This window comes from Ascaphus truei (genome assembly GCF_040206685.1).
Source record: "Ascaphus truei isolate aAscTru1 chromosome 13 unlocalized genomic scaffold, aAscTru1.hap1 SUPER_13_unloc_1, whole genome shotgun sequence".
NCBI lineage: Eukaryota > Metazoa > Chordata > Amphibia > Anura > Ascaphidae > Ascaphus > Ascaphus truei.
Window position 1 is genome coordinate 1130154 of NW_027453845.1, and position 60948 is coordinate 1191101.

Below are 60948 nucleotides of genomic sequence, written 5' to 3' on the forward strand. Positions count from 1 at the left end.
TTGCCTGTTCCTACTGTAGTATTTTGTGGTAATATTATGGTGTGGTATTCTGAGACGTCTGGTATATTGAGGTATCTGGAGGAGCACTCAGGTCAGCTATATCTGTAAATCAAGTGGCAGATTCTGCCCTCGTTTTGTGGCTTTGTCTTTTTTGGGGCCTTTGTATTACTGTAGAGTAGTGGTTTCCAACCTTTTTTTGGTTAAGGAACCATATGTGAAATTCTGAGGGACCCCAACCCTCTCTAACAACGAGTCTAAGATGAGATGCATTGTAATATACCCCAACCCTATCTAATAGTGCGTCTGAGATCAGATGAAGTGTGAGGAACCCCAATCCTCTCTAATAGCGCTTCTGAGATCAGATGCATTGTAAGGAGCCCCAACCCTCTCTAATAGCGCGTCTGAGATCAGATGCATTGTAAGGAACCCCAACCCTCTCCAATAGCGCGTTTGAGATAAGATGCATTGTACTGTAAATTCTTCTGTATTAAGTACAATTTTAAAATGACCTAAAAATTACAGCGAACCCTTTAGGGATGCCCGGGGAATCCTAGGGTTCCTAGGATCCGTGGTTGAAAAACACTGCTGTAGACAATAATTTAAGGATATGGCTGAAAGTAGTCGAACATTACACCCCACGGTGTAGAATTGGTCCAATAGTTATTGACCTAAACTTAGGGCAAGGAAAAAGCATGCCTTATACATAACTAATCCTACTGTATACACTAAGGTTCCTGTGTCTTTTTTTACTATCCCATAGATCCCATAGACGTTTGCCGCTTTGACATTTATGTATACAGTACATGTGTTCTTTTCTATACATTACTGTTCAAATCATTTAAGATTTTGAATTACAAGCCAGATATAAAAGTAAATACAATAAAACAAATATGTGTGTATGTATCTATAATAAATCAGTTTTGACATTTATAAAAAAAAATATTATCCAATTAAGGCCAGGTACCTAACCCCCCTGGGTGTTGTCTACCTCCGTCCCTCCCCCCCGCCCCCCACCCCATCCGTCTTCTTTCTCCCATCCATTGATAGGAGTCATGTTATCTGTTCTGTACCCCATAAAACATTGTGAAAGTAAACAGTTCAGAAATATAGATATTATCCATTTCTTTTTGGGTATGTAAAGGTCACGTTGCTTCCTACCTGCCATGATACAGAGTTAAGGTGGAGATAATTAGTCTCTCTGTACAGCGCCACTCTTTTCCTATCTCTGAGATGTCCACAAAACTAACGGTTTCCTTCGGGAACTAATTCAAGTCACGCACAAACAAGTTTACATTTGTGTATTTATCTCAGTCTCTAAGGCGATTCCATGATGTCATTACAGAACACTGCTGCTGGCATCTCCTAGGAGGCTCAATGATACTGTCTCGTGATGTCATAATAGAGAAATCAGCTACTGTTGACATTTAATTTCAAGTGGTTGAGAAGTGGTTAACTTGAGTAGCAGTCATAAAAATCACAGCTACTGTGATACATTGTATTACATACATTGGGTGACACAAGTACACATATGGACAGTGCCACTGACAGCAGTGGGATCAACATACTGTATCACTGGGTTCAAATGCATTGACTTCATGGCAAGATAAAGTATCACAGATTATAATGAGATGTATCACAGTCTGCGTCTCTGCCCCAGCATGCACCTTGGGGAGAGTCAGTAGGAGGAGTTGGGGAGGAGTTACATGGCACACAGATTATAATGAGATGTATCACAGTCTGCGTCTCTGCCCCAGCTTGCACCTTGGGGAGAGTCAGTAGAAGGAGTTGGGGGGAGTTACATGGTGCACAGATTAAAATGAGATGCGTCACAAGTTGCATTTCTCTGATACTTTTTTTTAACCTTTTATTTGCCCAAAACAATCCTCCATATCTGAAGTGCCATAAGTCTAACATACCGCGTCAGAAGTAAGAAACTGTTCTTACAGTATATATGCTGCGGCTCTGCTCCAAAAAATAGAGCCATGCGTCTAAACACAATTACTCTATGTTGCTGCATAGACCTTTTATGTCTAATTCCAGCACTGGGGAAGTGTTCAACTCCATTCAAGGGCAGTCTAAACTAAACTACTACTTTGGTACAGCACTGCACTTTGCTTTAATGCTTCAGACATACACATTATGGGCTTTGAATGGGTCCCCCTGCTTATTTGTGGGGGGATAGAGATGAGTCTTTTACAATGAGAGTGCTACTGGATCTATGTTCTATATACAGTGACACCTCGCAGCCTTAATTACAATTTATTTTGGGATGTTTTTTGTCAGTACACTAAAACCTCCTCTTGGATAGACACAGGGGGATATTCTAGTAGCTGGGAGTTGTGCAAAAGCGTGCAGAAAGAGCCTTATCCGATTGGCTTTCTAGAACAGCGGTGCGCAAACTGGGGGGCGCGACCCCCACGCGGGGCGCAAGACTGCCGTCTGGGGGGCGTGGGGTTTACAGAGGCCCCGCGCGCTTCCCGAAGGCACTTAAATTAAGTGCCGGGGGAGCTGCAGGGCCTCTGTAAACCTTCACTTACCTAGGCTCCGGCGGCTTCCTTCCTGCGTCGCCATGGCAACGCGGCATCAAAATGACGCTGTGAGGTCATGTGACGTCACGTTACTAGGGCAACGTGACGTCATGACGCCGGAGCGCAGGTGAATGGGGGTTCTGCTTTAGATATTGTGAAGCGGGGGCATCCAGACACTGATTAAGGGGTGCAGGAAACTAGTCATTCACACCTGGCTTTTATTTCTAGATCGACATTTACACAGACACACACACACACACACACACGTAACAAGGGCTAATTGTAGTATAATGTAATACAATAAATATATTTGTCATTTAAATGGATTTTATTCATATGTTTTATTTTAAAGCGGGGTTGGGGGCGGGGTTGGGGGCGGGACTAGGGGCGGGGTTGGGGGCGGGACTAGGTGGCGAGTAGATTTTTTGGTTGGGCGAGTAGATTTTTGGGTGATTTGTCGAACACTGTATATATTTATATAGATATTAGTATGTACCATTGACTTTTATACACCAAGTGCAATCCATTTCTGTGCGCTAAACAGTATTTTGGGGCTGGGCGCAGATGGAGAAATTTGAACTTAGTACACGAGTGCAATTGAAGTTTGACATGCGCCGAAACCCTCCACCCCTCCCCCCGCTCAGTTTGCGATGCTTAGTATATTGGCCTCAGTAGGTCTCTCCCTTCTACTTCAAAGTAACGTATTGACAACCAAAGGGGACCTGCTACAGTAGTTTTTGGTGATTTCATCAGTCCCACTTGGCAAATAGTATATTGGAGATTCAAAAAAAGAGAAAGCGCTCGTTAAAGTAACACATTCTTTGATATTTTTAATCGAAAACAATGATATTCTTCCAGTGTATTAGTCAAGCACCTTACAGTTCACAAATACACACTAGAGAGGGTTGGGGTTCCTTACAATGCATTGATCAAATACATTGTAAGGAGCCCCAACCCTCTCTAACAGCGCGTCTGAAATCTGCATTGTAAGGAATCCCAACTTTCTCTAATAGCGCGTCTGAGATCAGATGCATTCAAAGGAGCCCCAACCCTCTCTAATAGCGCGTCTGAGATCAGATGCATTGTAAGGAACCCCAACCCTCTCTAATTGTGACCCTTGCACTCACCACGAACAAGGCGGACCCCCGGTACTGAGGTGGGAAAGTAGAAACTGCGCACCCACAGCAGTGGAGGCACGCCTGGATTGTCAGCGTAGCCGGGTCGGGGTTGGAGAGAGAGGGTAGTCCAGATACTTGCCGCGGTCATGGGGAGGAGCCAGTAACGGTAGATGTCCGTTGTGCCGAGGTCGAGGGTTGGAGCTGGTGGGTTAAAAGAATGTCCTATATCCGTGGTCAAGGATGGAGAGATGCAGGTAGTCGAGGGCAAGCTGGGGTCGTTATACAGAGAGCGTCCAAGAGTCTAGCCGTGTCGGTACACATGAGGTCAAACTGAAAGCAAGAGAGGCAAGGCGCAAGGCAAAGCAGGAATGTAGGAACACAAGGCTACTATGGTCTATGCTCAGCAATGTGTAACTGAGCAAGCAGAGATTAAATAGGAGGACTGGAGCAATGAAAGTGAGAGGCGGAACGGAGGTGTGGCCCCCGCGGGAGCTGTGATTGGACGCAGAGCGCAGGAGACAGGTGGGCATTGTTACGGGTGTTGTGTCGCAGCTGGGGAGTGGTGCACGATCGTCCCGTGAGCGCGCCGCGCGTGAGTGACACGTGACACGAACGGGGGGTGGGACCAAGCTCCATAGAGATGTTTGAAAACCTCTGTGTGCGCGCGCTTTTGTTGCCGGTCATTTGATTAGATGAGTTATTAAAAGCAAATTGTGTAGTTACTGTACCCTCTCTCCAGTTCATTTATTTTTTCGTTCCGGTTGTGCATCGCACATTTTTCACTTTGTACTATCTCCCTAGCGAACAACACACCAAAAGGTGCCCTGCAGCAACCCACAGGAGCAGGATTGAACTGATGCACCCTTTGGTTTCATAATCTCCTTTGGTGTCATCCAAAATGGCCTGGCGAAGAGTTTTTCCGTAGAGTCGCTTGTAATGAACTTTGTTATTATTGAGGATAGAGTCTATGATATTGGCCGACTAGCAAGTCTACAGTTATTGATTTAAAAAGTTAACTAGGTGCCATTCCATGTGAACATTTACAGCTGATTTGTGATAGCTCAATAACAGAGCAGAACCAGCTAGGCGCCATCTTTTCTACATGTATATACTGTAAACCCCTAGACTGATCATTTACACCATTTATAAGTGGAGTTGGTAAGGATACCTCTCTATTTATGAGACAAAGGCTTGGACATTACTGTAGTGTTTTTGATTTAAACAAACAGGGCCCCAAATCTACTGTTGGGATTGTTTTTTGGAGCCCCAGCTTTGGTCTTTGGACTTGTTTTTGTCATAGTTTATAGACTGCTTGTTCACTGGATTGATTGTACTTAATATGTCATACCAAAATATTACACAACATATGAATTTATAGTCACAAATACATTTTGCGAGAGTGTACGCAACAGCTCTACTCTGGGGGCCATGATGTTCACTTTTAAATGTCACATCTTCTTTAATATACACTAATGCAACATAGAGCGCTCCCAGGTGGTATCGAATTGGTCTAACTGCATCAATACGAGGCTCCCAACATGTTTCACAGACTCTCTTTAGTGTTAAATTGGGTAAGGATTTTAAAAGAATGATTTATCTGTTGGTGGACCTGGGGAAGAAATTATACAACGGTTGAATTAAGCCCAAAAATTAAATGGCACCTATATTGGGTTTGGCAGTGTTGTTAACCACTAGGTTCAAATAATGAGAACTACATGGTACATAAAACGCACGTGGGTTCATGTTCAACATGTCTTTGAACTCCATTATGCTTTCCCCGCATATTTGCAGCATTGTCATAGCTTTGGCCCTGCATATTTTCTACATTTATATTGAGATCCAATAGTTCCTTTATTATCCAATCACTTAAGATGATGTCATTTCTGCCAAAAAATAAAATGGAAGCCATCACATGGTACATCCACCAATTAGATTGGTGGATATATCATTTGTCAGTCAAATGTGATGTCACAGGCCTTATATAAGGTCTGTCATGTCTTATTTGACCCTAAGAAGCCGTCTGATCAACATCTCCCGGACCTGTGAAGAAGAAAAAACTACTCACCCGGGCCCACTCTTCCAACAACTGAGGATCATGGACCCACCCTCCCCATGGCTTTCTTTCACTCCCCCCATGTCTTTCTTTCACCCCCCCCTCCCCATGTCTCTTTCATCCCCCCATGTCTCTCTATCGCCTCCCTCCCCATGTCTCTTTCACCCCTCTCCCCATGTCTCTTTTTCACGCCCCACCCCATGGCTCTCTTTCACCCCCCTCTCTATGTCTCTTGCACCCCCTCCCCGTGTTTCTCTATCATCCCCCCCCTCCAAATGTCTCTCTATCACCCCCCCTCTAAATGTCTCTCGATCACCTCCCCATGTCTCTTTCACCCTCCCCTCCCAATGTCTCTTCACCCCTGCTCCCATGTCTCTTCACCCCTGCTCCCCATGTCTCTTTACCCCTGTTCCCATGTTTCTTCACCGCCACTCCCCATGACTCTTTCACCCACTCCCCATGTCTCTTTCACCCACTCCCCATGTCTCTTTCACCCCTCCCCATGTCTCTCTTTTAAACCCATTCCCATGTCTCTATATCACCCCCCTACCTATGTCTCTCTTTCACCCTCCTCCCCTCGCCATGTCTCTTTCACCCCCCTCCCCTCACCATGTCTCTCCTTCACCCCCCTCCCCTCGCCATGACTCTCACCCCTCCACCTTCCTTCCACATGTCATAAACTCACACACACACTCACACTTAACAATTCTTGGTATATCTATAGAGGCAAAAGAAACAGCGCAAAAAACCTCATAGTGTAGTATATAAAAATTATATTGTGGTAAAACAGGTGAGTATTGCACGTACATCAATTTAAAAGTTACTAGCAGTACATGTTTTGGACATGTTACCAGTCAGCAACAGATGGTGGGTAAGGATCACTGGATAAGTCCAACTGGATAGTTGTCTTAGATATGTTGGTATTCAAACCGTACCCGCAGGAAGAAGGGGAGGAGATAGAGACAAAATGCTCTCCAAACAAGAGAGTGTCTGGATCTATAAATTACAAACATTGTCTCCGTTAGGACTAAACGAAGAAATTGATGTCTGGTCTTTATATTAAATTATGAACCATATTTAAATTTTTTAAATATTTGAAAATTATTTTAAATCATTTAAATTGTTTAAAATACTTTTATTGGTCTTAAAGTTTTATAATTAAGAAAGAATTAGGTTATCTAATATAAACCCAATAATGTTGTATCTCTGTGAAAGCGTTAACCTGTCCTTTTCATTTATATCCGTATCCTATAATTACTGTCTTCCAATTCATGCTAGTTTATAGTTGTTTAACATTTTCATGTTATTAATATATGTTTCTTTATATTTTTAGTTATTATTCTATTGGATCCCCTATCCTTAATAAAGTTATATGCATTAGGGGTCCTATTCTTTTAAATTTTCCCTCATTTGGTTGAGAGGCTGGACTCAAAATAAACAGCCAATCACAGGAGAGGGTTTGGTATAAGAAGCGCCCTATTCTAGACCTCCGTTATCCCTGACGAAGTACCTTTGGGGTACGAAACGCGTTGGATTAGAGGGCACATTCTGACACTGCCTACAGTGTGTTATTACCCTATATCTGTCACTTGGTTCCATCTCCGCTATTGTATTTTATGCTATCCAAGCTTCCGTGGTCGGCAGAGTGTTTGGCGCCGCTGGATGACGTCACCCGAAGCGCGCTACACACACGCCTGAAGCCAGGGACTGAGAGCCTGCTCCTATCTCCGTTACTGCAACCTATGCTATTCAAGCTTCTGTGGCTGGCAGAGTGATCGGCGCTGCTGGATGACACCACCCGAGGCACGCTGCAGGTAGATGCCACACATGCAGACACATGCTTGAAGCCAGGGACTGAGAGCCTGCTTCCATCGCAAACCACCACAGCCAACACGTCGGGAGACAGCTGTACTCCAATCGGGCTGCTACATCTATGCTGAAGGGCTGCTGCCCTGCATTACGGCGTCCTGAGTGACATCACAAGCGAGACGTGAGAGGAGAAGGGGACTTATCCAGTGATCCTTACCCACCATCTGTTGCTGACTGGTAACATGTCCAAAACATGTACTGCTAGTAACTTTTAAATTGATGTACGTGCAATACTCACCTGTTTTACCACAATATAATTTTTATATACTACACTATGAGGTTTTTTTGCGCTGTTTCTTTTGTCTTTGTATCTTTAGCCTTGGTCTTGGAGCCATTCCACGAATATAGCAGCATATCCTCACCATTAAAGTAACAGGTTTATATTATATAATATATCACTGTATTCACATTATAACACTGAATCACGATTATTAGAGCGCAGTTCACCCTTTGTTTCTATATCTATAGAGGGTATTACTGTGCATCTGTATTATTTTTTAGTATAATGCTACTAGTAGTAGTACTTTTTTTTTAAACAACTCTGAATTAAAATTTTAATGTATCATAATGTAACAATCATTTTTTGTTTCTATAGCAACCATTTACAAAGTCACATCCCCTTCCTCTTTTGAAACAGGCTCTGGCAACCCCCCCCCCCCCCTTTTTTTGAACACTGCCCTCTCCCTAGCTGTGCAAAACTCAATTGTATCCAGTGACTGCCTGGTCACATGATCACCCCAGAGAACTTTGCATTTTTGGTCCTCTTCTGCTGCACTGGCAACCATTTAGTGAACCCCCGAGCCGAATCTTCACCGATCAATCGCAACTTAGCTAATTACTTATCAATGTGTGGATTGTATTGATGCACATATCAAAGGGATTTTTTTTTTTTAAACGACAGCTTGGACTGCTGCTTTAAAGGTGGGCAGAGTAAGTTTGGAAACGGGGAGGAGTCACAGACCTCCAAACAATTTAAATCTGCGCACACAAACCCATGTAAACTCAACCCCAGACCCACCTCACCATATATATTTGTCTTAAGGAGTGCTACTGGGTATGTGACATTGTACAGTATAAACACAAGGAAGAGAAGCCCAATGCAACATGATCCTCCGCCGACTTAAATTTAACATGTCAAAAACAGAACTCCTTATATTTCATGCCAAACCTGGCCCTACTACCACCTTCCACATTACTGTTGGAAGAACTACTATACATGCAGTAGCCCAAGCACGCTGCCCTGGGGGTCACAGACTCCTCTCTCACATTCAAAAGGTAGCTAAACCTGTCGTTTTTTCTTCCGCAAGATACGCCCTTCCACTGTTGCTCGACAGCTAAAACTCTGACACAGACCCTCATTCTCTACCATCTCAAATACTGGAACCTTCTGCTGTCCGGTCTTACTGCCTCTCACCTGTCTCCCCTACAATCTATCCTAAACGCTGCTGCCAGAATCACTCTACTCTTTCCTAAATCTGTCTCAGCGTCTCCCCTGCTGAAATCCCTCTCCTGGCTTCCTATCAAATCCCGTATCTCACACTCAATTCTCCTCCTCACTTTTAAAGCTTTACACTCTTCTGCCCCTCCTTACAGCTCAGCTCTAATTTCTCGCTATGCACCATCCCGACTCTTGCGAACCGCCCAATGATGTCTTCTATCTACCCCTTTTGTATCTAAAGCCCTCTCTCGCCTTAAACCTTTCTCACTGACTGCCCCTCACCTCTGGAATGCCTTCCCCTCAATACCCGACTAGCACCCTCTCTATCCACCTTTAAGACCCACATTCTAACACATCTGCTTAGAGAAGCATGTGAGTAGCTCCGTGGCTGATACTATAGACCGCATACAAAAAGCTTGGCCCATTGCAGACGCACTTACCAGAACGCCCTTCTACTGTCTCTATATGTTCTACCTACCAATTAGATTGTAAGCTCTTCGGAGCAGGGACTCCTTTTCCTAAATGTTACTTTTATGCCTGAAGCACTTATTCCCATGATCTGTTATTTGTATTATTTATATGATTGTCACGTGTATTACTGCGGTGAAGCGCTTTCTACATAAATGGCGCTATATAAATAAAGACATACAGTACATACATACATACAACATCCAACATGACAAAGCATATAGTTAAATATTTATCTGTTTCTCTCTCATATGTGGGGTCTGACTTACTTATCTCTCTCTCTCTCTCTCTCTCTCTCTCTCTCTCTCTCTCTCTCTCTCTCTCGTATCATCAAGAGGGTAATCTAAAGTTAATTTGCAGAATTTCAATAACCCTTGGCATTTGTAAATAATTTCTTTAGTAAATAAAGAGTTCAATTAAAAATAGATACATTTTATTGAAGAGTTTTAAATATATTCTTAGTAAAATATGTTACAAACTGACTTATAAATATAAATCTTATTTACAGATACTCACAGAGCTTGGCATCAGTTACAGATTAGTCAGGGTTTTTTTTTTTTTGTGTTTTAGGGCCTAAGTAGCTCATGGGGGAAATAAGTCTGGATGGTGGGTATCCGTAACATTTAGAGATGTTATGATCCTCCTGCCTCTGAACAAAGCACTGTAGCCTCCCATTGGAGGTATGTTGACAGGCTTACTCCGTCTCCAGTTGTTCTTTCCTTTTCATAGCCTCTCTCTCCTCTCTCTGTTCTGGTGGAATAGGTATGGAGACCTCAAGCTGAGGCTGTTGACAGAAGGATGGAGTGAAGTTGTCCACTCTACTGGGTACATTGATAGGAAGCTGCAGGTTAGAAAGCTGGTGCTTCTGGTTGAAAGGAGCTTGAATGGGGATAGTGGTTTGGCTGACCTTTTTAATGCATGTCACTGCAGATTTCCGTTCTATGGATATCACTGGGAAGTGTTTGGTATTCTCTATAACTGAAGCTTTGTTTTCCCCACGTTGTTTGATTTCACTTGTTTTAATGCCAGGAGCTGGAATGGGGATAGTGGTTTGGCTCACCTTTTCAATGCATCTTACTGCAGCTTCCTGTTCTATGGATATCACTGGGAAGTGTTTGGGATTCTCTATAACTGAAGCTTTGTTTTCCCCATGTTGTTTGATTTCACTGGTTTTAATGTCAGGTCTTGTGTACTCATGTATTTTAAATAGCCTAGGCCTGGCATTAATACCGACTCCTTTAATTCCAGAAATACTGTCCTGTTTTTTAGCCATGAACCTTTTAATCGCATCAGTAAGAGACCACTGAACATGAGAAGCAGAAGTCTGGCTTTGGCGTCCTTGCATTGGTCCAAGCTTATTTCCAAGTGTAATGGATCCTGCGGGTGCCCCTGGACCTGTGGGACCTGCTTTTATGCCCAATGGGTGAAATACTTGAACAGAGTTAATCATTTGAAGGCTGAGGTTGCTGTGATGGGCTTTCACCTTTCCTTGTTCAGAAGGTTCCAATGACTTCTTGCCCTTCCCAAGGACTTCTGAATTCACTCCAGGCTGATTAGCACTTTTTCTTTTGACAGCTTTGGGGTTATTATCAGTACCACAAGCCAGCGCTTGCTCAAAACTGAAAACGCTGGTCTGGTTCTTTGTTTTCTTCACTAGCTGCTTGATATTGCTGTTCTGTTTACGTTTGATCCCCATCTCTTGAGGTGTCTTTCGCTCAGGACTATGAGTAACTGCAGGAGACTTTGCATCTTTACATTTGATCCCCATCTCCTGAGGTGTCTTCCGCTCAGGACTAGGAGTAACTGCAGGTGTTTTTGCATATTTACGTTTGATCCCGATCTCCTGAGGTGTCTTCCGCTCAGGACAATGAGTAACTGCAGGAGTCTTTGCATTTTTAAGTTTGATCCCCATCTCCTGAGGTGTCTTCCGCTCAGGACTATGAGTAACTGCAGGAGACTTTGCATCTTTACATTTGATCCCCATCTCCTGAGGTGTCTTCCGCTCAGGACTATGAGTAACTGCAGGTGTTTTTGCATATTTACGTTTGATCCCGATCTCCTGAGGTGTCTTCCGCTCAGGACAATGAGTAACTGCAGGAGTCTTTGCATTTTTAAGTTTGATCCCCATCTCCTGAGGTGTCTTCCGCTCAGGACTATGAGTAACTGCAGGAGACTTTGCATCTTTACATTTGATCCCCATCTCCTGAGGTGTCTTCCGCTCAGGACTATGAGTAACTGCAGGTGTTTTTGCATATTTACGTTTGATCCCGATCTCCTGAGGTGTCTTCCGCTCAGGACAATGAGTAACTGCAGGAGTTTTTGCATATTTACGTTTGATCCCCATTTCCTGAGGTGTCTTCCGCTCAGGACTATGAGTAACTGCAGGAGTCTTTGCATTTTTACGTTTGATCCCTATCTCCTGAGTTTTCTTCAGTTTAGGATTAATATGAGTAACAGCAGGTGTCTTTGCATCCATTGTACCTTCGCGGCTTTGCTGCATCTTTTCAGATACCTTATTGGAAATGTGGGCACCTGAGAGACAAACACGTTTCATCTTTTTTAACAGAACAGCCTCTTCACCAGATTGTGGGCCATGGGGTGACTTCCCTGGTATAGGAGCAGAAGAATGATTTACTGGCTTTGACATTGGTTTTACCTTCTTTTGCAGTGCAGTTTGAGGGACTTGATCCTTTGCAGCTGAAGAAAGGATCTTTTTCTTCTTTGTTTCCACTGTGGAGCACTTTGGTACCCCCTCAGACTTTGACGGACACTCAGTCTTCACTGAACTCAGCAAGTTATTACGAACCTTCTGAGCCATATGTGAGGGGGCCTTCACCTCTGAAGATCTCTTCTCCATATCTTTTAACCCACCCCTTTTCCACACTGGCACACATAACTCTTTGTTGCTTTGCACATCAATATGTAACTTTGGGAGGTGGCTCAGCTTCCGAGCTGGTTGAGTTGGGTACATTAGAGGTGGTTCACTTTTTTCATTAGCAGCAAGCTGAACTGCTCCTTGTGTAATTAAACTGGCCTGGGAAATATGTTGGGCTCCAAGCGAGGTCTGACACACTGTAACAAAATCAAAAAGGAGAAATAATCAATTATCATAAATACCAACACATTGTACATAATAACACAAAGGAAGAAAAGCAAACACATGCTTAATCCCTTCAGTATTGGCGAGGACTACATACTGTAGAGTTCTATATATTTGTAACACTACAGTGGCGAATGACCGTAATTAAAGATCTTTATAACAGGTAATGGTATCGGTCAAGGAGAAGATTTTGAACAATGATTAGTAAAGATTCTCCATATCTCACCTTGTAAGGTCTGCAACACAATGCAGTGGGGAAAGGGAATTAAGCTAATTACACATTGAAATCAGTGCAAAGAACTACTGTACACAATGCAAAATTATGAGAGATATCCATGTTTTATCACAATAATGATGGTGGAGTGATGAAGACGAAGAGAAGTAGATTTTATTGGTGGGGATATCATTAGTGATAAAGAGGGCAGATTATGATAAAAGGCCAACAAGAGTTTCACAAGTCCCTGTGTGTTATTTGTCAATGGGAAAACCAATACACTACAGTAGTACAGTAGTTTTACTCTGTGCCCAGGACATACTTGAAAACGAGAGGTTACTCTCAATGTATTACTTCCTGGTAAAATATTTTATAAATAAATAAATAAATAATAAATAAATTCAACTTAAGGAACATCCACAAACGTTTAGCTGCAATAGCAACAACTGGGGGAAATGCTATGACTTGGGCATCTAGATCTCCTTTTTTGCCCCTTGTGCTCCCCCAACTGAACCTGGTTTGCCTTACCCACCTGACACTCCTACTTTTACATTTTCGGCTATCCTGGTTGCTTGGGGATCAGGGGCTGCCGAATAATGAGCCAGTGGATAGGACGGTCTTGGGCTTTTCCCCCTGGGGGAGGTTATTGGCAGCCCAGTGGGTGTCTGTAAGAAGGAGCCAATCTGTGCTGTGTTGCCACCAGTTGGAGCATATTGGCCAGGAACTGGGTGGTATGTCCTATCGTGAACGTGCATTCCTCTAAGGGGTATGAATGGTGGCTGCTGAAGTTGTGCATACTGGGTGGCCATTATACAAGGCCCTATTGTAGCACGTCTTTCCAAATGTGTGTTGGGACGGAAAGTAACAGGCTGCGTTGTGGCTTCTCCCCTAACCTGTCCTGCAAATCCTGTGTATCCTCCTGTAGCAGTGTGGTAGAATCCTCCGTTCATGTCCGATACACGAGGGTAAGCGCGTGTTGCCTGTGGGATCTGCTGTAGATACATTGGTGTTCCTGCAGACCCTTGTTGCAAAATCATGCCTTGGGCCCCATGTCTGTAGACTTCTGTATTCCTCCCTACTGGGTGGAAGCTGTTGCTCCATGAAGGGTAAGCAGTGGTGACTGCAGGAGCACTGCAGGTCGGTGGAGGGTTCACAGCAGAGGAATTTAAAAACTGATCTGTAAGGAAGAAAGGTAAAAGTGAAGGGCCAGAAAAGCACAATCAAGGCACATTTCTTTAACACACGGGGACTCAACTCCAGTCATCAAACCCCCCACAATAGGTCAACTTTTCAGGATATTCCAGCTTTAGCACAGGTGGCACAATCACCCAATCAGCCTCTGATAGAGTCACCTGTGCTGAAGCAGGGACTGATTGAGCGAGCTGTGCTGAATCAGGGACGGATTGAGCCACCACCGCTGAAGCTGGGATATCCTGAAAGCCTGACATTGTGGGGTTAGGACTGCTTTAACAGACCTGCTAAAAGATATTCTTGATATCAAATACATATGAAATACATAGAGATGCTCACTTGGCTTGGTATTTTTATTTTGCCTTTAAAATATTTGGGGTTTTGGTTCTGGTTTTGAATAAAGTTTTTGGTGGTCTTTGTTTTGTTATGAATAGCAAGCACTAACAGGGATAATGGCTTGCTGGGAAAACACATTTATTTGATTATCAATGTTACAGACCACTACTCTGATCAATAGTGGTCAGAAGTTTCAATATTTAAATACATTTTTAAGCAAGCTCCATGATTGCCTTCTATTCATAGCATTGCTATGTATTGAAACACCAGAGCACCCGTACATTTTAGCTCAATATATGGGGTTTAATCTATATATATATATATATATATATATATATATATATATATATATATATATATATATACATATATACACATATATATACATATACATATAGGATGTGTTGGGATGTAACACAGACAGAAAACTATTTCTAGGTAGTTTTCAACACAAAGTGGCAACTGGCATATAAAACTTGTGCAGTCCATCACCTGCTTTCATGTCCACCTATGAACACAATGACAAATATAGATGTACCATAGCTTTCGGAACTGGATCTTTAAAAATAAAAATAAAAACATAAAAATTGCCTGTTCCTACTGTAGTATTTTGTGGTAATATTATGGTGTGGTATTCTGAGACGTCTGGTATATTGAGGTATCTGGAGGAGCACTCAGGTCAGCTATATCTGTAAATCAAGTGGCAGATTCTGCCCTCGTTTTGTGGCTTTGTCTTTTTTGGGGCCTTTGTATTACTGTAGAGTAGTGGTTTCCAACCTTTTTTTGGTTAAGGAACCATATGTGAAATTCTGAGGGACCCCAACCCTCTCTAACAACGAGTCTAAGATGAGATGCATTGTAATATACCCCAACCCTATCTAATAGTGCGTCTGAGATCAGATGAAGTGTGAGGAACCCCAATCCTCTCTAATAGCGCTTCTGAGATCAGATGCATTGTAAGGAGCCCCAACCCTCTCTAATAGCGCGTCTGAGATCAGATGCATTGTAAGGAACCCCAACCCTCTCCAATAGCGCGTTTGAGATAAGATGCATTGTACTGTAAATTCTTCTGTATTAAGTACAATTTTAAAATGACCTAAAAATTACAGCGAACCCTTTAGGGATGCCCGGGGAATCCTAGGGTTCCTAGGATCCGTGGTTGAAAAACAATGCTGTAGACAATAATTTAAGGATATGGCTGAAAGTAGTCGAACATTACACCCCACGGTGTAGAATTGGTCCAATAGTTATTGACCTAAACTTAGGGCAAGGAAAAAGCATGCCTTATACATAACTAATCCTACTGTATACACTAAGGTTCCTGTGTCTTTTTTTACTATCCCATAGATCCCATAGACGTTTGCCGCTTTGACATTTATGTATACAGTACATGTGTTCTTTTCTATACATTTCTGTTCAAATCATTTAAGATTTTGAATTACAAGCCAGATATAAAAGTAAATACAATAAAACAAATATGTGTGTATGTATCTATAATAAATCAGTTTTGACATTTATAAAAAAAAATATTATCCAATTAAGGCCAGGTACCTAACCCCCCTGGGTGTTGTCTACCTCCGTCCCTCCCCCCCGCCCCCCACCCCATCCGTCTTCTTTCTCCCATCCATTGATAGGAGTCATGTTATCTGTTCTGTACCCCATAAAACATTGTGAAAGTAAACAGTTCAGAAATATAGATATTATCCATTTCTTTTTGGGTATGTAAAGGTCACGTTGCTTCCTACCTGCCATGATACAGAGTTAAGGTGGAGATAATTAGTCTCTCTGTACAGCGCCACTCTTTTCCTATCTCTGAGATGTCCACAAAACTAACGGTTTCCTTCGGGAACTAATTCAAGTCACGCACAAACAAGTTTACATTTGTGTATTTATCTCAGTCTCTAAGGCGATTCCATGATGTCATTACAGAACACTGCTGCTGGCATCTCCTAGGAGGCTCAATGATACTGTCTCGTGATGTCATAATAGAGAAATCAGCTACTGTTGACATTTAATTTCAAGTGGTTGAGAAGTGGTTAACTTGAGTAGCAGTCATAAAAATCACAGCTACTGTGATACATTGTATTACATACATTGGGTGACACAAGTACACATATGGACAGTGCCACTGACAGCAGTGGGATCAACATACTGTATCACTGGGTTCAAATGCATTGACTTCATGGCAAGATAAAGTATCACAGATTATAATGAGATGTATCACAGTCTGCGTCTCTGCCCCAGCATGCACCTTGGGGAGAGTCAGTAGGAGGAGTTGGGGAGGAGTTACATGGCACACAGATTATAATGAGATGTATCACAGTCTGCGTCTCTGCCCCAGCTTGCACCTTGGGGAGAGTCAGTAGAAGGAGTTGGGGGGAGTTACATGGTGCACAGATTATAATCAGATGTATCACATTCTGCGTCTCTGCCCCAATTTGCACCTTGGGGAGAGTGAGTAGGATGAGTTGGGGGCAGTTACATGGTGCACAGATTAAAATGAGATGCGTCACAAGTTGCATTTCTCTGATACTTTTTTTTAACCTTTTATTTGCCCAAAACAATCCTCCATATCTGAAGTGCCATAAGTCTAACATACCGCGTCAGAAGTAAGAAACTGTTCTTACAGTATATATGCTGCGGCTCTGCTCCAAAAAATAGAGCCATGCGTCTAAACACAACTACTCTATGTTGCTGCATAGACCTTTTATGTCTAATTCCAGCACTGGGGAAGTGTTCAACTCCATTCAAGGGCAGTCTAAACTAAACTACTACTTTGGTACAGCACTGCACTTTGCTTTAATGCTTCAGACATACACATTATGGGCTTTGAATGGGTCCCCCTGCTTATTTGTGGGGGGATAGAGATGAGTCTTTTACAATGAGAGTGCTACTGGATCTATGTTCTATATACAGTGACACCTCGCAGCCTTAATTACAATTTATTTTGGGATGTTTTTTGTCAGTACACTAAAACCTCCTCTTGGATAGACACAGGGGGATATTCTAGTAGCTGGGAGTTGTGCAAAAGCGTGCAGAAAGAGCCTTATCCGATTGGATTTCTAGAACAGCGGTGCGCAAACTGGGGGGCGTGGGGTTTACAGAGGCCCCGAGCGCTTCCCGAAGGCACTTAAATTAAGTGCCGGGGGAGCTGCAGGGCCTCTGTAAACCTTCACTTACCTAGGCTCCGGCGGCTTCCTTCCTGCGTCGCCATGGCAACGCAGCATCAAAATGACGCTGTGAGGTCATGTGACGTCACGTTACTAGGGCAACGTGACGTCATGACGCCGGAAAGCAGGTGAGTGGGGGTTAGGGGGGGCACGGGAGTGAGGGGACCGCCAGTAGGGGGGCGCAGGGAAAAAGTTTGCGCCCCCCTGTTCTAGATTTTGCTCTTCTGTAAGTCCTTCTCGCATGTTCACCCCCTCATCCTCTCACTCCCCCTTCTCATCCTCTCACTCCCCTTTCTCATCCTTTCACTCCCCCCTCCTCATCCTTGCACTCCCCTCTCCTCATCCTCTCACTCCCCATACTCATCCTCTAACTCCTCCATCTTATCCTCTCACTCCCCCCTCCAGATCCTCGCACTCCCCCTCCTCATCCTCACACTCCCCCCTCCTCCTCCTCTCACTCCCCCATCCTCATCCTCCTCTCACACCCCCCTCCTCATTCTCTCACCCACCCATCCTCTCTCACTGTCCTCATCCTCTCACTCCCTCCTCATCCTCACACACCCCCTCCTCATCTTCTCACCCTCTCATCTTCTCACCCTCTCATCTTCTCACCCCTCCTCATCCTCTCACTCCCCCTCCTCATCCTCTCCCTCCCTCCTCATCCTCTCACTCCCCCCTCATCCTCTCACTCTCCCCTTACTCCTCTTCTCATCCTCTCACTCCCCCTTCTCATCCTCTCACACCCCCCTGATCCTCTCACTCCCCCCTCCTCATCCTCTCACTCCCCCCTCCTCATCCTCTCACTCCCCATCCTCATCCTCTCACTCCCCCATCTCATTCTCGCACTCCCCCTCCTCATCCTAGCACTCCCCCCTCCTCATCCTCTCACTCTCGCCTCCTCATCCTCTAACTCCCCATCCTCATCCTCTCACTCCCTCTTCCTCTCACTCACCCCTCCTCATCCTCTCACGCCTCCCCTCCTCATCCTCTCCTCGTCCTCTCACTTCTTTCTCCTCATCCTCTCACACCTCCCCTCCTCATCCTCTCCTCATCCTCTCACTTCTCCCTCCTCATCCTCTCCCTCCTCCCTCCTCATCCTCTCACTCCCCCTCCTCATCCTCTTTCTCCCCCTCCTCATCCTCTCACTCCTACCTCCTCATCCTCTTACTCCCCCATCATCCTCTCACTCCCCATCCTTATCATCTCACTCCCCCTCCTCTCACTCCCAGTCCTCATCCTTTCACTCCTACCTCCTCATCCTCTTACTCCCCCCTCCTCATCCTCTCACTCCTCCCTCCTTATCCTCTCACTCCTCCCTCCTCATCCTCTCACTCCTACCTCCTCATCCTCTCACTCCCAGTCCTCATCCTCTCACTCCCCCTCCTCATCCTACCTTTTCCCCCTAATTCTCTAACACCCCTCATCCTCTAACTCACGCCTCCTCATCCTCTCGCTTCTCCCCCTGCTCTCACTGCCCCCTACTCATCCTCTCTCCCCCCTTCTCCTCTCACTCCCCCTTCCTCATCCTTTCACCCCCCTTCTCATCCTCTCACTCCCCTCCTCATCCTCTCACTCCCCCTTCATCCTCTAACTCACCCTTCATCCTCTAACTCACCCCTCCTCATCCTCTCACTTCTCCCCCTCCTCATCCTCTCACTCCCCCCTCCTCATCTTCTTGCTCCCCCTCCTCATCCTCTCACTCCCCCCTCCTCCTCCTCTCTCTCCTGTCCTCCTCTCACTCACCCCTCCTCATTCTCTTGCTTCACCCTTCATTCTCTCACTCCCCTTCCACTCCCCCCAACACTCCTCATCCTCTCACTCCCCCCTCATCCTCTCACTCTCCCCTTACTCCTCTTCTCATCCTCTCACTCCCACTTCTCATCCTCTCACACCCCCCTGATCCTCTCACTCCCCCCTCCTCATCCTCTCACTCCCCCCTCCTCATCCTCTCACTCCCCATCCTCATCCTCTCACTCCCCCATCTCATTCTCGCACTCCCCCTCCTCATCCTAGCACTCCCCCCTCCTCATCCTCTCACTCTCGCCTCCTCATCCTCTCACTCCCCATCCTCATCCTCTCACTCCCTCATCCTCTCACGCCTCCCCTCCTCATCCTCTCACGCCTCTCCTCCTCATCCTCTCCTCGTCCTCTCACTTCTTTCTCCTCATCCTCTCACGCCTCCCCTCCTCATCCTCTCCTCATCCTCTCACTTCTCCCTCCTCATCCTCTCCCTCCTCCCTCCTCATCCTATCACTCCCCCTCCTCATCCTCTCTCTCCCCCTCCTCATCCTCTCACTCCTACCTCCTCATCCTCTTACTCCCCCCTCCTCATCCTCTCACTCCTCCCTCCTCATCCTCTCACTCCTACCTCCTCATCCTCTTACTCCCCCATCATCCTCTCACTCCCCATCCTTATCATCTCACTCCCCCTCCTCTCACTCCCAGTCCTCATCCTTTCACTCCTACCTCCTCATCCTCTTACTCCCCCCTACTTATCCTCTCACTCCTCCCTCCTTATCCTCTCACTCCTCCCTCCTCATCCTCACTCCTACCTCCTCATCCTCTCACTCCCTGTCCTCATCCTCTCACTCCCCCTCCTCATCCTACCTATTCCCCCTAATTCTCTAACACCCCTCATCCTCTAACTCACGCCTCCTCATCCTCTCGCTTCTCCCCCTGCTCTCACTGCCCCCTACTCATCCTCTCTCCCCCCTTCTCCTCTCACTCCCCCTTCCTCATCCTTTCACCCCCCTTCTCATCCTCTCACTCCCCTCCTCATCCTCTCACTCCCCCTTCATCCTCTAACTCACCCTTCATCCTCTAACTCACCCCTCCTCATCCTCTCACTTCTCCCCCTCCTCATCCTCTCACTCCCCCCTCCTCATCTTCTTGCTCCCCCTCCTCATCATCTCACTCCCCCCTCCTCCTCCTCTCTCTCCTGTCCTCCTCTCACTCACCCCTCCTCATTCTCTTGCTTCACCCTTCATTCTCTCACTCTCCTTCCACTCCCCCAACTCTCCTCATCCTCTCCACTTCCTCCACAACCTCTCTGCCCCTCCTCATCATCCCCCTCCTCATCATCTCTCCATGCATCCTCATCCTCTCACTCCTCGTTGTATCACTCCCCCCTCCTCGTCCTCTCCTCACCCCCTCCTCATCCTCTCACTCCCCTCATCCTCTCACTCACCCTCCTCATCCTCATCCTCTCACCCACCCCTCCCCTCATCCTCTCACCCCCTCCTCATCCTCTCACTCACCCCCTCCTCATCCTCTCACTCCCCCCCTCCTCATCCTCTCAATCCCCCCCTCTCATCCTCTCAATCCCCCCTGCTGAACCTCTCACTCCCCTCATCCTCTTACTGCCCCTCCTCATCCTCTCACCCACCTCTCGTCATCCTCTCACCCCCTCCTCATCCTCTCACTCACCCCCTCCTCATCCTCTCACTCCCCCCTCCTCATCCTCTCACTCCCCCCTGCTGAACCTCTCACTCCCCTCATCCTCTTACTCCCCCTCCTCATCCTCTCACCCACCTCTCCTCAGCCTCTCACCCCCTTCTCATTCTCTCATTCACCCCCTCCTCATCCTCTCACCCCCCCATCTCCTCTCACCCCCTCATCCTGTCACTCCCCCTGCTCATCCTCTCACCCACCCCTCCTCCTCTCACCCCTATCCTTATCCTCTCTGCCCTCCCTCTCCTCATCCTCTACTCCTCCTCATCCTCTCACTTCCCCTCCTTATTCTCTTACTCACCTTCCTCATCCTCACTCCCCACTCCTCATCCTCTCACTCATTCCTCCTCATCCTCTCACTCACCCCTCCTCATCCTCTCACTCCCCCTCTGCTGAACCTCTCACTCCCCTCATCCTCTTACTCCCCCTCCTCATCCTCTCACCCACCTCTCCTCAGCCTCTCACCCCCTTTTCATTCTCTCATTCACCCCCTCCTCATCCTCTCACCCCCCCATCTCCTCTCACTCCCTCATCCTGTCACTCCTCCTGCTCATCCTCTCACCCACCCCTCCTCCTCTCACCCCTATCCTTATCCTCTCTGCCCTCCCTCTCCTCATCCTCTATTCCTCCTCATCCTCTCACTCCCCCTCCTTATTCTCTTACTCACCTTCCTCATCCTCACTCCCCACTCCTCATCCTCTCACTCACTCCTCATCCTCTCACTCACCCCTCCTCATCCTCTTACTCCCCCTCCTCATCCTCTCACTTCTCTCCTGCTCATCCTCTCTCTCCTCTCCTGCTCATCTTCTCACTCCCCACTCCTCATTCTTTCAATCCCCTCTCCTCATCCTCCCGCTCCCCTTATCCTCTAACTCCCCCCTCCTCATCCTCTCACCCCCCCCTGCTTATCCTCTCACTCACCCCTGCCCATCCTCTTACTCCCCCCTCCTCATCCTCTCCCTCACCTCATCCTCCCACTCCCCGCTCCTCATCCTCTCACTCCCCACCTCCGCATCCTCTCACTCCCCACCTCCTCATCCTCTCGCTCCCCCCTCCTCATCCTCTCATGTCTCCCCCTCATCCTCTCACTCCCCCACTTAGTTAAAAATTGGCCAGAGGTCGGGCCCAACTTCTGCGTATGGTTGCTTGGCCTCCGATTTCTGCCAGGCCTCTGCTGCACCGATCCTCACCGGTCCATGCCGGAAGGAGGAATTATGTGTAATTGTAATAGTGTGTGTGTGTTTTGGGGGCAGAATTGTGTGTGTTTGTGTGTGTGTGTAAGGGGGGATTGTGTGTGTTGTCAGTGGGGCAGGGGGTTCAGTGTGTGGAGGGGGAGATTGAGTGAAAATAGGGTGACATTGAGTGATAGCTGAGGGGAGGGGAGAGTGTGAGAGATGTTGGAGTGAGCGAGAGGGAGGGAGAAAGAGAGAGGGGGTGGTGGGGGAGTGAGTGGAAGTGTGAGAAATAAAAAGATAGAGATGGGGGGGAAGAGTGTAAGATTGGGAAAAAGAGAGGAGAAGAAGAGAGAGGGGAGGGGAAGAGTGAGACAGGGGGAAGAGAAATACATTGAGGAGGGAGGTGTCAAAAGGGGGCAGAAAATAGAGGGGGAGGAGAAATAGGGAAATAGAGGGGGGAGCAATAGAGAGGGAGCAGAAAAAGAGTGTGAGAGGGTGAAGAAATGTGTTAGAAGAAGAGGGTGGGGGCTCACATGGCCACTGACACTGTTGGCACTGATGGAGACACTAGAGAGGGTTGGGGTTCCTTACAATGCATTGATCAAAAAATGGAAAGAGCCCCAACCCTCTCTAACAGCGCGTCTGAAATCTGCATTGTAAGGAATCCCAACCCTCTCTAATAGCGCGTCTGAGATCAGATGCATTCAAAGTAGCCCCAACCCTCTCTAATAGCGCGTCTGAGATCAGAGAAAACAATACAGACCGGCGCCTCAAATGTCCAAAAAGGAAAATAAGTCCAAAGATGTGCTGCAGTGTCCAGTACAGGTGATCCAGTTGCCAGACAGCAGACTCCACAGCAGCAACCGTGGTATATAATGCAGGGAAGATAAAGAGAGAAATCATAGCGTGACACTGCATATCTGAAACATGTAACACACACACACACACACAAGACATACACCACTAACAACACTGACAGAAAGGCTGACAATATAACAGAGATGTATTAGAACAATTACTAAAAAATGGCAGTGACCTATGGAGCAGGTCTAGGATCCGGTGTGTAAAAACCGGAATCCTACTTACAACAATCCAGAGTTTTCAGGCAGTGATAGCAGGAGATGCAGTCCGGTATCCGCTGTTCCTAGGCGTGTGGTACTTCTATAATGGCCGCCGGCGCCTCCTCTGATAACTCTCAGGCCGGGCGTCTCTGCAGGCCAACCCTCGCGAGATTTTCCGTCCGGAATGACGTCACTCGCTGGGTGGAGCTATTCGCCACTTACTGCTTGCCACACCTCTCTGCCGTCGACAGCCTAACATACACATAATACAACATATAACATAAAACTCACTACAAATACATTTCATATGTACAATATCCTGACAATCATGAAATAAAGTTTATTACAATTTATTAACATTACTAGATATTTATCTATCCACCATTGATGTTGCACAGTTTTGCACCAATCCTGCACCCACTATGTGCAAAATAGCTAATGATGCAGTTAATTCCTATATATATATATATATGTCTAACTTCAAATGAATAGTAAAAAAAAACCACCCAGATCGAAGTCTATATTAAGTCCATTAGGAGAGAGGGTTTTCAGTTCGTAGATCCAGTAAGCTTCTCGCCTACTAATCTGTTGTAATTGATTACCCCCCCTCCAATTCACTTGTGAACTTTCTATAGCTTGACATTTCAGTCCAACAGGACTTTTATTATGGTGCACGCTGAAGTGGTGCGAAACACTATGTGTGGATAAACCTCGTCTAATGTTATAAATGTGCTCATATATCCTTCTTTGATAGCACCTGCCCGTCCTACCCACATATTGTAAGCCACATGGGCACTGCAATAAATAAATCACAAAAGTGGAGTGGCAGTTAATCAGTGTTTTTATAGTGTAAATTTTATCTGTTACATTTGATTTAAAGGTTCTAGTGTTATTGCTGAAAGTACGAGCTGTGCATTTAGTGCATGTAAAAAAGCCCTTATTTTTACTTGCTATTGTTAGTTTCGAATTGTCTAGAGGGCAACTAGGAGCTAAACGTGTTTTTATATTTGCTGCTTTTGTGAAAATGATTTTTGGTTTCTCGGGAAGGCATTTAGATAATACGTTATCACATAGGAGCATAGGCCAATGTTTGTTAAAAATATGCCTGATCTTTGGCGCCATCTCGTTGTACTGGGTGACAAATGCCACCCCGTTGGTTTGTTCCAGCTCATTTATTTGCTTTTTGCTATTATATTCTAACAGTGTATTCCTCTCAATTTTATCTACCTGTAGAGACGCTTCTTCAAATAAATGCTCCGGATAGCCTCTATCTCTGAACTTGTCTTTCAGCTCACCTGCCTGGAGCGCAAACTCCCCAGGATTTGAACAGTTGCGCTTCAGACGGGTGAGCTGACCCCTAGGGATATTCCGGATCCAACTTGGATTGTGCTGGCTGTCTGCCCTAAGGTAGTTATTAGCCTGCACTGGCTTAAAAAATGTTTTCGTCTCTATTCTGTTATCTGAAATATAAATGCCGAGGTCCAAGAATTCTATATGTTCCTTATTATAATTAAAAGTGAACTTCAAATCCCTATCGTTAAAGTTTAAATACTCAAAAAATGATTCAAGCTGCTCCTGGCTGCCTGACCACACAGATATGATATCATCTATGAAACGGCGCCAGAGCACAAGGTGGGCCCCAAATGGACAGTTGTTCCAAATAAAATCTTTTTCCCAACTGTCCATAAAAAGATTTGCATAGCTTGGGGCAAACCTTGTGCCCATCGCCGTTCCACAGATCTGCAAAAAGAATTGTGAATTAAATTGAAAATAATTGTGGGTTAAAATAAAATTAATACTATCTACTAAAAATGTTTTAAGTGCTGGTGATGTAGTGACGTCCAATTCTAACCTGCGTGATATTGCCTGACAGCCTTTGGCATGATTTATGGTAGTGTACAATGAGGTAACATCCGCTGTCACCCAAGTGTACTCAGGCTCCCATTTCAGATCTCTAAGTATCTGAAGGACATGTGTTGTGTCACGCAGGTAGGACTGGACCTGATGTACCAAAGGTTGAAGGTGATGATCTATAAATAAAGATAAATTAGAAGTGAGTGATCCTATACCTGAAATGATAGGTCTGCCAGGGGGTTGTGTAATGCTCTTGTGTATTTTTGGGATAAAATAAAAGATGGGAGTGCGTGAAAACTGTACATCTAAAAATTCTAGTTCTTGTTGTGTTATAGCTCCTTCCTCGAGACCTTTGTTTAGCAATGTAGTGAGTTGAATTTCAAACTGTTTGAGAGGATTACTTAGAAGGGGGAGGTATGTGGCTGTATCTCCAAGCAGTCTCATTGACTCCTGGAGATAATATTCAATATCCATCACCACTATACCCCCCCGCTTTGTCAGCAGGTTTTATAACTATCCTCTTATTGTCCTCCAATTGTTGTAAGGCTAGTTTTTCATTAGTATTGAAATTGTCTCTATGAATTTTATATGTCCTACTAGACTCTTCAAATTCCCTGGTTACTATCTCCACAAAGGAGTTAACCAGATGACCTTGGGCAAATTTGGGATAAAAAGTGGACTTCACTTTAAAATTGTTATGTGATTTAATTGAATCTACATTCAAAGACTTCCGATCTAATTGACTAGTAACTGCATCTTTTAGAAAATATTTTTTTAGTGCAAGTTTTCGTGCAAACTTGTGCACATCAATGTGGATATTAAAGCTGTTGGGGCCGCATATTGGTGCAAATGTAAGGCCCTTACCCAACACCCTTTTTTCTACTGGAGTCAGGATGTGTCGACTAAGGTTAAAGATGTTTTGGTAAGTTTTACTATTACTTAACCTATTTCTATTAGTACCTCCTCTTCTCCCTCTGGTGCATTTTTTCTTTTTTTGTAATTCATGGGTGGCTGTACTTCTAGACTGGGTTTCTTTATTTCTACCTGGGGAAAGATGTGTTCCCTTTCCTTCCTCCACTCTAAAAAAGAAAAGTTAGTTTTAACCCCCGGGGTAGGTAAAGGCGTATATGACGCACTGTCAGGTTCGCTTTCTGACTCAATTTCTGATAGCACATGATATTTGTTACTAGACAAACTTGCTTCAATTTTGGATGTTGATGCTATCTGTGCGTCATATAGTTCCTTTGCTTTTTTTTGTTTGAGATACTGGCTCGTATCATGTTGAGGGATGGGAAAAAATAATTAATATAAATCAAAATAAAATATTACACAATAAAAACCACAATGTGATATATAGCTAAATATAGGACGGCTGCCAGGAAAAAAAAACTAACCCAAACACAGTTAGGGCCTCATGCAGTAAGCGTTGATAAGGGAATTATCGCCATTTTATAGCCAAAATTGGGTTTGAGATTCAGTAAGCGCCGATAAGTGCTTGATATCGCCAGGTTTCGGAGCCGATTATTTTGTTATGGCCAGTCGGCTGCCGATAAGCCTGTTTTCGCCACTGATCGCCACTTTTTTAATTCGGCTGGATTCAACAAAAAAAAACAGCTTATCGGGCCTGATCGGCACTACGAAATTGAGATGTTATGGCCAATTTCTCCCGCCAACTAAAGTTGGCAGTTTGGAGGGGAGAACGATCGCTAAGGCTGCCGCAACGGCACTTAGAAAAAAAAAACTTCTGTACATCAATGGAGTCAATGGAGCGGGGACGTATAACAGTATAGTACTGTTTACGTTTCATTGCTCACAATACAAACGTCATTTGCATTACAGTGTGGGGGCATTCCCTGCATTGTGTCACAGCTGACGTGTATTATTTGCATAACATTATACTTTTACATGTTTGCAGCATTTGCGGGTCACATTACTCATCATGTGATGATGTGCCAAGGGAAAATACTATACTCAACTCTTAAAGGAGAACCTCACATCATATCACACATTTTTATGAACTGAGCGACAATTATTTACATGATGTTACACATGTCACACATGTCACACATACACAGTATATTCATGTTCCTTTACATTACACAATGCTTGTAATGTGTCACGCATCTTTAAACGTTCATGTACATCTGTCTTCTCATGTTTACATCTAGTTTTGGGTCGTCCCTATTTTCATGACGTCACTTATTGGACGCTCAATCACATTGCATGTTTACATTGTAACCGTAGCATTACAAGCACTTCAACCTAACTTATACACACATGTACAGTAATTCAGCATTGGGACACCTTGTAAACTCATTCTATAGCAACTATCCTCATTACACAAATGCATGCATATGCACACGACTATTCATTGTTGTCAACATGTCACAATAACATGCCTAATTACACATGTTACACAAAACTTTTCCCACGTCAATCTCAGCCTTTTTGCCTAATTACATGACTGACTGTTGCGTTCACAAGTGTTACATGCATTGCACATGCAACTATTTATTTGCAAGCAATGTTTCTACAAAGGTTCACGTCACATCATTGCCAAATATCATCATTCCCTGCAGAATACACACAACAAATACTTATAACAAGAACTGCACTCAGCTTGCCACAGAAGTACTTTATTATGTTAATGTAACACCTTGCATTTTACTATGTCACCTGACATCATCACATACCTATTTAAAGGACGCCCATTACCTGATCATTCACAGCTACTCATTTCAAAATGTTGAGATTGTTTAGGAGACGGAGGAACATTCTTTTCTATGACATGCTTGATGATGAAGACAATCATATAGGGCAAGGGAGGGACACACCGAGGGACAGTGACAGTGACAGGGACAGTCACGCGGATACGACAGAGACAGGGAGAGGGACAGGAGATCAGAGGAGAAGACAGAGGAGACAAGTTGTGCCTCGTCCGCGTCTGTACAGGGAGAGAACCCTGTTAGATGGGATGAGTGAGGAGGAGATTGTAAGTCGCTATCGTTTGAGTTCAGCAGCAATCTTATCTCTTTATCAGGAGATAAGGGGAGATTTAGATTTTTTCACAGCCAGAGGTCGTGCAGTCCCTGGGCTTGTTAAAATGCTGTGCTCATTACATTATCTTGCTTCCGCGTCATACCAGACAACTGTGGGCATAGTGGGCGGGGTCTCGCAATCTACATTCTCGCGGGCCTTGACCCAGTTTCTCTATGCACTCAATAGACGCGCTAGGAATTATATTCATTTTCCTACAGAGGCGACAGAGTGGCTGGAAGTCAGGACTGGCTTTTATAATATAGCAGGGATACCATGTGTGCTGGGTGCAATCGATTGCACACATGTTGCTTTGATTGCACCTAGTCAGAGTGAGCATGTGTACCGCAATCGTAAGCACTACCATTCACTCAATGTACAGGTGGTATGTGATGCCACGATGAGGATAATGCATGTGGTACCCAAATTCCCTGGTTCCAGTCACGATTCCTCCATCCTGAGGAACTCTTCAGTCTTCCATGCGTTCGAAGAGGGACATTTTGAACATGGTTGGCTGCTGGGTGAGTACACATTTACATGTTATAACACAAAACACATTTTTATATAGGAATGTTGGCATTGTACAATTTGATCACTAATGTCAGCTTATGTGTGCTCCATTCATTATAGGTGACTCAGGATACGGAATTAGGCCGTGGCTCTTGACTCCGGTGCTAAACCCTCAAACTGAAGCAGAGGACAGGTACAATGCAGCCCATATATCTACAAGATCTGTTATAGAGAGGACATTTGGCCTACTCAAGACCAGATTTAGGTGTCTGGACAGAACTGGTGGGGCTCTTCTATACAAGCCTCAAAAAGTGTCTGATATTATCCTTGCCTGTTGCATTTTGCACAATGTTGCACTCAGGCACAATGTACAGTCAGACCTAGCTGAGCCTTTGGTAGACAAGCATCCCACCCATGTAGCTGCTGAAAATGAACAAACAGCCAGTGGTGGCCAGACACGCCAGAATCTCATCAATTCATTTTTTTCTTGTAAGTAAAAACATATATGTTCCAAGTTATACTTTTATAGTTACATTATGTTATCTTAACAATAATGTTTTTTTATATACCCTTCTGGTAGGACACAGATGAATATCGGTTGCACACCTTTCTTTTCTCTGCTGTGTGCACAAAGGGATGTGGCACCGGTATGTTATTGTTGCACAGGTTATATAATCCCTCTTCAATTGTACTTTAGTTGTGTGTATGTGAATACAACTGGGGTAACAAATCACTAATATTTTAGCATTGTGTTGTTCCTTATGCTAACACAATACACATATTATGCCCATACTCATTCATGCTTCTAGTATGCTTACATAAAATGTTATTGGTGCAGTGTAACATGTACATCCATATGATGTGTACACCAGGCTGATTTACATTTTGAATGTCATTAAATATACATGGTGTTGCACATTCAACACCAAATACACACTTTGCTGTGTTGTTTACGGTACTGAAGATGGCATGTCAATGTTTGCAATTTATATATTGTTCCTTTGCATTATAGGTATATCTCCAGTATGACTGATCATGGTATGTATATTTGCTGACATCTCTCATAAGATGTGCCTACCTCAATCTTCCTATAATTATTTGAAGTAAAAACCCTACATATTGGTTTTAACACAAATGTAACATACATGTACTTTCTGTATCATGTATATGCATTTAGCTACTCTTGAGCTTTCATGTGCATTGTATTAGAAAATGATTACTCACATTTCATCACATTTTATGTATGTTTCCTTATAAATTCCATTAATGTAATATAGAGGTGTTTGGAGAAAAGGGGATAACTGTACTTATGTGTTTACTTACGGGAGATCATTCATCACGGATGAAATTGACTGATCATAACACTCCATGCATGAATGCCTGTAATCACAACAATGCGTACTACATCTTAGATTTAGCAATGTAGGTGTTTTTTAATGCTAGGAATTAATAGTCAACATTAATTTACATTTGTGACATGTGTATGTATAAGTCACACGTGTGTGGATGTGTCCTACATGTACCAAGTGTAAAACTGTTAACAGAAAACACAATTTTGTTGCAAATGTTACTGTCATTTAGCATTTCTAATTTACCAATATGACAATGTTGGTAATATTTTCGCAATATAAATCACGTCACTTCATCATTATCATGATGATAATTATCAAGTATTCTCACAATTGTAACGTCAATCACGTGCACATTAGCATAGACACACTTTGTAAGACAACTGTTTGTGTCTGTATCAATTTGTGTAGGATCCATGTATAACACCGACAAATGATAACACCAGCTTTATTATGGTAGCTTATATCATCATATTGACTATACTATGTATTTTTAGAACGTTTACTAAACACAGTAAACTATAGTTAGTTAGGTTAATGAAATATACACAGAAACGTACTTCATTACATGATGTTGATGTCATAATCAGAACATCATGCATTGTAGGGGACCACAACATCTGGCCAATAACATTATTTGCTACAGTCCCAAACCATTTTATCAACATACCCATGTAACAAGAGATTTTTAACAAGAAATGGCTAGTTGGTTGTAAGTGTCCTTTACATTGGGAGAAGGAGTGGCTCAGTGAGTAAAGACACACACTGGCACTGAGATTTTGAAGCAGGGGAGTCTGGTTCAATTCCCGGTGTCGGCTCCTTGTGACCTTGGGCAAGTCACTTTATCTCCCTGTGCCTCAGGCGGCAAAAAATAAATTGTAAGTTCCACGGGCCAGGGACCTCAGCCTGAAAAATGTGTCTGTAAAGCGCTGTGTACAACTAGCAGCGCTATACATGAACATGCTCATATTATAATTATTATTATTATTATTATTGTTACATAGTTTCGACAGTCATACGTTCCATTACACAATAGAATTCACAAATGTGTTAGCAGAGTGGGAATGGTTGTTATATATAAAACACACCATGCCATAAAATGATAGTAGTCATTAAAGAACACTCAATAAAAATTCATGAGGCACTATTTTGCAACATCATTATGTTAATTAAGTGCTTATGCAATATAGGCATAAGGGTATCACATTTTTAATTGTTTGTTAATAAGCGCTGCAAGCAATATAAAATTAGTTCCATATGTAGTATAGTAGTCGGTGGCTCCTCCTCACAATCATCTCATATAAAGGTAGACTCTTCTGAAATCATACATTGATCCGATTGTATCTTCCCCGACATCTCTGAAATACAGCAAACACATGATGGTCAAATATGGCACCTTACTATATATGTATCCGTGACAACGCGTTACACAGCTCTATATGATTGTGTACATACACACGTCACTCACTTATATGTTAGAAGTACAAGTGTATATCAGTATGTAATGTTTCTTTAAATTTGTAGCAGGCATAACTATGTATATTATGTGAACGTTGCCTGTATACTGAAAAATGTGCGCGCACATCTTAGTGTGCGCACGCACTTCACGCTTGGCTGCACTAACTGTTAGCGCATGCGCAAAACAAAGCGTACGTTGTGCGTTCAATACATCTTGAAAATACCATTAAACATAAAATCTTTATTTCAAATACAATGAATACGAAACTACATTCGTTCTAAACGAGTACATCTGTATTCTTTTTAAACAGACGTGTTTGGACAGAAATGACGGCCGATAACACAATGCGCAAATGCAATACGTGTGACGTCATGTTAAACCAGCGTGAAACGCACGCTAACTCTCCTCCCACTCAATTAACATTCGGCTAACGCCCACTTTACGGCTACAAACACTGAGCCGCACACATGACACACTGCAGTTACCGTTACTATAACAAAACATGACAGCCAATAGGCTTTGAGGCGCGCACGTCGCTTGGGGGCGGGACTTACATCCGTAATCCTTTTTAAGGACGCCTTGGGCCATGACAAGGGTCCCACGTCATACGTGGTGGACCCGCTTTTAAATGTTGCATGATAACAAAACAGGTATGTGTTAGAGTTATGTTAAAATGTTGCTACTATGGTTAAAGGGATAGGAAAGTACGTATATTTATTCCGTCAGCAATGTGTACTACTCTTTCAGGTTATACTATATTGTATTCGGCAACAATTTCTTTGTGATCGCTACATGTTATGCAGTCTGCAATGTTACGCTGTATCCACGCATTGAAAGGGAAAATGGTGGTTAAAAAAAAAAAAAAAAAACATTTAAACGCACAGTCAACGCATAACGGTTGTTATATTTACCATTCTTCTAGAATTAACTCTTCGTCTGGCTGCAACTGGTCGCTCCAGAAATGCAAGGCATTTTCATCCACGCTTGACCCACCCGCTGAATCCAGTATGACACACATCTCCTCCATGAAGCGCTCATAGGAATCGCCACTGCTTTCTTCAAACAATTGGTCGGGAGGTAGGTTCATTTCTTCTGGTTCCCATTCCAATGCATTTTCAGCTGAAAGGCTTGGTACATAATCATAGTACTTTTGTTGTTGTACAATGTGGGTTTCAGGAATGGAGGGTGCAGATATTGCAGCAGGTATCGATTCACACGGAACAGTAGTAGCGGATCCATTGCTATTGGCATTAGGAATAAATATGCCTTTCACAACAATATACAGTATGTGCCCTCTTTCAGGGTAAAATGCTTTTCCTTTGCAATCTTCCAGAAACCATAGGTGTGTTCTAGCTTATCCTGCACACGTTCAAAAAAGTCATTAGTTGATAAAGTGAATCTTATTGAGGAATTAAAATTCCGCGCATGCCTACGGTCTTGGTAATAAGGATATTTAGCTCGAATCAAATCATAGATTTGGCGTGTGCTTGCTTTGTGTCCGCGACTGTTTAAAATTGCTTCTGAAACCATGTACTTATACCCTAAAAGGGGATTCATATTGTTAACGAATTCATCAGCCATGTCAGAGTAGCACAAAAGATGTGTGCAGTTCTGTCTTCTTTGCTCATCAAAATGATTCTGCTCAATGGCTAACAAATTCCTGTGTTTCGTTTTCAAGGTCAACAAAAGTAACTACTTTTACTCCTTATTTCAAACGCCAATTGGATGTGTCCTTTTAATTGGGTTAAGTTTTGTGGTTAGTGATAGGCGAATGTGGGAAAAACATGTATCATTTTTTTATCTCGTTTGTGAAAACATTCCTACACTTATTTCAGTAACATTGAGTTTTCTAGAAAAATAACAAAGAGCACTGTGTGAAAATAGTGCTTAGACAGCCATATCAGTAAATACACACACAACTGCAAAATGAAATGTTTTTTTCCCACATACTTTTCTGTGTGTATTTGAAAGTCTGGTTAACTACCTGTCTGCATGAGTTTAAATACGTGTGTATCTATATATATATAAATATATCTCTCATAAAAATATATATATATATATAAAGTGTATATTGTACTATATGTATAGTGTGTGTGTGTGTGTATATATGTATATGTATATGTATGTATGTATATATATACATATACATACATTATATACATACATTAAATACATATATTTATATTTAAAAAAAAGATACATTTTATATATATATATATATATATATATATATATATATATATATATATATATATAAAATGTATCTTTTTTTTTTTTTTTTATATTGCAGGAGTACACACAACATATTGATGGCAGTAAGTAGGCCTTGTATGAAACCTATTTAAATGGTGATAAACATGAGTGAATTAAGTCATAAACATTTGTTTGCACCCAATAATGTTAGAGGCTCACACTTAGTATAGTTGTCAAACATTAGGCCTGTATTATTAAAATAGTGTGTTTTCACAAGGAAGCATGAAGTGTATGTTTTTTGTAAATACATCTATACCAGTTTAGATAGTACTATATATATACACACACACACACACACACACAGTGTGTGTCTGTGTGTGTGTGTGCATATATCAATACATACTACATATATTTTAGTATAAATTCAGAGATGTTCTTGAAACAAGAACACATAAATGATTAAAGGACAACATTACAATGGCCACCAAAGGTAAGTAATATTTAACACAAAATCCTGCTGTACACGTACAAGAAAGATGTTTGCAGTTAAATAGGTGCTTTTATAATTGCATGAAAATAATATGCACATGCAATGATTACATCAATTAACACACCCAAATGCAATGTTTTGCTGCAAAGTCAATGGCAGCTTCTCTAAACTTAGCAACTGGCTCCTGGTGGAGCATTACTGAACAGACGATTAATACATCAATATTTATAACACTATTCATTAATTAGGAGTGTTAACATTTCCAAAAATTCACGTGTACAAGAACATACTTGAAAGTTTGGAAACAACACAGTCTTCAGCATACATACAATAGTAATTAGATAATCTGAAGTCAACAAAACAAGGCCAAAGACATATTTTGTGAATTTTAAAATTTATTTTTTTTGTTCTTTTTGCGAGCGAGTAACAGGCCTGCTTGTTGTCTCTTGAATTTTCCTTTTTCTTTTGCCACCAACTTTAGGTACAACAGAGCCACTTTGAGTGGCCTCTGGCACTTCACGGGCAGGGCTTGTGGCCAGTGACTCACCTACAGGGCTTTTGGGCAGTGACTCACCTACAGGGCTTTTGGGTAGTGACTGTTCACCTACAGGGCTTGTGGCCAGTGACTCACCTACAGGGCTTGTGGCCAGTGACTCACCTACAGGGCTTTTGGGCAGTGATTCACCTACAGGGCTTTTGGCCAGCGATTCACCTACAGGGCTTTTGGGCAGTGACTCACCTACAGGGCTTTTGGGTAGTGACTGTTCACGGACAGGGCTTGTGCCCACTGACACATGTGAGCAAGTTGGTAGACACTGCACAAGTGATGGTTGGTCTGTTTCATGTGTGTCTTGTTTTGTTTTTGTCGCCTCCTTTGTAGGTGTCTGCTGCTGAATTTGTACAGATGGCAGCGGTAGGATGTCATCAGGAACCTGCACAGCAATGTCTGCTACTTGACCGGTAACATTTGGGCCTGGTGAATGAATATCAGATGAATGTGATGAAAACTGACCTGCATGAACAGATCCTGGCTGGGAGGTGTTGAATTGTGGTACATTAGTCATTCTCCAGTAATTAGCTTGTGTTTGCTGAACAACTAATGCTTCGAATGAGGTGTTGATTTTTTGCAACTGTTTAGGCACTTCAATGAAGACTCTGTGGAGATGTGCCAATTGTGAAACTGTTTCTTCCTGCAGTGCAATCATCCTTTCCAGCACTGTCATCAGGTCAGAATGGCGACGATTTTCTGCTTCCACAATTTTTCCCTCAGAAGCTACAATTGCATCATATGTGGTATTTGCTGGACGTTTTGGCGGTAAAACAGTTTCAATTGGAACCTCTTCATGGTCACTTGCTTGTATTTGTGTGTCTATGGCGGCGGCGGCGGCATCATCATCATCATCATCATCATCAAAATCCTCTTCATCATGTTCTACAAATAAATGTACACATTATTAAATGGCATGTTAATCTCTGCTGTGTTACTATGTAATTGTACTGTGTCATAAGTAACAACTAACATGTTTCCATACGTTTTATAACCTCACATTAAAAACTACCTTGACTTAAGAATAATGTTTGGACTCAGTATGAAATATGAGTGAATGAAAACTTGCTGTAAACTCACAACTCCTACATGATAGTTAACATCACTAACACAATACAAGTTGCCTTACACTTCATTTTCACTGACACTAAGTAATCCTATTTAAAGAAGATGTGCAAAACAAATAATGAACATGACAACATAACATATAGAAGAGCACATATTATATGGCCACCAACTGATACACTCACCTTCTAGGTGTGTTGAGCTGGCTGACCCAGGTGAAGACACTTGTTCAGTCTCAGGTGACACATGTCCTTCAGGGGCAACTATATATAACAATAACATAAGTTTTACATTTACATGTGTAAATATTGAACAAACAGTTATTGTATGTTCTGTATTTATGAGTACCTAACAGCATCATTTCCTTAACCCAAAATGTGTGTGTGAAAGTGAACATAAATAGTTGTAATAACAATGTGCATGCCTGTGTACTTAGAACTTTTGAGTTCCCTAACATAAAACATACTATGTTCCTGCAGTAATGCGTGAGGATAAATAGATAAAATTTGTACATAAAAATCATATGTTGTGTAGTGATATCAGTATCATAATGTACATAACTATCATGAGATGACCATTCACAATGGTTATCATGAAGGTGGTCATATTGCAAAAAGTGTTGTTTTTGGTAGAGGATATGTGTGGTACATTAATATAAGATGTGGCACACCTGAATGTGGCTGTGACTCAACAAGACAACACATGTAGTGTGTGATAATGTGTCGTTGATAGTAGTAGTTCAACTATAGATATGAGTGAACTAATGTGTGACGTACGCTTTGATAAGTAATGAGTTGTTGGGGCATTTAGTAGCTAAAGTGAAGCTTTCAAATGAGTGTGATTAACTTCAGTTGTGCTAGTCAGGTTGTAAGAACGGTATTCACTTCCCCAAAAAGCCTAATCAGCCACACCTTTCAATTACTTGAAACAGGTGAAAATGGTGTGAACTAAGTTGACCCTAAAATGAGGCTGTAATTAGTGTGTGTGCTGAACCCCACCCCCTCTGTTGAAGTGTATGCTGTGATGAGATATTAATTGCAGCTGCTTTAACACAATGGTAGATGAGCTAAATAGTCGTGTGCAGTTTTTAAGTTATGAAAACAATGACATAAAATATGATACGTGTGCCTCATTATGCTGTCTGTATATGAGTTAAAGCAAAAATGGACCTTTTCATAAACAACTATAGATGTGTTAGTGCAAGTGATGTTTGTAGGCCGTTGCATGCAATATATTTGATGCATGCTTAAAATAGGCAGTAATGTCATGTTTGTCGGAGTAAAATAAATAAAATACACAATAATATTATACATATTTCTGTTCTGTACCTGTAGCTAGTAATAATTTCTGATTAACATGTGTTACACATGTGTACTACCCTGTTGTTCCCCATCTTCGCCCACCATCAATTGCTTCCACTGCAGCAATGCATTTTGGGAATTCACATGTAAATGAGCACGCAATGGCACGTGCTATATTAGTTACTGCTTTTAGTAGGACTACAACATATATGTCTATTTTGAGATATATATATATACAGAATCAGACATATACATATATAGATGCAGGTATGCTTATATTGTGAAGACAGTATAAAAAGCAGTGTAACTATGCAAAATAACTGTAAGCAACGACACGCCTAGTACAGTAATATTTCTCACCTGGTGGAAATTGTGAGGGGTAAATTCCTATATCACGGTCACCAGGTAAGCCTTCCACGACGACGGGAAGTAATTTTGCCCGAAGCAGCTCCTCCAATGGACTTAATATGAGACGTTGTGGTGTGGGCCCACCTCCAGTGCCAGTAGCATGCACGCGTTGGTGTTGTATTTTCTTTTTCAATTTGGACCTAATATCATCAAATCTCTTGTGACAATTCCGCTTGTCCCTCACATGATTCCCACACGCATTGACACCAATGACTATTGTGTCCCACATTTCTTTTCTGCTTGCTGAACTTGTCCGCCCTTGAAAAACATATAAAATATATGAGGTAAATGATTAATAATAGAAGCACCAGTTTCCTACACTGCTAGCTGTTCCAAGAGATAGCAAACATGCTGTTTTATGTGTAATATGTGAAGCACATGAGCATTCACTACTAAACCTATACATGTAAGCAAGGTTGCATTCATATTGTATGCAGTTATGGCAAATTGACCGCCTGTGTTTAGTTGTCCTTGTAAGGCATGATAAAAAGCTGTGTTTCCAGACTAATTAACATAGAAAGATATTCTGAACCCATATTTGCATATGAACAAAACTCAGATGACCTAGGATCACATGTATTTGAATAATAAATGTAAAGGTACACTTACCTAGTAAATGTCCATATATACTGTCATAGTGCTCCAGAATGCCAGTGACAAGAGCTGTATTTTCCTGGTCATTGAAGCGAGGATTACGTGGCTTCTCCACACGTTTCTTCCGAGCAGGTTTAGGGTCAGAGCTTGGCTGGTGCTGACTGGACTCTCCTTCTTCCAATGGAAGAGCCTCCAAAAGCTGCCCACCAGCAAGCACGCCACCACCATCCACCCCATCAGCAACTGCGCCACCAGCAGCACTCACAGCACCAGCACTCCCACTCCTAGCACCAGCACTCCCACTCCTAGCACCAGCACTCCCACTCCCAGCAACAGCACTCCCACTCCCAGCAACAACACTCCCACTCACAGCAACAGCACTCCCACTCACAGCAACAGCACTCCCACTCCCAGCAACAGCACTCCCACTCCCAGCAACAACACTCCCACTCCCAGCAACACCACTCGGTGCACCAGCAACATCACTCCCCTGAACAGTACGTTCACTCCGACGCGTACTCGCACGAGTAGCACTCCCACTCCCACCAGCATCACTCTTCCCACGCTTTGCGGGCATACTTCCAGCACTCACAAAAAACAGACAACTAATGTACAGCCAATCACACGAAACACTTCCACATATAAAACAAGACAAAGATGTAAACAAAACAACAATGGACAAAGCTCACCCAATACACAACAAGTCTCTCCGTCAATATGCAAATGTTCAATCAGCCAGCTCTGTGCGTCTCTCTCTCTCTCACTCCCAACAACACAGAGAATGATTAGCAGTACACGTTGCCTTTAAATATGGCGCGCAATCCAATACATGCTTGTTTCGCCTGATTCAGCAAGATTTGTGATTGGGCAACCTATCAGCACCCCGCCACGCACGCCGATACACCTGTGTGTGATCGGCTAATCATCGTGAGAGTGGGCGGATTTGTTTTCGGGTTGATTTTGAATGTATTCGGCACTTACTGCATACGGAGAGGAAAAATCGCCATTAACATGACTAATCGGTAAGCTTGCCGATTTCACTTAATCGACGCTTACTGCATGAGGCCCTTAGTGAGAAACACAGAGAAAACAATACAGACCGGCGCCTCAAATGTCCAAAAAGGAAAATAAGTCCAAAGATGTGCTGCAGTGTCCAGTACAGGTGATCCAGTTGCCAGACAGCAGACTCCACAGCAGCAACCGTGGTATATAATGCAGGGAAGATAAAGAGAGAAATCATAGTGTGACACTGCATATCTGAAACATGTAACTCACACACACAAGACATACACCACTAACAACACTGACAGAAAGGCTGACAATATAACAGAGATTTATTAGAACAATTACTAAAAAATGGCAGTGAACTATGGAGCAGGTCTAGGATCCGGTGTGTAAAAACCGGAATCCTACTTACAACAATCCAGAGTTTTCAGGCAGTGATAGCAGGAGATGCAGTCCGGTATCAGCTGTTCCTAGGCGTGTGGTACTTCTATAATGGCCGCCGGCGCCTCCTCTGATAACTCTCAGGCCGGGCGTCTCTGCAGGCCAACCCTCGCGAGATTTTCCGTCCGGAATGACGTCACTCGCTGGGTGGAGCTATTCGCCGCTTACTGCTTGCCACACGTCTCTGCCGTCGGCTGGAACTAGGGATTGATGCAGGGGTCCGCTCCTTATGGTGTTCACTAACGAAGTGATTCTCTAAAAACACCCAACGCGTTTCGTGCGCATGCGCACTTCTTCAGGGGTAATTAGCACAGTCCAAGCTTGCCTTATATAATGGCAGGTGATACACAATTGGGGGAAATAGATTGTCTCTCAAATTGATCTTATGACAATCGTGATTGGTTGATACTCCTGTCACTCATGACGTGTGCTAAAAAACGACAGCCTAACATACACATAATACAATATATAACATAAAACTCACTACAAATACATTTCATATGTACAATATCCTGACAATCATGAAATAAAGTTTATTACAATTCATTAACATTACTAGATATTTATCTATCCACCATTGATGTTGCACAGTTTTGCACCAATCCTGCACCCACTATGTGCAAAATAGCTAATGATGCAGTTAATTCCTATATCTTATACTATATTAGTGAAAGCACTGTATGCCTGCCTGCCTGCCTGCCTGCCTGCCTGCCTGGATGTCCGGTGTCCCTAGGGGAAATCTCATTGGTCCCTTGGCCCGCCCCCGCACACCTCTCATTGGCCTGAGGCGGAGCGACGGGCCAAAGGACACACAAACACACACACACACAGGGACACACACATGGACACGGACGGGGACACACACACACAATCCCCTCCCGGTGCCCCTCACTCTCCCCCGTCAGCTGGACCGCACCTCAACTTCCACACCCCCCCCACCCTCCCTGTGCCCGAATTTACCCGGAGTCCCGTGTACACACACACACACATTCCCACCCCCCCCACCCCAAGCTCACACACCTCACCCCCCCCCCCAAGCTCATCCCCCCCAAGCTCACCCCCCCCACCCCCCCAAGCTCACACCCCGGCGCCGCTACAGTCAGCGGGGGAGCGGAGCGAGCGCCCGGTACACACACGGGGGAGCGGCCACAACACGCGGCCTCCTGCCTCACATCCAGGTGGGAGCGGCCGGATGAGTGAGGCAGCGGCCGGATCAGTGAGGCAGCGGCAGGATGAGTGAGGCAGCGGCAGGACGGGTGAGCTCCCCCCCCCTCCACATGCTACGTGCTGCTCTTGCCCCTCCGCTCCCGGCTCCCCCCTGTCACCGCGTGACAGGCCGCGGGACGTGAGATGGGAGGGGGGATGCCCCTCCGCTCCCGGCCCCCCCCTGTCACCGCGTGACAGGCCGCGGGACGTGAGATGGGAGGGGGGATGCCCCTCCGCTCCTGGCTCCCCCCTGTCACCGCGTGACAGGCCGCGGGACATGAGATGGGAGGGGGGATGCCCCTCCGGTCCCGGCTCCCCCCTGTCACCGCGTGACAGGCCGCGGGACGTGAGATGGGAGGGGGGATGCCCCTCTGGTCTCGGCTCCCCCCTGTCGCCGCGGGACGTGAGATGGGAGGGGGTATGCCCCTCCGCTCCCGGCTCCCCCCTGTCACCGCGTGACAGGCCGCGGGACGTGAGATGGGAGGGGGGATGCCCCTCCGGTCCCCGCTTCACCTTCTCCCCACCATTGTCCCCGCTGCCTGCGCAGGAGGATGGGGGGGGGGGAGCGGGTGTTGGTGCTGGTGTGTGTAATTGTGTGAGACTGTGTGTGAGTGTCTGTGACTGTGTGTAAGTGTCTGTGACTGTGTGAAACTGTGTGGAAGTGTCTGTGACTGTGTGTGACTGTGTGTGACAGTGTGTGTAAGTGTTTCACAGTGTGTGAGTGTGTGTAAGTCTGTGTAAGTGTCTATGACTGTGTGAAACTGTTTGAAACTGTGTAAGTGTGTGTGACTGTGTGTGAGTGTGTGTAACTGTCTAATATTGTCTGTAACTGTGTGTGTATGTGTGGTGCACTGTGCAGTGTGAGCAATGAGCAGTGTGTCAGTGTGTGCAGTGTGAGCAATGTCCACTGTGTGTGCAGTGTCAGCAGTGTGTGTGCAGTGTGCAGTGTGTGTCAGTGTGAGCAGTGTGTGTGCAGTGTGAGCAATGAGCAGTGTGTGTGCACTGTGTGCAGTGCGAGCAATGAGCAGTGTGTCAGTGTGTGCAGTGTGACCAATGAGCAGTGTGTGTGCAGTATGCAGTGTGTGTCAGTCTGAGCAGTGTGTCAGTGTGTGCAGTGTGTGCAGTGTGAGCAGTGTGTGTGCAGTGTGTCAGTGTGAGCAATGAGCTGTGTATGTGTGTGTGTGCGCAGTGTGAGCAGTGAGCAGTGTATGTCAGTGTGACCAGTGTGTGTGCAGTGTGCAGTGTGTGTCACTGTGAGCTGTGTGTGCGCAGTGTGCGTCAGTTCGACCAATGAGCAGTGTGTGTGCAGTGTGTGTGTGCAGTGTGCAGTGTGCAGTGTGAACAATGAGCAGTGTGTCAGTGTGAGCACGGTTCACATCCCGGGCAACGCCGGGTCTCTCAGCTAGTATATATATATATGTCTAACTTCAAATGAATAGTAAAAAAATAAAAAATAAATTTGAATAGGGAAATAGAGGGGGGAGCAATAAAGAGGGAGCAGAAAAAGAGGGTGAGAGGGTGAAGAAATGTGTTAGAAGAAGAGGGTGGGGGCTCACATGGCCACTGACACTGTTGGCACTGATGGAGACACTAGAGAGGGTTGGGGTTCCTTACAATGCATTGATCAAATACATTGTAAGGAGCCCCAACCCTCTCTAACAGCGCGTCTGAAATCTGCATTGTAAGGAATCCCAACTTTCTCTAATAGCGCGTCAGAGATCAGATGCATTCAAAGGAGCCCCAACCCTCTCTAATAGCACGTCTGAGATCAGATGCATTGTAAGGAACCCCAACCCTCTCTAATTGTGACCCTTGCACTCACCACGAACAAGGCGGACCCCCGGTACTGAGGTGGGAAAGTAGAAACTGCGCACCCACAGCAGTGGAGGCACGCCTGGATTGTCAGCGTAGCCGGGTCGGGGTTGGAGAGAGAGGGTAGTCCAGATACTTGCCGCGGTCATGGGGAGGAGCCAGTAACGGTAGATGTCCGTTGTGCCGAGGTCGAGGGTTGGAGCTGGTGGGTTAAAAGAATGTCCTATATCCGTGGTCAGGGATGGAGAGATGCAGGTAGTCGAGGGCAAGCTGGGGTCGTTATACAGAGAGAGTCCAAGAGTCTAGCCGGGTCGGTACACATGAGGTCAAACTGAAAGCAAGAGAGGCAAGGCACAGCAGGAATGTAGGAACACAAGGCTACTATGGTCTATGCTCAGCAATTTGTAACTGAGCAAGCAGAGATTAAATAGGAGGACTGGAGCAATGAAAGTGAGAGGCGGAACGGAGGTGTGGCCCCCGCGGGAGCTGTGATTGGACGCAGAGCGCAGGAGACAGGTGGGCATTGTTACGGGTGTTGTGTCGCAGCTGGGGAGTGGTGCACGATCGTCCCGTGAGCGCACCGCGCGTGAGTGACACGTGACGCGAACGGGGGGTGGGACCAAGCTCCATAGAGATGTTTGAAAACCTCTGTGTGCGCGTGCGTTTTGTTGCCGGTCATTTGATTAGATGAGTTATTAAAAGCAAATTGTGTAGTTACTGTACCCTCTCTCCAGTTCATTTATTTTTTCGTTCCGGTTGTGCATCGCACATTTTTCACTTTGTACTATCTCCCTAGCGAACAACACACCAAAAGGTGCCCTGCAGCAACCCACAGGAGCAGGATTGAACTGATGCACCCTTTGATAACCATGAGTCTCCACTTTGTTATTATTGAGGATAGAGTCTATGATATTGGCCGACTAGCAAGTCTACAGTTATTGATTTAAAAAGTTAACTAGGTGCCATTCCATGTGAACATTTACAGCTGATTTGTGATAGCTCAATAACAGAGCAGAACCAGCTAGGCACCATCTTTTCTACATGTATATACTGTAAACCCCTAGACTGATCATTTACACCATTTATAAGTGGAGTTGGTAAGGATACCTTTCTATTTATGAGACAAAGGATTGGACATTACTGTAGTGTTTTTGATTTAAACAAACAGGGCCCCAAATCTACTGTTGGGATTGTTTTTTGGAGCCCCAGATTTGGTCTTTGGACTTGTTTTTGTCATAGTTTATAGACTGCTTGCTCACTGGATTGATTGTACTTAATATGTCATACCAAAATATTACACAACATATGAATTTATAGTCACAAATAGATTTTGCGAGAGTGTACGCAACAGCTCTACTCTGGGGGCCATGATGTTCACTTTTAAATGTCACATCTTCTTTAATATACACTAACGCAACATAGAGCGCTCCCAGATGGTATCGAATTGGTCTAACTGCATCAATACGAGACTCCCAACGTGTTTCACAAACTCTCTTTAGTGTTAAATTGGGTAAGGATTTTAAAAGAATGATCTATCTGTTGGTGGACCTGGGGAAGAAATTATACAACGGTTGAATTAAGCCCAAAATTTAAATGGCACCTATATTGGGTTTGGCAGTGTTGTTAACCACTAGGTTCAAATAATGAGAACTACTGTACATGGTACATAAAACGCACGTGGGTTCATGTTCAACATGTCTTTGAACTCCATTATGCTTTCCCCGCATATTTGCAGCATTGTCATAGCTTTGGCCCTGCATATTTTCTACATTTATATTGAGATCCAATAGTTCCTTTATTATCCAATCACTTAAGATGATGTCATTTCTGCCAAAAAATAAAATGGAAGCCATCACATGGTACATCCACCAATTAGATTGGTGGATATATCATTTGTCAGTCAAATGTGATGTCACAGGCCTTATATAAGGTCTGTCATGTCTTATTTGACCCTAAGAAGCCGTCCGATCAACATCTCCCGGACCTGTGAAGAAGAAAAAACTACTCACCCGGGCCTACTCTTCAAGCAACTGAGGATCATGGACCCACCCTCCCCATGGATTTCTTTCACCCCCCCTCCCCATGTCTCTTTCATCCCCCCATGTCTCTCTATCGCCTCCCTCCTCATGTCTCTCTATCGCCTCCCTCCCCATGTCTCTTTCACCCCTCTACCCATGTCTCTTTTTCACGCCCCACCCCATGGCTCTCTTTCACCCCCCTCTCTATGTCTCTTGCACCCCCTCCCCGTGTTTCTCTATCAACCCCCCCCTACAAATGTCTCTCTATCACCCCCCCTCCAAATGTCTCTCAATCACCTCCCAATGTCTCTTTCACCCTCCCCTCCCAATGTCTCTTTCAACCCCTCTCCCCATGTCTCTTCACCCCTGCTCCCATGTCTCTTCACCCCTGCTCCCCATGTCTCTTTACCCCTGCTCCCATATCTCTTCACCGCCGCTCCCCATGACTCTTTCACCCACTCCCCATGTCTCTTTCACCTGCTCCCCATGTCTCTTTCACCCCTCCCCATGTCTCTCTTTTAAACCCATTCCCATGTCTCTATTTCATCCCCCTCCCTATGTTTCTCTTTCACCCTCCTCCCCTCGCCATGTCTCTTTCACCCCCCTCCCCTCGCCATGTCTCTCCTTCACCCCCCTCGCCATGACTCTCACCCCTCCACCTTCCTTCCACATGTCATAAACTCACACACACACACACTCACACTTAACAATTCTTGGTATATCTATAGAGGGTATTACTGTGCATCTGTATTCTTTTTTAGTATAATGCTACTAGTAGTAGTACTTTTTTTTTTAAACAACTCTGAATTAAAATTTTAATGTATCATAATGTAACAATCATTTTTTGTTTCTATAGCAACCATTTACAAAGTCACATCCCCTTCCTCTTTTGAAACAGGCTCTGGCAACCCCTACCCCCCTTTTTTGAACACTGCCCTCTCCCTAGCTGTGCAAAACTCAATTGTATCCAGTGACTGCCTGGTCACATGATCACCCCAGAGAACTTTGCATTTTTGGTCCTCTTCTGCTACACTGGCAACCATTTAGTGAACCCCCGAGCCGAATCTTCACCGATCTATCGCAACTTAGCTAATTACTTATCAATGTGTGGATTGTATTGATGCACATATCAAAGGGATTTTTTTTTTTAAACGACAGCTTGGACTGCTGCTTTAAAGGTGGGCAGAGTAAGTTTGGAAATGGGGAGGAGTCACAGACCTCCAAACAATTTAAATCTGCGCACACAAACCCATGTAAACTCAACCCCAGACCCACCTCACCATATATATTTGTCTTAAGGAGTGCTACTGGGTATGTGACATTGTACAGTATAAACACAAGGAAGAGAAGCCCAATGCAACATGATCCTCCGCCGACTTAAATTTAACATGTCAAAAACAGAACTCCTTATATTTCATGCCAAACCTGGCCCTACTACCACCTTCCACATTACTGTTGGAAGAACTACTATACATGCAGTAGCCCAAGCACGCTGCCCTGGGGGTCACAGACTCCTCTCTCACATTCAAAAGGTAGCTAAACCTGTCGTTTTTTCCTCCGCAATATTACAAAGATACGCCCTTCCACTGTTGCTCGACAGCTAAAACTCTGACACAGACCCTCATTCTCTACCATCTCAAATACTGGAACCTTCTGCTGTCCGGTCTTACTGCCTCTCACCTGTCTCCCCTACAATCTATCCTAAACGCTGCTGCCAGAATCACTCTACTCTTTCCTAAATCTGTCTCAGCGTCTCCCCTGCTGAAATCCCTCTCCTGGCTTCCTATCAAATCCCGTATCTCACACTCAATTCTCCTCCTCACTTTTAAAGCTTTACACTCTTCTGCCCCTCCTTACAGCTCAGCTCTAATTTCTCGCTATGCACCATCCCGACTCTTGCGATCCACCCAATGATGTCTTCTATCTACCCCTTTTGTATCTAAAGCCCTCTCTCGCCTTAAACCTTTCTCACTGACTGCCCCTCACCTCTGGAATGCCCTTCCCCTCAATACCCGACTAGCACCCTCTCTATCCACCTTTAAGACCCACATTCTAACACATCTGCTTAAAGAAGCATGTGAGTAGCTCCGTGGCTGATACTATAGACCGCATACAAAAAGCTTGGCCCATTGCAGACGCACTTACGAGAACGCCCTCCTACTGTCTCTGTATGTTCCACCTACCAATTAGATTGTAAGCTCTTCGGAGCAGGGACTCCTTTTCCTAAATGTTACTTTTATGTCTGAAGCACTTATTCCCATGATCTGTTATTTGTATTATTTATTTGATTGTCACGTGTATTACTGCGGTGAAGCGCTTTCTACATAAATGGCGCTATATAAATAAAGACATACAGTACATACATACATACAACATCCAACATGACAAAGCATATACTGTAGTTAAATATTTATCTGTTTCTCTCTCATATGTGGGGTCTGACTTACTTATCTCTCTCTCTCTCTCTCTCTCTCTCTCTCTCTCTCTCTCTCTCTCTCTCTCTCTCTCTCTCTCTCTCTCTCTCTCTCTCTCTCTCTCTCGTATCATCAAGAGGGTAATCTAAAGTTAATTTGCAGAATTTCAATAACCCTTGGCATTTGTAAATAATTTCTTTAGTAAATAAAGAGTTCAATTAAAAATAGATACATTTTATTGAAGAGTTTTAAATATATTCTTAGTAAAATATGTTACAAACTGACTTATAAATATAAATCTTATTTACAGATAGTCACAGAGCTTGGCATCAGTTACAGATTAGTCAGGGTTTTTTTTTTTTTGTGTTTTAGGGCCTAAGTAGCTCATGGGGGAAATAAGTCTGGATGGTGGGTATCCGTAACATTTGGAGATGTTATGATCCTCCTGCCTCTGAACAAAGCACTGTAGCCTCCCATTGGAGGTATGTTGACAGGCTTACTCCCTCTCCAGTTGTGCTTTCCTTTTCATAGCCTCTCTCTCCTCTCTCTGTTCTGGTGGAATAGGTATGGAGACCTCAAGCTCTTGGAGAGGCTGTTGACAGAAGGATGGAGTGAAGTTGTCCACTCTACTGGGTACATTGATAGGAAGCTGCAGGTTAGAAAGCTGGTGCTGCAGGTTAGAAAGCTGGTGCTTCTGGTTGAAAGGAGCTTGAATGGGGATAGTGGTTTGGCTGACCTTTTTAATGCATGTCACTGCAGCTTTCCGTTCTATGGATATCACTGGGAGGTGTTTGGGATTCTCTATAACTGAAGCTTTGTTTTCCCCACGTTGTTTGATTTCACTGGTTTTAATGCCAGGAGCTGGAATGGGGATAGTGGTTTGGCTCACCTTTTCAATGCATCTTACTGCAGCTTCCTGTTCTATGGATATCACTGGGAAGTGTTTGGGATTCTCTATAACTGAAGCTTTGTTTTCCCCATGTTGTTTGATTTCACTGGTTTTAATGTCAGGTCTTGTGTACTCATGTATTTTAAATAGCCTAGGCCTGGCATTAATACCGACTCCTTTAATTCCAGAAATACTGTCCTGTTTTTTGGCCATGAACCTTTTAATCGCATCAGTAAGAAACCACTGAACATGGGAAGCAGAAGTCTGGCTTTGGCGTCCTTGCATTGGTCCAAGCTTATTTCCAAGTGTAATGGATCCTGCGGGTGCCCCTGGACCTGTGGGACCTGCTTTTTTACCCAATGGGTGAAATACTTGAACAGAGTTAATCATTTGGAGGCTGAGGTTGCTGTGATGGGCTTTCACCTTTCCTTGTTCAGAAGGTTCCAATGACTTCTTGCCCTTCCCTAGGACTTCTGAATTCACTCCAGGCTGATTAGCACTTTTTCTTTTGAGAGCTTTGGGGTAATTATCAGTACCACAAGCAAGCGCTTGCTCAAAACTGAAAACGCTGGTCTGGTTCTTTGTTTTCTTCACTAGCTGCTTGATATTGCTGTTCTGTTTACGTTTGATCCCCATCTCTTGAGGTGTCTTTCGCTCAGGACTATGAGTAACTGCAGGAGACTTTGCATCTTTACATTTGATCCCCATCTCCTGAGGTGTCTTCCGCTCAGGACTATGAGTAACTGCAGGAGTTTTTGCATATTTACGTTTGATCCCGATCTCCTGAGGTGTCTTCCGCTCAGGACAATGAGTAACTGCAGGAGTCTTTGCATTTTTAAGTTTGATCCCCATCTCCTGAGGTGTCTTCCGCTCAGGACTATGAGTAACTGCAGGTGTTTTTGCATATTTAAGTTTGATCCCGATCTCCTGAGGTGTCTTCCGCTCAGGACAATGAGTAACTGCAGGAGTCTTTGCATTTTTAAGTTTGATCCCCATCTCCTGAGGTGTCTTCCGCTCAGGACTATGAGTAACTGCAGGAGTTTTTGCATATTTACATTTTATCCCCATCTCCTGAGGTGTCTTCCGCTCAGGACTATGAGTAACAGCAGGTGTCTTTGCATCTTTACGTTTGATCCCTATCTCCTGAGTTTTCTTCAGTTTAGGATTAATATGAGTAACAGCAGGTGTTTTTGCATCCATTGTACCTTCGCGGCTTTGCTGCATCTTTTCAGATACCTTATTGGAAATGTGGGCACCTGAGAGACAAACACGTTTCATCTTTTTTAACAGAACAGCCTCGTCACCAGATTGTGGGCCATGGGGTGACTTCCCTGGTATAGGAGCAGAAGAATGATTTACTGGCTTTGACATTGGTTTTACCTTCTTTTGCAGTGCAGTTTGAGGGACTTGATCCTTTGCAGCTGAAGAAAGGATCTTTTTCTTCTTTGTTTCCACTGTGGAGCACTTTGGTACTCCCTCAGACTTTGACGGACACTCAATCTTCACTGAACTCAGCACGTTATTACGAACCTTCTGAGCAATATGTGAGGGGGCCTTCACCTCTGAAGATCTCTTCTCCATATCTTTTAACCCACCCCTTTTCCACACTGGCACACATAACTCTTTGTTGCTTTGCACATCAATATGTAACTTTGAGAGGTGGCTCAGCTTCCGAGCTGGTTGAGTTGGGTACATTAGAGGTGGTTCCCTTTTTTCATTAGCAGCAAGCTGAACTGCTCCTTGTATAATTAAACTGGCCTGGGAAATATGTTGGGCTCCAAGCGAGGTCAGACACACTGTAACAAAATCAAAAAGGAGAAATAATCAATTATCATAAATACCAACACATTGTACATTACAACACAAAGGAAGAAAAGCAAACACATGCTTAATCCCTTCAGTATTGGCGAGGACTGGATATTGTAGAGTTCTATATATTTGTAACACTACAGTGGCGAATGACCGTAATTAAAGATCTTTATAACAGGTAATGGTATCGGTCAAGGAGAAGATTTTGAACAATGATTAGTAAAGATTCTCCATATCTCACCTTGTAAGGTCTGCAACACAATGCAGTGGGGAAAGGGAATTAAGCTAATTACACATGGAAATCAGTGCAAAGAACTACTGTACACAATGCAAAATTATGAGAGATATCCAGGTTTTATCACAATAATGATGGTGGAGTGATGAAGACGAAGAGAAGTAGATTTTATTGGTGGGGATATCATTAGTGATAAAGAGGGCAGATTATGATAAAAGGCCAACAAGAGTTTCACAAGTCTCTGTGTGTTATTTGTCAATGGGAAAACCAATACACTACAGTAGATACTCAGTTATGCATATTATCAATTTATGAACAAAGCGGCATTCAACTTAAGGAACATCCACAAACGTTTAGCTGCAATAGCAACAACTGGGGGAAATGCTATGATTTGGGCATCTAGATCTCTCCTTTTTTGCCCCTTGTGCTCCCCCAACTGAACCTGGTTTGCCTTACCCACCTAACACTCCTCCTACTTTTACATTTTCGGCTATCCTGGTTGCTTGGGGATCAGGGGCTGCTGAATAATGAGCCAGTGGATGGGACGGTCTTGGGCTTTTCCCCCTGGGGGAGGTTATTGGCAGCCCAGTGGGTGTCTGTAAGAAGGAGCCAATCTGTGCTGTGTTGCCACCAGTTGGAGCATATTGGCCAGGATCTTGGTGGTATGTCCTATCCTGAACGTGCATTCCTCTAAGGGGTATGAATGGTGGCTGCTGAAGTTGTGCATACTGGGTGGCCATTATACAAGGCCCTATTGTAGCACGTCTTTCCAAATGTGTGTTGGGACGGAAAGTAACAGGCTGCGTTGTGGCTTCTCCCCTAACCTGTCCTGCAAATCCTGTGTGTCCTCCTGTAGCAGTGTGGTAGAATCCTCCGTTCATGTCCGATACACGAGGGTAAGCGCGTGTTGCCTGTGGGATCTGCTGTAGATACATTGGTGTTCCTGCAGACCCTTGTTGCAAAATCATGCCTTGGGCCCCATGTCTGTAGACTTCTGTATTCCTCCCTACTGGGTGGGAGCTGTTGCTCCATGAAGGGTAAGCAGTGGTGACTGCAGGAGCACTGCAGGTCGGTGGAATTTAAATTTAAAAACTGATCTGTAAGGAAGAAAGGTAAAAGTGAAGGGCCAGAAAAGCACAATCAAGGCACATTTCTTTAACACACGGGACTCAACTCCAGTCATCAAGCCCCCCCCCCCCCAACAGATTAACTTTTCAGGATATTCCAGCTTCAGCACAGGTGGCACAATCACTCAATCAGCCTCTGATTGAGTCACCTGTGCTGAAGCAGGGACGGATTGAGCCACCACCGCTGAAGCTGGGATATCCTGAAAGCCTGACATTGGGGGGTTAGGACTGCTTTAACAGACCTGCTAAAAGATATTCTTGATATCAAATACATATGAAATACATACAGATGCTCACTTGGCTTGGTATTTTTATTTTGCCTTTAAAATATTTGGGGTTTTGGTTCTGGTTTTGAATAAAGTTTTTGGTGGTCTTTGTTTTGTTATGAATAGCAAGCACTAACAGGGATAATGGCTTGCTGGGAAAACACATTTATTTGATTATCAATGTTACATACCACTGGGATGTAACACAGACAGAAAACTATTTCTAGGTAGTTTTCAACACAAAGTGGCAACTGGCATATAAAACTTGTGCAGTCCATCACCTGCTTTCATGTCCACCTATGAACACAATGACAAATATAGATGTACCATAGCTTTCGGAACTGGATCTTTAAAAATAAAAATAAAAACATAAAAATTGCCTGTTCCTACTGTGGTATTTTGTGGTAATATTATGGTGTGGTATTCTGAGACGTCTGGTATATTGAGGTATCTGGAGGAGCACTCAGGTCAGCTATATCTGTAAATCAAGTGGCAGATTCTGCCCTCGTTTTGTGGCTTTGTCTTTTTTGGGGCCTTTGTATTACTGTAGAGTAGTGGTTTCCAACCTTTTTTTGGTTAATGAACCATATGTGAAATTCTGAGGGACCCCAACCCTCTCTAACAACAAGTCTAAGATGAGATGCATTGTAATATACCCCAACCCTATCTAATAGTGCGTCTGAGATCAGATGAAGTGTGAGGAACCCCAATCCTCTCTAATAGCGCTTCTGAGATCAGATGCATTGTAAGGAACACCAACCCTCTCCAATAGCGCGTCTGAGATAAGATGCATTGTACTGTAAATTCTTCTGTATTAAATACAATTTTAAAATGACCTGAAAATTATAGCGAACCCTTTAGGGATGCCCGGGGAATCCTAGGGTTCCTAGGATCCGTGGTTGAAAAACACTGCTGTAGACAATAATTTAAGGATATGGCTGAAAGTAGTCGAACATTACACCCCACGGTGTAGAATTGGTCCAATAGTTATTGACCTAAACTTAGGGCAAGGAAAAAGCATGCCTTATACATAACTAATCCTATTGTATACACTAAGGTTCCTGTGTCTTTTTTTACTATCCCATAGATCCCATAGACGTTTGCCGCTTTGACATTTATGCATACAGTACATGTGTTCTTTTCTATACATTACTGTTCAAATCATTTAAGATTTCGAATTACAAGCCAGATATAAAAGTAAATACAATAAAACAAATATGTGTGTATGTATCTATAATAAATCAGTTTTGACATTTATAAAAAAAAATATTATCCAATAAAGGCCAGGTACCTAACCCCCCTGGGTGTTGTCCCTCCCCCCCGCCCCCCCCCCCCACCCCATCCGTCTTCTTTCTCCCATCCATTGATAGGAGTCATCTTATCTGTTCTGAACCCCATAAAACATTGTGAAAGTAAACAGTTCAGAAATATAGATATTATCCATTTCTTTTTGGGTATGTAAAGGTCACGTTGCTTCCTACCTGCCATGATACAGAGTTAAGGTGGAGATAATTAGTCTCTCCGTACAGCGCCACACTTTTCCTATCTCTGAGATGTCCACAAAACTAACGGTTTCCTTCGGGAACTAATTCAAGTCACGCACAAACAAGTTTACATTTGTGTATTTATCTCAGTCTCTAAGGCGATTCCATGATGTCATTACAGAACACTGCTGCTGGCATCTCCTAGGAGGCTCAATGATACTGTCTCGTGATGTCATAATAGAGAAATCAGCTACTGTTGACATTTAATTTCAAGTGGTTGAGAAGTGGTTAACTTGAGTAGCAGGCATAAAAATCACAGCTGCTGTGATACATTGTATTACGTACATTGGGTGACACAAGTACACATATGGACAGTGCCACTGACAGCAGTGGGATCAACATACTGTATCACTGGGTTCAAATGCATTGACTTCATGGCAAGATAAAGTATCACAGATTATAATGAGATGTATCACAGTCTGCGTCTCTGCCCCAGCATGCACCTTGGGGAGAGTCAGTAGGAGGAGTTGGGGAGGAGTTACATGGCAAACAGATTATAATGAGATGTATCACAGTCTGAGTCTCTGCCCCAGCATGCACCTTGGGGAGAGTCAGTAGGAGGAGTTGGGGGGAGTTACATGGTGCACAGATTATAAGGAGATGTATCACATTGTGCGTCTGTCCCAGCTTGCACCTTGGGGAGAGTCAGTAGGAGGAGTTGGGGGGAGTTACATGGTGCACAGATTATAATGAGATGTATCACAAGTTGCATTTCTCTGATACTTTTTTTTAACCTTTTATTTGCCCAAAACAATCCTCCATATCTGAAGTGCCATAAGTCTAACATACCGCGTCAGAAGTAAGAAACTGTTCTTACAGTATATATGCTGCGGCTCTGCTCCAAAAAATAGAGCCATGCGTCTAAACACAATTACTCTATGTTGCTGCATAGACCTTTTATGTCTAATTCCAGCACTGGGGAAGTGTTCAACTCCATTCAAGGGCAGTCTAAACTAAACTACTACTTTGGTACAGCACTGCACTTTGCTTTAATGCTTCAGACATACGCATTATGGGTATTGAATGGGTCCCCCTGCTTATTTGTGGGGGGATAGAGATGAGTCTTTTACAATGAGAGTGCTACTGGATCTATGTTCTATATACAGTGACACCTCGCGGCCTTAATTACAATTTATTTTGGGATGTTTTTTGTCAGTACACTAAAACCTCCTCTTGGATAGACACAGGGGGATATTCTAGTAGCTGGGAGTTGTGCAAAAGCGTGCAGAAAGAGCCTTATCCGATTGGATTTCTAGAACAGCGGTGCGCAAACTGGGGGGCGTGGGGTTTACAGAGGCCCCGAGCGCTTCCCGAAGGCACTTAAATTAAGTGCCGGGGGAGCTGCAGGGCCTCTGTAAACCTTCACTTACCTAGGCTCCGGCGGCTTCCTTCCTGCGTCGCCATGGCAACGCAGCATCAAAATGACGCTGTGAGGTCATGTGACGTCACGTTACTAGGGCAACGTGACGTCATGACGCCGGAAAGCAGGTGAGTGGGGGTTAGGGGGGGCACGGGAGTGAGGGGACCGCCAGTAGGGGGGCGCAGGGAAAAAGTTTGCGCCCCCCTGTTCTAGATTTTGCTCTTCTGTAAGTCCTTCTCGCATGTTCACCCCCTCATCCTCTCACTCCCCCTTCTCATCCTCTCACTCCCCTTTCTCATCCTTTCACTCCCCCCTCCTCATCCTTGCACTCCCCTCTCCTCATCCTCTCACTCCCCATACTCATCCTCTAACTCCTCCATCTTATCCTCTCACTCCCCCCTCCAGATCCTCGCACTCCCCCATCCTCATCCTCCTCTCACACCCCCCTCCTCATTCTCTCACCCACCCATCCTCTCTCACTGTCCTCATCCTCTCACTCCCTCCTCATCCTCACACACCCCCTCCTCATCTTCTCACCCTCTCATCTTCTCACCCTCTCATCTTCTCACCCCTCCTCATCCTCTCACTCCCCCTCCTCATCCTCTCCCTCCCTCCTCATCCTCTCACTCCCCCCTCATCCTCTCACTCTCCCCTTACTCCTCTTCTCATCCTCTCACTCCCCCTTCTCATCCTCTCACACCCCCCTGATCCTCTCACTCCCCCCTCCTCATCCTCTCACTCCCCCCTCCTCATCCTCTCACTCCCCATCCTCATCCTCTCACTCCCCCATCTCATTCTCGCACTCCCCCTCCTCATCCTAGCACTCCCCCCTCCTCATCCTCTAACTCCCCATCCTCATCCTCTCACTCCCTCTTCCTCTCACTCACCCCTCCTCATCCTCTCACGCCTCCCCTCCTCATCCTCTCCTCATCCTCTCACTTCTCCCTCCTCATCCTCTCCCTCCTCCCTCCTCATCCTCTCACTCCCCCTCCTCATCCTCTTTCTCCCCCTGCTCATCCTCTCACTCCTACCTCCTCATCCTCTTACTCCCCCATCATCCTCTCACTCCCCATCCTTATCATCTCACTCCCCCTCCTCTCACTCCCAGTCCTCATCCTTTCACTCCTACCTCCTCATCCTCTTACTCCCCCCTCCTCATCCTCTCACTCCTCCCTCCTTATCCTCTCACTCCTCCCTCCTCATCCTCTCACTCCTACCTCCTCATCCTCTCACTCCCAGTCCTCATCCTCTCACTCCCCCTCCTCATCCTACCTATTCCCCCTAATTCTCTAACACCCCTCATCCTCTAACTCACGCCTCCTCATCCTCTCGCTTCTCCCCCTGCTCTCACTGCCCCCTACTCATCCTCTCTCCCCCCTTCTCCTCTCACTCCCCCTTCCTCATCCTTTCACCCCCCTTCTCATCCTCTCACTCCCCTCCTCATCCTCTCACTCCCCCTTCATCCTCTAACTCACCCTTCATCCTCTAACTCACCCCTCCTCATCCTCTCACTTCTCCCCCTCCTCATCCTCTCACTCCCCCCTCCTCATCTTCTTGCTCCCCCTCCTCATCCTCTCACTCCCCCCTCCTCCTCCTCTCTCTCCTGTCCTCCTCTCACTCACCCCTCCTCATTCTCTTGCTTCACCCTTCATTCTCTCACTCCCCTTCCACTCCCCCCAACACTCCTCATCCTCTCCACTTACTCCACAACCTCTCTGCCCCTCCTCATCATCCCCCTCCTCATCATCTCTCCATGCATCCTCATCCTCTCACTCCTCGTTGTATCACTCCCCCCTCCTCGTCCTCTCCTCACCCCCTCCTCATCCTCTCACTCCCCCCCTCCTCATCCTCTCACTCCCCTCATCCTCTCACTCACCCTCCTCATCCTCATCCTCTCACCCACCCCTCCCCTCATCCTCTCACCCCCTCCTCATCCTCTCACTCACCCCCTCCTCATCCTCTCACTCCCCCCCTCCTCATCCTCTCAATCCCCCCCTCCTCATCCTCTCAATCCCCCCTGCTGAACCTCTCACTCCCCTCATCCTCTTACTGCCCCTCCTCATCCTCTCACCCACCTCTCCTCATCCTCTCACCCCCTCCTCATCCTCTCACTCACCCCCTCCTCATCCTCTCACTCCCCCCTCCTCATCCTCTCACTCCCCCCTGCTGAACCTCTCACTCCCCTCATCCTCTTACTCCCCCTCCTCATCCTCTCACCCACCTCTCCTCAGCCTCTCACCCCCTTCTCATTCTCTCATTCACCCCCTCCTCATCCTCTCACACCCCCATCTCCTCTCACCCCCTCATCCTGTCACTCCCCCTGCTCATCCTCTCACCCACCCCTCCTCCTCTCACCCCTATCCTTATCCTCTCTGCCCTCCCTCTCCTCATCCTCTACTCCTCCTCATCCTCTCACTCCCCCTCCTTATTCTCTTACTCACCTTCCTCATCCTCACTCCCCACTCCTCATCCTCTCACTCACTCCTCCTCATCCTCTCACTCACCCCTCCTCATCCTCTCACTCCCCCTCTGCTGAACCTCTCACTCCCCTCATCCTCTTACTCCCCCTCCTCATCCTCTCACCCACCTCTCCTCAGCCTCTCACCCCCTTTTCATTCTCTCATTCACCCCCTCCTCATCCTCTCACCCCCCCATCTCCTCTCACCCCCTCATCCTGTCACTCCCCCTGCTCATCCTCTCACCCACCCCTCCTCCTCTCACCCCTATCCTTATCCTCTCTGCCCTCTCTATCCTCATCCTCTATTCCTCCTCATCCTCTCACTCCCCCTCCTTATTCTCTTACTCACCTTCCTCATCCTCACTCCCCACTCCTCATCCTCTCACTCACTCCTCATCCTCTCACTCACCCCTCCTCATCCTCTTACTCCCCCTCCTCATCCTCTCACTTCTCTCCTGCTCATCCTCTCTCTCCTCTCCTGCTCATCTTCTCACTCCCCACTCCTCATTCTTTCAATCCCCTCTCCTCATCCTCCCCCTCCCCTTATCCTCTAACTCCCCCCTCCTCATCCTCTCACCCCCCCTGCTTATCCTCTCACTCACCCCTGCCCATCCTCTTACTCCCCCCTCCTCATCCTCTCCCTCACCTCATCCTCCCACTCCCCGCTCCTCATCCTCTCACTCCCCACCTCCTCATCCTCTCGCTCCCCCCTCCTCATCCTCTCATGTCTCCCCCTCATCCTCTCACTCCCCCACTTAGTTAAAAATTGGCCAGAGGTCGGGCCCAACTTCTGCGTATGGTTGCTTGGCCTCCGATTTCTGCCAGGCCTCTGCTGCACCGATCCTCACCGGTCCATGCCGGAAGGAGGAATTATGTGTAATTGTAATAGTGTGTGTGTGTTTTGGGGGCAGAATTGTGTGTGTTTGTGTGTGTGTGTAAGGGGGGATTGTGTGTGTTGTCAGTGGGGCAGGGGGTTCAGTGTGAGGAGGGGGAGATTGAGTGAAAATAGGGTGACATTGAGTGATAGCTGAGGGGAGGGGAGAGTGTGAGAGATGTTGGAGTGAGCGAGAGGGAGGGAGAAAGATAGAGGGGGTGGTGGGGGAGTGAGTGGAAGTGTGAGAAATAAAAAGATAGAGATGGGGGGGAAGAGTGTAAGATTGGGAAAGAGAGAGAAGAAGAAGAGAGAGGGGAGGGGAAGAGTGAGACAGGGGGAAGAGAAATACATTGAGGAGGGAGGTGTCAAAAGGGGGCAGAAAATAGAGGCGGAGGAGAAATAGAGAAATAGAGGGGGGAGCAATAGAGAGAGAGCAGAAAAAGAGTGTGAGAGGGTGAAGAAATGTGTTAGAAGAAGAGGGTGGGGGCTCACATGGCCACTGACACTGTTGGCACTGATGGAGACACTAGAGAGGGTTGGGGTTCCTTACAATGCATTGATCAAAAAATGGAAAGAGCCCCAACCCTCTCTAACAGCGCGTCTGAAATCTGCATTGTAAGGAATCCCAACTTTCTCTAATAGCGCGTCTGAGATCAGATGCATTCAAAGTAGCCCCAACCCTCTCTAATAGCGCGTCTGAGATCAGAGAAAACAATACAGACCGGCGCCTCAAATGTCCAAAAAGGAAAATAAGTCCAAAGATGTGCTGCAGTGTCCAGTACAGGTGATCCAGTTGCCAGACAGCAGACTCCACAGCAGCAACCGTGGTATATAATGCAGGGAAGATAAAGAGAGAAATCATAGCGTGACACTGCATATCTGAAACATGTAACTCACACACACAAGACATACACCACTAACAACACTGACAGAAAGGCTGACAATATAACAGAGATTTATTAGAACAATTACTAAAAAATGGCAGTGACCTATGGAGCAGGTCTAGGATCCGGTGTGTAAAAACCGGAATCCTACTTACAACAATCCAGAGTTTTCAGGCAGTGATAGCAGGAGATGCAGTCCGGTATCCGCTGTTCCTAGGCGTGTGGTACTTCTATAATGGCCGCCGGCGCCTCCTCTGATAACTCTCAGGCCGGGCGTCTCTGCAGGCCAACCCTCGCGAGATTTTCAGTCCGGAATGACGTCACTCGCTGGGTGGAGCTATTCGCCACTTACTGCTTGCCACACGTCTCTTCCGTCGGCTGGAACTAGGGATTGATGCAGGGGTCCGCTCCTTATGGTGTTCACTAACGAAGTGATTCTCTAAAAACACCCAACGCATTTCCCTAGGGAAGGTGTGCAGTGGACTTTTCAACGCTTGCAATTGAACTGCTGAGTATCTTTACCGGTCCGGTATTAAGAACGGTTCCCGTGACGTCATCCGCTGGTCCGCGACTTCAACCGTCCCCGGTGGGAACTAAAAAGCAACTGGTTGGTGTGCACCGGGGGAGAGACCATCGTGGAGTGCCTGATTCGTCAGTTCCTGCAGGCAGTGAACAACGGAGGCAGCAATCTGTTCCAGTGGAGCCACGGAGGGACTTCAACAGCAAAGCAGCGTTTCCTGGTCCTAGGAGCATGAGTATTACTCATACAATGCTTTTAATTGTTTTATGTTTGTGAGTTCATTTTTATTGAGATTTTTGGGAATTAAATATATCGATTTTTGCACAGTAATGCACTAGGATTTGGCGCTTTTTTTTCTTATATTTTTCTATGCAGGTGGAGAGGGAGGTCGTTGTGCCCTTTTAAGAAGCTGCCGGTTGATCCTAATAGTGCTTCTGTCACTCCCCAATTATTGGATCTATTTGTTGGACTCTAGAGGACTATCTGCAATTAGCAGATTAAGGCAAAGTTCACAGCACCACACATATTTTTTTGTATAATTGTATGTTTTAGCTTTTTTTATATCAGACATTCACAGTGCACTTTTGGTATATGAATTGATTTCACTATTCAGAATTTATTATAGTAGTATTCATTATATTGATTTATTAATAATATGTTTATATATTTATGATTTTTAATCAGTTAATTCAATTTTATATATCCTATATTTCTGGTTTTCCACACACAAGCGCAGACCCTCATTGTATATATTATATATATATATATATATATATATATATATATATATATATATATATATATATATATATATATATATATATATGTCTAACTTCAAATGAATAGTAAAAAAAAAACACCCAGATCGAAGTCTATATTAAGTCCATTAGGAGAGAGGGTTTTCAGTTCGTAGATCCAGTAAGCTTCTCGCCTACTAATCTGTTGTAATTGATTACCCCCCCTCCAATTCACTTGTGAACTTTCTATAGCTTGACATTTCAGTCCAACAGGACTTTTATTATGGTGCACGCTGAAGTGGTGCGAAACACTATGTGTGGATAAACCTCGTCTAATGTTATAAATGTGCTCATATATCCTTCTTTGATAGCACCTGCCCGTCCTACCCACATATTGTAAGCCACATGGGCACTGCAATAAATAAATCACAGAAGTGGAGTGGCAGTTAATCAGTGTTTTTATAGTGTAAATTTTATCTGTTACATTTGATTTAAAGGTTCTAGTGTTATTGCTGAAAGTACGAGCTGTGCATTTAGTGCATGTAAAAAAGCCCTTATTTTTACTTGCTATTGTTAGTTTCGAATTGTCTAGAGGGCAACTAGGAGCTAAACGTGTTTTTATATTTGCTGCTTTTGTGAAAATGATTTTTGGTTTCTCGGGAAGGCATTTAGATAATACGTTATCACATAGGAGCATAGGCCAATGTTTGTTAAAAATATGCCTGATCTTTGGCGCCATCTCGTTGTACTGGGTGACAAATGCCACCCCGTTGGTTTGTTCCAGCTCATTTATTTGCTTTTTGCTATTATATTCTAACAGTGTATTCCTCTCAATTTTATCTACCTGTAGAGACGCTTCTTCAAATAAATGCTCCGGATAGCCTCTATCTCTGAACTTGTCTTTCAGCTCACCTGCCTGGAGCGCAAACTCCCCAGGATTTGAACAGTTGCGCTTCAGACGGGTGAGCTGACCCCTAGGGATATTCCGGATCCAACTTGGATTGTGCTGGCTGTCTGCCCTAAGGTAGTTATTAGCCTGCACTGGCTTAAAAAATGTTTTCGTCTCTATTCTGTTATCTGAAATATAAATGCCGAGGTCCAAGAATTCTATATGTTCCTTATTATAATTAAAAGTGAACTTCAAATCCCTATCGTTAAAGTTTAAATACTCAAAAAATGATTCAAGCTGCTCCTGGCTGCCTGACCACACAGATATGATATCATCTATGAAACGGCGCCAGAGCACAAGGTGGGCCCCAAATGGACAGTTGTTCCAAATAAAATCTTTTTCCCAACTGTCCATAAAAAGATTTGCATAGCTTGGGGCAAACCTTGTGCCCATCGCCGTTCCACAGATCTGCAAAAAGAATTG

General features: G+C 44.7%; 1 protein-coding gene across 1 annotated transcript; it reads right to left on the bottom strand.

The window, feature by feature from the left end:
- Positions 1-33777: 33777 nt before the first annotated feature.
- LOC142473888 (uncharacterized) lies at positions 33778-58777 on the bottom strand. The gene is made up of 4 exons (XM_075580828.1): positions 58672-58777; positions 37336-37596; positions 35860-35937; positions 33778-35494 (listed from the first exon to the last, which is right to left on the bottom strand). The coding sequence occupies exons 1-4, from the start codon at positions 58775-58777 to the stop codon at positions 34458-34460; spliced, it is 1482 nt and encodes a 493-aa protein (XP_075436943.1). The 3' UTR covers positions 33778-34457.
- Between the last annotated feature and the right edge of the window lie 2171 nt (positions 58778-60948).

Excerpts from the sequence above, each read along its gene's own strand:
- LOC142473888 (XM_075580828.1), bottom strand. The coding sequence starts at position 58,777 with ATGCGTTGGGTGTTTTTAGAGAATCACTTCGTTAGTGAACACCATAAG. Across the intron at positions 37,597-58,671 it reads GAAGAGACGTGTGGCAAGCA|TCATTGGTGTCAATGCGTGT; the intron begins GTAAGTGGCGAA and ends GGGACACAATAG. Across the intron at positions 35,495-35,859 it reads CAGCTCAACACACCTAGAAG|AACATGATGAAGAGGATTTT; the intron begins GTGAGTGTATCA and ends ATTTATTTGTAG.